Genomic DNA, 69949 nt, shown 5'->3' with positions numbered 1-69949 from the left:
GGATGGACAGGCCAGAGGTTGTGCCGGGTGCACGTGGGATGGAGTGTAGGGCGATGCTGTGCTGGGCTGTGTGTGTATGTCGGGGGCATTTGTCTTGGAGGGGCGTGCAGAAGGGATTCCAGTGGTTCACTGGGGGCTTCGCCCACCACTTTTTAATTTTTATTTTTATGTATTTTTTGATACTAAGTCTTGCTCTGTCTCCCAGTCTGGAGTGCAGTGGCGCGATATCGGCTCACTGCAACCTCCGCCTCTCAGGTTCAAGCAATTCTCTTGCCTAAGTCTCCCGAGTAGCTGGGATTACGGGTGCCCGCCACCACGCCTGGCTAACTTTTTGATTTTTAGTAGAGATGGGGTTTCGCCGTGTTGCCCAGGCTGGTCTCCAACTCCTGAGCTCAGGCAATCTGCTGGCCTCGGCCTCCCAAAGTGCTGGGATTACAGGAGTGAGCCACCACACCCGGCCACGCCCCCTGCTCTTAGTTCTCACTTCCAACTTTTTCACCCATCAAAGGTTACACTGGGACCCTGCGTCTGTGAGGTGGGGAGATATCTGAAGCTGGACTGGGAATCCCGTCCCAAACGGGATCCTGGGGACTGGCAGACAGCTCAGCTGCCCCCCACTCTCCATCATCCCCAGGGCTCCACCGCAGCCCTGCTCCTCTGTCCGTTGTCCAGCCAACCTCGAAGAGATGGGGGTGGAGTGCAAGGGGCTTCAGCGCAGGGAGGGGCTGCAGGAAGTGGGAGGCGAGGTGGGTTTGAGGCCAGAAGACGGAGGGAGATGGGGAAGAAAAGGGGGACCCAGAGCAGCGGACAGCAAACCTAGTGAGCAGTGACAATCAAAACAGGGGTGGTTCACTGAAACTTCTATGTGTCTGCTGGCTTCACACACTTTATCTGGCTTAATCTTCACTAGTATTATTCTTAAATTTTAGTTTTGTAAATGTTTGTATTTTATTTTGTTTATTAGCTGGCATTGCTAATGCATTTACACATTTGAATATTTAAGAGGTGTGTGCAATACTGAGTCTCCATCTCCCCCCGCCCATTCCCCAGGGACCAGGCTCCCTCCCTGGAGGCAGCCAGCTTCCTCAGCGACTTCCCTCCTCTTCCAGGCTGTCTGTGCAGACAAGCAAACATATGCATAGAAAAGCAAATATATACACATACATTTCCCACTTTTTAACCCATTAAAGGCTGGCATTCCATCACCCGAGTCTTCTGACTTCTTTTTCCACTTGCCTACTTACTAAGGCTCCGAGAGTTTAAGACAATCGTCTAGAGTCACACAGCGGGGGTGGAGAGATGGGCGGCGACCTTAGTCAACCGGTGGAGTGGGATGGAGGGGACAGGATCAGTTTCCGGTAAGAGAAGCGGGAGGAGGCGAGGAGAGCGCGGGGAGCGGGGAGGAGGACAGAGGCGCGGGGCGGGCCGTGGGGGATGGGTGGCCAGCCTGGCGCAGAGACAGGAGTCTGGCGGGAGAGGGGAGCCGACGAGGTGCGGAGGCGGGCAGGTTCCTGCTCCTGCTGCCCCCGCCCTGGCGGTTGCCGGTGGGACCTGCGACCACCGGAGCCCATGGCCCTTCTTTACGCCCCCTATCGTATACTACCCTATCCAAGGCTGGGGTGGGGGCTTCTTCCTGGATGCCCCGCTCCGCCCCCGCCCAAGTTCTCCGGCAGAGCCTACAGGTCCTCACTCCCTGCCCATCCTCGTTTCCAGCCTCTCAATCAGGCCTGCGAACGGGCGATGGCGATGCGGTTCTGGGCCTGCCCTAACCCTCTGAGCTAGGATCTGCCATCTGTGAAATGGGTGCATAGTGTGTGGGGGTGGGGCGGGGGTGACGGCCTTGGCAGTTCGAGGTTTGGGGATAGCTCGGTGACACCGGCCCCCTCCACCCCGATTTGATGCTCCCCCCAATACCCGGGTGCACTCGCCCCCCTTCCCCCCTACTCCTTGGCTTGGGGGAGGGGGTGGATGACAGTCCCTGAGCATAGGCGGTCCTACCGATCCCCGCCCGCGCCCCCTTTCCAGATGCTCCTGGGCCGACGCCGCAGGTCCGGGCCAGCCCGGAGCGCCCAGGCGGGGCCGCCGCGGGCAGCCTCCGCGTCGCTGAGCTTTAATGAAGGCCCCCGCGGCGCCCGGCTAATGAGCTCTGGGCCCGGGGTGCGCGCCGCTCCGCCGGGTCTTCCGTGCACCGCCGGGTCCTAAAACGCGGCCGCTACTGACTGACCGTGGGTTCGATTCCCAGCCGAGACGTTTCTGCTCCATTCCGGCGGGAGCTACCTCCCCGAGCCGCGCTTTGCTCACCTGTAGGAGAGGTAGAGGGAGATAAGACAGCCCTTCTTAGGATGGTGGAGTGGCTAGAAAGAAGCAATCCACGCCAAAGGCTTAGCTCAGTTCCTGGACTTAGTAAATGCTCAATAAATGTCTGCCATTGTTATTATTATTTATTATGCTTCCTGCTGGTCTGGGAGGAGGGTTCTGGAGCCAGAAGAGACCTTGGAGAGACCTCGGTTAAATCCCTAGCCCCATCTTTATTTTTGGGGATGGAGTAACTTGCTCAAGACCTACATCTAACATTGTGGAGGGGATGCGGTTTTTAAGTAGGAATTCTTGACTAGACCTCTCAGCAACCCTTCCTCTCCGTGACAGTGGGTGCTACACCCCTGTTCCCCTTCACTCTGTGTGTTTGTTCACCTGCTTTTCTGAAATGTCCAAACTGGAAGGGTTGTTAGCTATCTTCTGGCTAACATCTCTCACTTGCTGTGTGATTCTGGGCTAGAGGCTCAGCCTTTCTGGGCCCATATTCACACCTGTCAACAGCGAGGGCTGCACTAGCCTGGCAGTTCCCAAACCCCAGCTACATACTGGAATCATTTGGAGAGGCTTTTTATCATTTTAATTTTTATTTACTTATTTATTTTTATTTTTTAAGAGACAGAATCTCACTATGCTGCTTAGGCTGGTCTTCAACTCCTGGCCTCAAGGGATCGTCCGCCCTTAGCCTTCTGAGTAGCTGGGATTACAGGCATGAGCCACTATACCCAGCTTGGAAAGCCTTTCAAAAATGCCAGTTTGGCTAGGCGCAGCTCACGACTGCAATCCCAGCACTTTGGTAGGCCGAGGAGGGCAGATCGCTTGAGGTCAGGAGTTTGAGACCAGCCTGGCCAACATGGTGAAACCCTGTTTCTACTAAAAACACAAAAATTAGCGGGGCGTGGTGGCAGGTGCCTGTAATCCCAGCGACTCAGGAAGCTGAGGCAGGAGAATTGCTTGAACCTGGGAGGTGGAGGTTACAGTGAGCCAAGGTTGCGCCACTGCACTCCAGCCTGGACCACAGAGCAAGACTCCGTCTGAAAAAAAAAATAAATAAAATAAAAAATAAATAAATAAATAAAAAGTCATTTTCTGGCCCCTCCTCAGAACCCCCAGGAGAATCTGCAGCCAGCCGGGTCCTGGCCCTGGGCCTGTGCCTGGGAAGCACATACCTTCCAGCTACGACTGTGAGCCCCTTCCCATCCCCTTCCTGGGACAGACAGATGGGGACACTGAGAGCCAGAGAGAGGAGATGTGTAGCAGAGTTGGAACTAAGGGCCAGGTGTCCAGCCCGCCAGTCTCTGCTCCCACTGGGATTCCTGCCCAGCCTCTGTCCACTCCGAAGGCTGGGATGAGCGTCTAATGACCATGTACAGGGAGAGGGTCGGGGCAGGTGAGGAGCAGGCAGCCTGGACTCTGCCTCTAGTGGACAGTCCCTGTCCCCTTGTCTGACCCCAGGGTTGGGGGAGCCTGCCTCACTTTTCTGAGCTGACAATTGTAGGGTCTCTTGGATGCTCCCACACACTTCGAGTGCCCACAGCACCCCCCACGGGGTACCTGGGAAGGAGAGAAGCGGTGGTTGCGGGGGAGAGGGATGGCAGGAGTACAGGAGTGGGGCTTAGCTGTCTACAGCCTTGGGGGGCTTATGTTCTTGTCCTGGCTCCTGAGAAGGAATGGTTTGGGAGAGGAACTGATTGAAATGTACTTTGCGTTTCTGGAAATTAAAATACTCAATTTGAGAGCATAGCGGCAATTGGTGTTTAATCACGGGAGGATAGAGCATGGGTGGCTGTGCCTGAGCTGGGGAGGACAGGTGGGCTGATTACCCGTCCTGTTTCCTGCTGTGGGGGCTGAGTCCCATTCCTCCCCTTCCCTAGGACAGATTAAAGGTGTAATTTGATGAATCAATTTGTTTTCTGGAGGAGAGAAGGGGGAAGCAGAAATCTGATAATAGCTGGAAGCAAGTTGCTCCATCCTGTCCTACAGGAGTCATCATTGAGGAGCCAGGGGCGGTAGGGAGGCAGACCCAGTAGAGGAGGCCTCAGTGGTGTCTTCCTTTGAAGTCATGCCCACCTGAGCTCAAATCCTGGTTCTGCCATTTACCAGCTGCACGACCTTGAGAAATCCACTTAACCCTCCATTTCCTCATTTCTAAGAGGGACAGCCCAGCAGGGTAGCTGGGCTAATATTTAATATTAGTCAATGTGCCTTCTGCAGTGTCTGGCACTTAATGGGTGATCTATAAAGGAGAGAGGATATTGGGGGTAGGAAGGGGTGGGGCTGAGACAATTGACCCCTGCTGGGCTGTACTTGAGGTACACGGCCACATGGTTCCTTGTGTAGCGCCCCGTGGGTCCCAGCAGATACAGCACCATAATGGGAGACTTCTAGGCAGAGAGGGCAAAAGCTTCAAACAGCAGGCGGCAGCACCAGCTGTGTGGTGGCCGGGAGTTGGTCTAGCCTCCGCCTTCCTTCCAGAAGTCTCCCCAGCATCCTCAACCAGGTCAGATCCCCCAGCATGACTCAACATCCCTTCAACTTCCCTTCTGCAGCCCTGTGAGTGCTGGGGGTGCTGTATGTGATGGTGGGCACCTGGCATGCCAAGTTCATAACAGGTGCTCTGTCAGTGCAGAGCTGGGCACTAGTGGCCCAGGGTGATAGGCTTTGTCTGGCTGGAGCAGGGCTGGGTCAGGGTCAGGAGAGGCTGGGCTGCAGCAGAGACAGCTCAGGTCTGACTCAGACAGACCTGGGTTCAAATCCTACCCATCCCTCCCAGTGTTGGGGTAGGGGGGCAAGTTGCTGCCCTTCTCTAAATCTCATTTGTAATTTGCTTTCCTGGGCTGGTTACTAAGAATAGTAGCATTTGTCTTCTGCCTTCTCCTGGCAGGTGGATGCCTTAGCTCAACTCCAAGGGACAGTTTTGGGTGCTGAGAGGGAACAGGGACGGGGAAGGTGGCCTCCCTTTTACTGAGTCCATACCAGGCCCTGTGTTAAGCTCTCTATGCACTCTGACTCCTCATCACTCCTTTGTAAGGCAGGAGTAATTCTTTCCATTTTCCAAACAGAGAAACTGAGGCTCAGAGAGGTTTCCTGGCTTGCTCAGGCTCAGCAGTGAGGAGCCAATTGTTGAACGTGGGATTGTGTGACTCAGAGCCTGGGCTCTGTCCAATCCCAGCTGGCAGTGGGGGAAGGAGGGGCCTGGGTGGGAGGCTGCAGCTGGGCGTGGGTGGGCAGGTGGGTGCACAGGCCCATAGATGCTGGCTAATGGGCCCTGGTAGGCCCGGCGCTAATGGGCCCTGGAAGTGCCAGGCGTAGATTTAGTGGGAAGGCAGGTGCTGGCTGCAGTGGGCCAGGAACTCTTCTGTCCCTCCTTTCCCTGCCCCATTCCTCAGGCCAGGGAGGAGGCGGAAGGAGATGGAGGCTCAGGGAGGGGGCATGCGCCTAGTTTTGCCACTGACCCTACAGCTGGGTCTCAGCTTTCCCTTCTCCCCAATGGGTGAATCATTCCCTCCCCTCAGGTTTTGTTCTGAGTACCAAGGGCCATACTCTACAGGAATGAACCCTGTAAAAATCAAGGGGCCACTGGAGTACTGACCCCACCCCAAGAAAATGCTCTCTCTTTGGAGAATCTCAGGGCTTTAGGGATACAAGCAGGTGTGCCCCGATTATGCCAGTTTCCCTTTTCTCCTCCCTGCCCCCAACCCCTGTCAGTCCTAGGTGAGGGACCGCACAGCCAGGCCTGAGTGGGTGGGTAGGTGGCGCTGGCGCAGCCAAGAAGTGCCTGCTTCTGATTGGAAGGCTGGTTTCCATGGCGACCGATTGATTGCCCGAGCTGCAGACTCAAGGGGAATGAGCAATGGGGCCTTTCTCCCAAGCTTCGCTTCTCAGGCTTGGGCCTGGAGGCCAAGGCAGGGGTGACATCTGTGTGTCCTTTCAGGGACAAGGGGCCCACTAGGGAACAGAAGGGCACCTCACCCAGAAGCCACCGTTGGGCACCTGCTGTGTGCACATTCTGAGCTAGCAATGGAACAGTAGGAGGCGACCTAGCATTTATGAGGCAACTACTATGTGAAAACGAAGCTGCTGGGACTAGAACCTGGCCCAGTCGAGTCCCAAGCCTGTGAGCTTAACCACCAGGCTGTGATGCTCGTCCGTGCTGCTTGTGAGGACTAAGCACATTTATGGGACCCTGGCAAGCATCCTTGGACCACTAGACTGTAACCCCGCTCACACCAAGCTCTGAGGGTGAGGGTGAGACAGTCATTGCTGAGGGAGGTCAGGGCTGGGGTGAAGGCTGGAGGAATTAGAGAGGAAGATTAAATGTTTGGGGTGAGGGTAGGGAAATAAAGGCATCCCAGGCAGGGCACTGGCTTGGGCAAAGGCAATGAGGTGGGATGAGCTGGCCATGTGGCAACAGTCAGCCCCTCCACCTGTGATGTGGACTTGGAAAGGAGGGGCGGCCGTCTCTCTGATTGTTAGCTACGCAGGCCTGTGCCAGCCACACCCTACCTCCCCTCTTACCCCTTTCCCATGCGTGTCTTCCCACCTATTCCGTTCATTCTGCCTCCCCCTCACTGGGGCCTGGGTGAGTCCCTGGCCCTCTGGCCACAGGGGTCCCACCGGCCAAAGGAGAAGGCCGGCACCAGTGGGGCTGCCTCCAGGACTCCAGCAGGGGATGGTTTCTCCCCCTCCCCTCCACGGTCCCTTTGCAGATTCCTTCTTTCTTCTTTCTCTCCTTCTTCCTTCTTCCCTGCACGCACCACCACCCCCAACAATATTCTCACTGTCTCTTTTCCTGCCCCGGGGGTGATTTTGTCCAATTGATTGCCCAAGCAATCTGAATTGCTCTGAATCAGAAATCTGACTGGTCTCTGCCCCAGCCCCATCTCCATCGTGAACCCCATCCCCTGGTCCCACCCTGCCCCTGCCCCTGCCCTGCTCCCTGGCTCCTGCCCTGCCTGGCTCTGTCCCTCTTCATCCCAAACTCTCACTTGGCCCTTAGTACTCAGGACAAGACCTGAGAGGAGGGAATGATTCACCCATTGGGCAGAAGGGAAAGCTGAGACCCAGCTGTAGGGTCAGTGGCAGAGCACTGCCCTGCTCCTACCCCTGCTCTGTCCTGCCTGCCTGCCCCGCCCCTGTCCAGCCCCTCCCAAGCCCTGGCTGCATCTGAGCCTCTGCCACAGTCTTAGGTTCCCAGATGGGCTCACTTAGGTCCTGGCCTCATTGTCATTCTGTCCACGCCAGCATCAGTCGCTGGCTGCAGGCACTGTCGGGGGTGAGGGAGAGAGAGAGAGAGGGAGAGAGAGAGAAAGAGGGAGAGAGAGAGAGAGAGAGAGAAAGAGAGAGAGAAAGAGAGAGAGAGAGAGAAAGAGAGAGAGAGAGAGCTTGGGGCTGCAGGTTGCGGGGAGCTGTAGGTCTGCTCTCTGAGCCTCCTCTCAGAAGGGCAGAAGGGTTGTGTACAGGCTGGAAATAGCTGTCCATTATTGATTACCTACGGTGTGCTAGAGAGGTAGCAGTATCTCTAACCCCAAAGCAGCCCCGGGAGACAAGTAAAGTGGACTCTTCCTCTTTACTCCAAGAGCTGAAATGACATCTCCATAGTAAACATTGGCAGGATTCATTCGGGACCCAGGTCCTCCCGGTCAAAGCCCCTACTTACTGCCTTCTGCTGTGGGATTTGGGAAATGTGGGGGTAGCTGGTCCCTACTGCAGGTGCCCCTGGATCCCTGAAGCCCTGTAAGATCTCCAAGGATGGCCAGGGCCCCCATAGGCATAAATGTGGGTAGGCTAAGGAGGATAAACAGGGAGGGGGAACTGCATCAATGGAGGCTTGGAGGTCAGGACTGCTTCGGGAAGACTGTATGGGAGATGCAGCTTGAGACAAGGTTGGGAGGTGAACCAGAGCCACTTCATATAGGGCTTCAAGACTTGAAGACCAGGCTGGGCCTTGACAGAGAGAACCTGGGAAGCGTCTGAAAGTTGTTGAGCCAGGGAGGGAGACGATCCCAGCTATATTAATTCCTTCCTTCCTCCATTGACTCATTTATTAAAAATTTATTGTCTTCTCTGCGGGCATGCCTTTGCTGGGACTGGTGATTCAGAAATACTAGTCATAGGCCGGATGTGGTGGCTCACACCTGTAATCCTAGAACTTTGGGAGGACGAGGAGGGTGGATCACTTGAGGTGAGGAATTCAAGACCAGCCTGGCCAGTATGGTGAAACCCCATCTCTACTAAAAATACAAAAATTGGCCGGGTGTGGTGGCGGGCGCCTGTAATCCCAGCTACTTGGGAGGCTGAGGCAGAAGAATCGCTTGAGGTGGAGGTTGCAGTGAGCCATGATTGTGCCATTGCACTCCAGCATGGGCAACAGAGTGAGACTCTGTCTCAAAAAAAAAAAAAAAAAAAAAGAAAAAGAAAAAAAGAAAAAAGAAAAGAAATACTAGTCACAGTTCTGGCTCTAAGAGGCTCACAGGCTCGACAGGAGAAACTCATGCATATTCATAAAGGTACCAAAGTCCCACTGGTACCGAGATAGCTTTGTATACTGGGGCAGTGGGAGAAGGTGGAGAGACCTGGAATGGCTTCATAGACTTGGGTCCTGAACTGAGTCTTCGGGGTTAAGTAGAGGATGCAAAGCCCATTGGACTGGGAATAAAGAAGGTTCCAAGCAGAGGAAACTGAATGGGCAAACACCTGGAGGCTTCATACAACCTGCTGGGCTCAGGGAAGTGCTAGCAGTTTGGGTGTCTGGTGGAGGGTGGTGGCTCAGCACCTGTGCTGCACTGGGTAGCCAGGGAGGAGGCAGGTGACCCTGGCTACAGAGTTGGGGATGAAATGAAGAGGGGGAGCAGGGAGACCTGGAAGGAGATGATGGAGGCTAGAGTTGAAGGAATGGAGAAAGACTGCAAAGTATCCACCCATCCATCCATCCATCTAGAAAACGTTTGCTGAGGCCGGGTGCGGTGGCTCACACCTGTAATCCCAGCACTTTGGGAGGCCGAGGTGGGCAGATCACCTGAAGTCAGGAGTTCGAGACCAGCCTGACCAACACGGTGAAACCCTATCTTTACTAAAAATACAAAATTAGCCGGGCATGGTGGCACATGCCTGTAATCCCAGCTACTTGGGAGGCTGAGGTAGGAGAATTGCTTGAATCCAGGAGGCAGAGGTTGCAGTAAGCTGAGATTGCGCCATTGCACCCCAGCCTGGGCAACAAGAGTAAAACTCCGTCTCAAAAAAAGAGAAAGAAAATGTTTGCTAAGAACCAGTGTGGGGCAGGGATTGTGCTGGGTGCTGCAGGTGGAACCAGTCAGACTGGGTCACTGACTGGGGAGGGTGGCTGGAGGCCAGGGTGATAAGCTTGGAGTGACGACAAGCAGGATGAATGGGGGCAGGGGATGAATATCTTGAGTTCAAAGTGCATCCACCCAGGTAGCTGTGATTCGGAATGGGGAGGCAGCAAGCAGCAGGGGCTTGGCAAAAGTCAAAGGCATTTCTTTTTCTTTCTTTCTTTTTTTTTTTTTTTTGAGACGGAGTCTCACTCTGTCACCCAGGCTGGAGTGCAGTGGCACAATCTCAGCTCACTGCAACTTCCACCTCCTGGGTTCAAGTGATTCTCCTCCCTCAGCCTCCCGAGTAGCTGGGATTACAGGCATGCGCCACCACTCCTGGCTAATTTTGTATTTTTAGTAGAGATGGGGTTTCTCCATGTTGCTCAGGCTGGTCTTGGACTCCCGATCTCAGGGCATCTGTCTGCCTCAGCCTCCCAAAGTGCTGGGATTACAGGCGTGAGCCACTGCACCCGGCCGGTCAAAGGCATTTCTAAGATAGGTGCTGCCAACTGTGCTCAGGGCTTTCCCAGCCTTCACTTCATCCACACTTAATAGCATTCCCATCTGTCCAGGTGAGAAAACGGAGGCGTAGAGGCTTCATCGTTGCCCCATTATTGCAGGGATGGGCAAAGCTTTTCTGGAAAAGGCTACGTAGTAAATATTTTTGACTTTATGAGCCATGCTTCTTGGTCAAAACTATTCAATGGTGCCAGTGTAGAGGGAAAACAGCCATAGACAGTACCAGAAATAAGTGGGTATGGCTGTATTTTAATTAAAAAAGTGGATGAACATGGAAATTCAAATTTCATATAATTTTCACGTCAGGAAATTTTTTTTTTATATTCAGAAATAGAAAAAACCTAGCTGGGTGCAGTGGCTCATGTCTGTAATCCCAGCACTTTGGGAGGCCGAGGAGGGTGGATCACCTGAGGTCGGGAGTTTGAGACCAGCCTGGTCAATATGGTGAAACCCCATCTGTACTGAAAACACAAAAAAATTAGCCGGGTGTGGTGGCAGGTGCCTGTAGTCCCAGCTGCTTGGGAGGCTGAGGCAGGAGACTTGTTTGAACCCAGGAGGGAGGGGCTGCAGTGAGCCGAGATCGCACCACTGCACTCCAGCCTGGGCAACAAGAGTGAAAACTCCATCTCAAAAAAAAAAAAAAAAAAAAAAAAAAAGAAAGAAAGAAAGAAAGAAAAAGAAAAAGAGAAAAAAAAGAAAAAAAAAACATGCTTGGTTTCTGGTTGTACCAAAACAGTTTGACAGGATTTGGCCTAGGGGCTGTAGTTTGCCCACCCCTTGGGGGATGGTTGGGAGGTGGCAGAGCTGGGGTTCAAACTAGGTTCTGCGAGCCCACGGGCTTCTGGACCAGATCAGCTCCAAGTATGTGCCAAACCTCAGCCCTTTGGTCTTTCCCTTTCGGGTTGGTTCTCCGATCTTGGATGCACAGAGCATCCTGCTCCTACATTGCCCATTTTGGGCAGGAGGCAGTGTGCCGGGCAGGCCACGGGCTCTGAATCCCCCAACTCGGAAAAGGATCCCCGCCCAGCCACTTGCTAGCTTGGAAGACTGGAAACCTCTCCAGGCCTCAGTTTCCCCCCCTGTAAAGTGGGCCGTAGCAGATAACTCACCCGCAGGGTCGCTGTGAGGCTGCAGTGAGAATGTACCTTGAAACATCTCCCCACCCCGCGGCTGCCTCAGCTTCCCTCCTCCCCTTCTTGCCTCTGAGCCTGGTCTACACCTGCGCCGCGGCCTCTCCCACCTCCCCCCACCGCCGTCCCCCTCCTTAATGCGGAGAACGACATCCTGGGTGTCTCCCAGCTGCCTCCTGCGCACGGACGGTTTCTCGAAAGCTTTTAAAAACGAGGCTCCCTCCGGGCGGCGGCAGGGATGGTGGGAAGGCGGGGCGCCCACCCTCGGGAGCTTCCCTGGTGGGCGGTGGCGGCCGCTCCCAGCCTTTTCGGGAGATCTATGGCTGATTATTATGGAAATCAGGCCCCAGCAGCGCTCCCGGGTGGCGCGGGAGCGAGAGGCGCTTGGTGCGGCTGAGACGCTCTCAGGACCCGCTCTGCCAGCCAAAGGAGCGGTGCGGGGGAGGGGGCGTGGGAGCCTCCCGCGCTCCTGGGACACGCGTGGCCTGTTCTGGCCCGGGTGCCCGGGTGACACTGTTCCCGCGCAGGGCCGATGGGCTGAGCTGCAGCCGGAGGGGCTGGGGTCGCGCACGGAAACCTGGGCGCCCAAGTCTGGGAGTTCCTTTCCGCCGGGCCCTGGGCCCTTGATATCAGCGGTGCTGGATATTTTCAGTGCAATCAAAGGCAAAGGCAGTGGGGTTCACGCTACCACCCCAGGAACAGAATTGCGGCGTGCAATGAGCTCAAGCCCTGGGTACTGGGCGCGTGTACTTGGCGTCCAGCACCGACCACAGGGCCCTGATCTATTTAAATCCTTCAGTTGACTTGGGCATGGTCAGGTCCATTTTATGGATGAGACAACAGAGACCCAGAGAGGCAAAGCTCACAGGGCCAAAGCAGTCGAGGAGAGACCTGAGCTGGGAGTTGTCCAACTCCCCTGGCCAGTTCTCACACCTTCGGTCATCCTGTCTCCAACCTGAGGACGAAGGCTTTGACCTTCCAGTGGCGCATCCAGCTCTGGCCTGCCCCCGTGCCTCTCTGCGGGGGGACTCTGCAGGTGGGGAGAGAGACAGCGTGACTAACGCCGGGGAGAGCTGAGGGTGGTGGGTTGTCCTGGTGCTGAGGGGCCCTTGGTTTCGGACTATGCCTTCTATCACCACTACAGGGTTTGAGGTGAGCCAGGATCCCCCACCCCCACCACCCCTCAAGGTGCAGGAAATCTCATCATTCAAAATCCATTTCCTTTATATTGTCACATTCTGGAGAAGGGCTCCAATCTAAGCTTAAAAGTGATAGAGAAAATAAAAATGGGAAAGTCAGATGGATTCGGTCACTTTGTAAGCCAGAAAAATGGCCCCAGCAGACAGGTGAGCAACAGCTTTGGAAAAATCTCTAGCAATCAAGAATGGCCATGGGGGTTTATCTTTGCTCTGTAATGAGCCCAGGCAGATGGAGAGGAAAGGCAGAGAAACCCGCAGGTGAATGGGCGAAGGGCGGGAGCGATGATTCATACTAGAAAGGAAACACAAATGCTTAACCCTCAGAGGGAGAAAGTCCATTCCCACTCAGGTATGAAAGGAATACAAATGTTAATCAATGCAGTTCCATTCAAACTCACAAATATTTTAAAACATAAAGTTATTTAATCTATTGCTGAATAACTGTAACTATCTTTAACTGAACTCTTGGTTACCCTGGTAGTCCATCCTCCCAACCGCTCCAATTCACAGATAGGAACCTAGGCTAAGAGAGGCTAATTGCATAATTTGCTCCAGGTTAGACCTCTGGTGAGTAGCTGAGCAGGGTCACCTGTTCGGTGGCAAAGTGGTGGCATCTGGCCGGACGCGGTGGCTCATGCCTGTAATCCCAGCACTTTGGGAGGCTGAGGCAGGTGGATCACCTGAGGTCGGGAGTTCAAGACTAGCCTGACCTATATGGAGAAACCCGGTCTCTACTAAAAATACAAAATTAGCCAGGCGTGGTGGCACACGCCTGTAATCCCAGCTATTTGGGAGGCTGAGGCAGGAGAATCGCTTGAACCCGGGAGGTGGAGGTTGCAGTGAGCCAAGATCGAGCCATTGCACTCTAGCCTGGGTGACAAGAGCGAAACTCCATCACAAAAAGCAAAACAAAACAAAAAAACAAAGCCACGGCATCAGTAGTTCTCAAGTGTGATTTGGAATTCGGAAAACAGCCGCATCAGCATTGCCTGGGAACACACTCAAAACGCAAAGGTTGGCCAGGAGTGGTGGCTCACGCCTGTAATCCCAGCACTTTGGGAGACCAAGGCGGGCAAATCACGAGGTCAGGAGATCGAGACCATCCTGGCTAACACGGCGAAACCCCGTCTCTACTAAAAATACGAAAAATTAGCCAGGTGTGGTGGCTGGCGCCTGTAATCCCAGCTACTCAGGAGGCTGAGGCAGGAGAATGGCATGAACCCGGGAGGCGGAGCTTGCAGTGAGCAGAGATTGCACCACTGCACTCTAGCCTGGGCAAGAGAGCGAGACTCCATCAAAACAAACAAACGAACAACAAAAAAACCCACAAACAAACCACACACACACAAACGCAAAGGTTAGGCTTCACCCCAGCCCTGGTGGATCAGAAACTCTAGCGCTAGGGCCCAGCAATCTGTTTTAAGGAGCTCTCCAGGTGAGCTGGAGGCTACAATTAGAGAATGACTCCTCTGGGCTCCAGGAGAAGGTAAGGAAAGCAGGTACGTGCTTCTGCTGCAGAAGGCAAGTTGTATTGGTTCAACCTTTTTGAATTACCTATGGACAACAGGTATTGTGAGCCTGTAAACGGCCACCAATGGCACCTCTGAGAAGCCACGTAGACATGGTTTTATCCATGGAGGTATTTAAGACAATCTATTTATAAACATGGAATACTGGAAACAGTCTGAGTCCCAGCAATAGGGGACTGGGGAGAGAAACCTTGGTTCATCTACAAGATGGCTGCTGTGCAGTTTTGAAAAGTGAGTATGTAAAGACCACACAACGTGGGACAATAGGAGCAGACAAGTCCTCCTGGGTTGCCCAGGACTTTCCCAGTTTTAGCACAAGAAGGCCGGCATTTTGAAAAACTCCTTGGTCCTGAGAAAATGGGGACAATTGGTCACCCTAGCTATAATCGGCACTAGTGCCGCATACCAAGTATTACTGTCCTCCCATGTTGCAGGGCCGGTGGTAGGATGGTATTTTGTCTGGCCTTGCAGTGAGGTAGCTATATGACATGTTTTGGCCAATGCAATGTGAGCAGAAGTGGCATGTCACGTCCAGACAGTGCTCCTGGCAATTCATGCCAGGATGGCACCTCCTCAGCCTAGGTCCCTGAGTGACTATGATAAGCAGAGACTCCATGCCGACCCCTCCCCTGCAATCCCAGGGCATAGGGTGTGAGCAAGACATAACCTCTTTTGGTGTGTGAAGCCACTGAGATTTGGGGATATTTGTTGCCACGGTGTAACCTAACCTGTCCTGGCTGGTATACACGTGGACATCCGGATTTCATAGTCTTAAGGCTTAAGTGTTAGGCCAGGCATGGTGGCTCATGCCTGTAATCTCAGTACTTTGGGAAGGCCGAGGCGTGCAGATCACTTGAGGTCAGGAGTTCGAGACCAGCCTGGGCAACATGGTGAAACCCCCACCTCTACTAAAAATATGAAAATTAGCCAGGTGTGGTGGTGCATGCCTGTAATCCCAGATACTTGGGAGGCTGAGGCAGGAGAATTGCTTGAACCTGGGAGGAGGAGGTTGCAGTGAGCTGAGATCGTGCCACTGCACTCTAGCCTGGGAGACAGAAAAAAAAAAAAAGGCTTAAGTGTTAAGGTTACAAAACTGCATTTGCAGTATCATTGCAGAGACATAACCCATAAAGCATAGAGGTGTGCTGGAAATATTCTGAAATGTTTACAAAAATATCGGGTAGAGGAATTCTTGGTCTAGGTTTTTTTTTTTTAACTTTTAGGTTTGGGATACACGTGCAGGTTTGTTATATAGATAAACTGCCATGTGAATTTGGTATACAGATAATTTTGTCACCCAGGTAATAAGAATAATACCCACCAGGTATTTTTTTCTAATCCTCTCCCCCTCCCACTGTCCACCCTCCAGAAGGCCCCAGTGTCTGTTGTCCCTCTCCTAGTATTCGTGTATCCTCATTATTTAGCTTCCACTTATACGTGAGAACATGCGGTATTTGGTTTTCTGCTCCTGTCTATGTTTGTTTGCTTAGGATAGTGGCCTCCAGCTCTAGCTGTGTTGCAACAGAGGACATGATCTCATTTGTTTTTTGGTCTAAGTTTTTCTTCCTCTTCATTGTGCTTTCCAATTTTCTGCAATGAGCATGTTTTATTAATTTTTAAATGGGGGACATTTTCTTAAAAAATCATTTCTTTGGATCAAAGGTTGGCCCCCTCTGGGCTCTTATTTATGAACTGAAAATCCCCTGGGGGAGGGAGAAAGAGAAGAGTTAAGCTTTAGCCTCAAAAGATCAAAGGGACTGGAAAGGTCGCAGAATTAATCCTCCCCTTCCGCTGGAGCCTTCCGGCTGGTGGGTCCTCCTGGCCTTAACAATTGGATCAGATGCCTGTTCCTGGTTGTGTGACCCTGGGCAAGTCACAAGCTCTCTGAGCCTCCACGTCCTCATCTGTTAAATGCGAATAATCCTGTTTACCTTGTGGGCTCCTGGGAGGATCAGATGAGATGAAGTATGTTCTACAAATGCCAGTGCCTTCTGCCTCGGTCTTCTTCATGGAGCCTCCGTGCTGGGTGACTTAGGGCGTGTGCCTGAATGTCTGTGAACTTTGATTTCGTCATGGAAGAACAGGAAGGGTGCTTTTTTAGGCCAGGGCATTTCTGGATGGGGCTGGAGGGCCCTGTACAGAAGCCGAGAGGGATGGAAAAGGAGAGGGCTTGTAGGCCTTGGCGTTCAGCAGCCGAACAAAAACTTTGAGCCTGGCAACCGCGACCAGGAAGTCAGCCTACCAAAAGCCGAATGGTGAAACCTCTGGAGGCTTAAAGTAGCCCTGGGGACAGGGGTGGTCAGGGAGGGCTTCCTGCAGGAGGAGAGCTGGCAGGATGGCATGGACAGCCCCCATTACCTTCCATGGTTCTGTCCTGTTCAGAGTCCTCAAACTCGGCCCTCTCGAGGGAGACTCCATCAAGAATATAACAGTGACAGCTAATATCTGCTGAGCGCGTGCAGTAGACCAGGTTCACCCAATCCAGTGTCAGCCCACACGGTGCCACTTTGGGGTAGGACTTGGGGAGACTCACCGTGGAGAGAAGTTCGCTGGGTGAATTGGTGGCTGAGCACGATCTGCTCCGGAGGAAACAGCTGTCCTTTCCTTCTCCAGGATAAAGCAGCCATGGGGCACAGCTCTTCCAGTCCACAGGGCCACCCAGAGTGACCCCAGTTCCTTGCTGTGCCTTGTAGATATGTCTGACTGCTAGGGTGACCCTATGTCTTGGGGTGCCTGGAGCAGTCCTGGTTTCTGCCTGTTGTCCTGGCATCCCCTGGAATCCAGATTCCAGCACTCATAGGAAGGGCCTATTATGGATGATGAGTTTGTGGCCGCCCTGACACAGGTTTCAAATCAGATGGCACTGATTCCATGCCGGCTCAGGTCCTTCTTGGCTGGGCCAGAGTGAGCCTCAGGGCCCTTCTCTGTAAAATGGGGATAGTCACGCCTGCTTAGGGAGTGCTGGAAGGTTGGAAGACAGCATGTAGGGGCAGGTGCTGGCCTTAGCGAGTACTCTGTGGTTGGCGGCTTTGGCCATGACATATTGATGCTGGGCATGGTGGGGGTGGGCAACGGTGTCCAGGGTAAACCTGGGTCTTTGTGGGTTACTTTTGAGGGTCACATGCTGTTAAGAACCCCCACACTGGGATCGGAACCCAGGCCTACAGGTGGACCCCAGGACCCAGGTGCCTGCCAGTACACACCACTGAGCCAAGACTAAATGGCCAAGGAAGGGGAGGGGGTGGAATCGGGCACACAGGGGAGGGAGGGGCAAGTGTGAGAGGTGGGAGTGGGGAGAGGAGGAGGAGATAAGAGGGTGAGAGGGTGCGGAAGAGGAGGTGGGAAGGGCTTTCTGCTGAGCCCAGGACCCTTGTCTAACTCACAGCTGAAGGTGTCCACAGGGAGGTCCTGCTGCCCCTCTGACGCAGTGTGTCCTGTTCACCTCCCCTCTCCCCGACTCCTTCCCCCCACCTGCCCTTCGCTGGGCTGTTTCGGGGAATGCTGTCACCTCCCACAAGTCTTAGCCCCGGAGGCCCATCAAGCCTCTTTCCTCCTGTCCAGTGACCGCTCTGTTCCTCCCTCACCTCCTCCAGCCCCCTGTGGCCCACTTAGCCTCCTTAATCCATCCCTTGAGTGGTCGATCCTAGGAGCTATCCCCAGACGGCCTCCAGCAGAGTCTCTCTCCTGCTTTGAACCCTTTCCTGGCTCCCCATCACCATCCTGGTAAAGTCACCCACGCAGGCTGGCCAGTGTGGCTCCACTTCTGTTCCATTCCAAGTCCAGCTGTTCTAGGCAGGCCCCCTCCAGGCCCGCCAAAGAATTCACCGCTTCTCAAATGTGCCAAACTCCTGTGTGGGGGCTCCGTGCTCCGGTCTCCCCAGACCCCACAACCACCCTTCCCTCATCCTTACTGTCGCTCCCAATGCTGTCCCCACAGCGAGGTCATTTCTTCCTCTTCCGCCGGCCCTGCCTGCAGACCGGATTCGCCCACGTTTCTCCAGAGCCCAGCGCCTGGCCTGGAACCTCCACTGGAAGATGTTCTCCCCAACGAGGCCCTGTGGAGTCTGGCTTTTCTCCTGGAGGGTGGTTGGTGGATCTTGGGCAGAGGAGGCTGTGCTGTCAGGAAGAAGCCAAAAGGGATGGGACAACATTGCCAGACAGGGAGGGAGGTGGGGCTGGCTCACGGGAACGGTCCAGAGAGGGTCCCCACTGGGCCAGGATCACATGGCAGTTTGGGACAAGGCCAGGATTTTGACCCAGATGTGTGTCACTCTCCGGCTTCATTCTTCAGCCATTCTGGGTGCAGTCTGGAGAGTTGGGAAGCATGCAGGAGTGAGTGGCTGGGTCTCTGGTGCCCCTCAGAGGCCAGGCTCTCAGGACACTTGGGGTAGGAGGTGGTCCTCCCATTGAAGGGAAGGAGGGTCTGGAGCCTGCAGTGTCCTGGTGGGAGCAGGCCTGTCTTTGATGCTCACACTTGCAGACCCCTGGGGAAGGCCTGAGTCATCGCTGAGCCGGCAAACATATTTAGCTCCTTTTATGTCCCTAATAAATCAATTTCTCCAGGTCTTTCACACCTGCCACTCGACTTGGGCTGCCTACCCCCATCTCCTGTCCCCTGGCAGCTCTGTGTGCCAGGCTTCAAGATGGAGGGGCTTCTCCTCCCCAGGTACCTGGCAGGGGCCCAGTCTGCCTTCTCCAAGCCCCGTTGCCCTGGCCTATGCCAACCCAGAGCCTTCTGTGCCAAGCTAGTCCTCCCTCAGGCTGGGATGTCTCTGTTCAGCAGCCACATTACTGAATGTCCCCCTCAGAGCTTCATGCAGCCAGAGCTGCAGCCCCAGAGCTGCAAGGATCCTGCACTGTGCACGCAGCTCAGTCCCAGCCAGCACCCAGCCTTCCTCAAACTTGCATTCTTTTGGCCCACTGGGGCTTGTGTTTGGGGCCCAGGGGAGTTCCAGAAATACCTTGTCTTGACCTGCATCCTTGTCCTGTCTCCTACTGGCCCCACTGGCTGGAAGGCTCAGACCTCCACTTGGGTTATCTTTCCTGAGCACACCTCTTCCAAGAAGTCTTCCCAGATCTCCCCCACTGCCCCACTGCCCACAGGAATCTTTCCGCCTCCTATGGCCCCAATTCCAGGTTTTTGTAGCTCCATGAATGCATGCCCACAGTCTGCCTTGTGATCATAATAATAGTAGCACGTAACATCCCAGGAGCTGCCCAACGCTGTTGTTAGTGTATTACATATATTTAATTATTTCCATTTCATAGATGGGAAACCTGAGGCTCGGAGAGCTTGGGAAACCTGCTTAAGACACAGGGGAGAGGTGGGCCTTCACCATGGCCCTCTGGGTGGCTGTTACGGCTGTGCCGCCCTCCGCCCCGTGCCCTCTCACAGTAATGGCGTTCATGGCACCTGCTCATCTTCCTCCCCCGCCATCCCTTCCAGGACAGGAGCTGTGTTGCAGCGGTGCCTGTTGCATGTGGAAGTCCCCCTTCAAGGTTTGCATCATGGAACTCACCTGGCCCAACCTCTCAGGGAGGAAAATCCCAACCAGAGAGGGTAAGCAACTCGTCTGGGGCCCCACAGCCAGAAAGCAAGAGTGCACAAGTCTCCCAGCACCAGGCCCAATGCCAGCCCCAGCAGGGGTGACTGCCCAGCATGAGTGGCGGGGAGGCCCATGCTTGTTTGTGTCCATGGGTGTCTACTGGGCTGCTCGAGCCCTCGGGCCCTGGTAGACCAGATGCCTCCCCCTTTAGGATGTCCAGGCCAGGGCTCTACTCTGGACAGAGACCCCGTCCCTGCAAGGGACAGCCGGTCAGCCCTGTCCAGCCCTGTCCAGCCCTGTCCAGCCCTATCCAGCCCTATCCAGCCCTGTCCAGCCGGTCCGGCCATTCTGGCTGCAGCATCGAAACCTCTTATCCACGTGTGGTGGGAGCCCCCTGCTGACCAGAGTGAGGAGTGGCAGAATGGCAGGTAGGGGAGCAGAGACATGCGCTGGAGAGACTCAGGGGGCCAGTGAGTCAGAGCCCAGCTCTCCATGCTCCTGGCTTGTGGTGCGGCCTCTCCAGGTACCCCTGCATCTCCTGGAGGCACCAGCGTTCTCATAGCTCTCGAGGCCTCTGGACATTTGCACCTGCTGATGCTGAGACCCAGAGGGCCTTTTATCAGTTAACTTCAGGTGAACTAGCAGTTATTGTGCACCTGCTGTGTGCTGGGCACTGAGTAGGTGCACGGTCTGGCCCACAAGGAGCTCACAGTTCAGTGTGGGGCAGACATGAAGTGAGCTCACTGCATTATCAGGTGCGTGTCCTGTCCCCAGCCTGGCTGCCAATACTCGAGCACCCTCCTCAGAGAAGCCTCCCCGGATTGCCCTCTGCCCAGCCCAGCCCAGCCCTCCACTGCCTGCTCTGCCTCCTCTGGAACAGCATGTGTTCAGGACTGCAGGGATGTGAGCCCCGTGCAGGCAGGGATTCTGCCTTGTTGTAGCAGTGTCTGGGATAGTGCCTGGCACACCGTAGGTGCTCCATAAACATTTGTGGGATGTACAAATAAATGAAGGTTATTGAATTCAAGCTCCTCCATTACCCACCAAGTGATCCTTGGAGCAGCAGTGCTTGCACTCCTCCAGCAACGGGGAACGTACTACTCACCTCCCGTGGCAGCAGGCTCTTTCTCTCTCTCTCTCTTTCTTTCTTTTTTTCTGTCTGTCTGTCTGTCTCTCTCTCCCTCCCCCCCCTTCCTTTCTTTCTTTCTTTCTTTTTTTTTTTTTTTTTTTTGAGACAGAGTCTCACTCTATTTACCAGGCTAGATAGAGTGCAGTGGCATGATCTCGGCTCACTGCAACCTCTGCCTCCCAGATTCAAGCAATTTTCCTGCCTCAGTCTCCCAAGTAGCTGGGATTACAGGCATGCACCACGACGCCTGGCTAATTTTTTGTATTTTTAGACGGGGTCTCACCAGGTTGGCCAGCCTAGTCTTGAACTCCTGACTTCAGGTGATCCGCCCGCCTCAGCCTCCCAAAGTGCTGGGATTACAGGCGTGAGCCACCACGCCCGGCTCTTTTTTTCTTTTGAGTTGGAGTCTTGCTCTGTTACCCAGGCTGGAGTGCAGTGGCGCCATCTGGGCTCAATGACACCTCCGCCTCCCAGGTTCAAGCAATTCTCCTGCCTCAGCCTCCTGAGTAGCTGGGACTACAGACACCCACCACCACGCCCAGCTAATTTTTGTATTTTTAGTAGAGACGGGATTTCACCATGTTGGCCAGGCTGGTCTCGAACTCCTGACCTCAAGTGATTCTCCCACGTCGGCCTCCCAGAGTGTTGGGATTACAGGCGTGAGCCACCATGCCTGACCGGCAGCGGCTCTTTCTGTCTTTAGACAGCATTGCCTGCTGGAAAGTCTTTTGCCTTTCCCTGGGCTTGTCAGAACCAGCTTGCCTGCCCCTGCTCTGTGGAAGCCCCATTGGCTGTCCAGCCCCTGGGGATGGCTCCTGTGCCAATGTCCCGGGGATGGGGTCCTAGGGCCCTCTGAGTGACCAAATTCCCTGCCTGGCCCTCCTGCCCTCCACTGGGACAGGGACGGAGGTGGAGGGCCTGGTGGGGTCAAGGTGGCAGCTGCAGTCACAGAGAGGACAGAGCCCACTCACGAGTTGGATCAAGAGTTTTATTCTCTCTTTGGAGTGACTCCCAGAACAGCCATTTATGCCCAGAAAATCCATGATCCCATCCCCTCCATGATGGAGGAAGCTGAGGACCAGAGAGGGGAAGGGAGTAGACTAAGGGAGTAGCCAGTGTATCCCAGGAGCAGGACAGAATCTCTGACCCCTGACCCCTAGCCCAGTGCTCCTTCCACCACCCCTGGCTGCTCCTTCATGGACCAATGAGGTGACAGAGGCAGGGCTTAGTTCGTAGGCTGACAAGAATCTGTGGATGTCCTCAAATGTCCCACAAGGTCTCCTCCTGCAGACGCCCAACCCAGACCTTGTCTGGTGCAAATCACCTCCAGGTGCTTGCAGACCTCCAGAGACAGGAGTCTCATCACCTCACAAGGCAGCTACTCCATCCTGACCCTGTGGAAGGTGTGCAAATGTGGGGGTGGGTGGGGACAAGGAGAGGCGCCTTGCGAGCTGCGGTTCCTTCTGGGGAATCCACCTGCTTCCTTGCCCACTCAGGCTGGCAGTGGGGCAGAGGCGACCACATTTCCTGTTCCCCTGCCAAGGAATTTCCCTCCAGGGGCTCCCCTGGGCCTGTGTGAGGGGGTGAGAAGTGTTTCCTGTTAGTGGACCCCTCCTCCAGGCCAGGCCTCCCTGGAGACAGAGCTGGCTGCCTGGGTATTGGAAGTCAGCTCTACTCTGATGATACTGCTGCAGAGGGTCTCGAGATGCTGGGACCCGCCGGGCTGCCCTTTATCACCATGGGACTGCTCGTCAGTGGTCTCACAGGAAAGCCATGGCCAAGACTCTGCCTCTCCAAGCATGAGCTCTGTGTTACTTTCTGGCTCAGCCACTGCCTCCAGGCAGCCCTCCTGGTAACCACAGTGCACGAAACTCTTCTTGGCTTCTTGGATATAGCACCCATCCTGCTTGAGTCCCATCTGTCTGGGATGTTCTCCATCATTTTCTTGAGGGTCCCACCTGCTCCTCTCACCGAAATGGACATCCTGGAAGGTGGGGTCTATACTGCTCTTCTCTCCCCAGCAACGTTGAATCCGGAGTCTGTCTGGGCTCCATAAACAAGGGCTGCCATCTCCAGCTGGAAGCTGGAGCACAGGGCTAGCAGGGGCCAAGACAAGACGTTTCTAGTCCAAACCCTGCAGTTTTGCAAGAACTAGAGAATGGGCATGACTTGGCAGAGGGCACACAGCGAGTCAGAGGCGGAGCTGAGACTGACCTCGTGGGGTCCAGGCTCCTAGGGCAGTGCTCCCGGGGTTCTGTCCCGGGGTCCTGTCTGTGGGTCTGAGCTGTGTGTGTACTGAGCTCTGTCAGGCAGAGAGGGCCAAGCCCAACCTGAGGACAGGGGAGGGACTGGCAGAGATATCCCTGAAAAGGAACAGCCTTGCCAGGGAGAAGAAGCACTTAGGGACCCCAGGGCCCCTCCTACGTTGAGGGCTGACAGCATCTGAGTGCAGAGAGCACCTTCAGAGCCGAGGACACCGAAGTCCAGAGAGAAGAGAAGATGCGGCATTCTGGGGCTGGTTTTCCTCTGACTGCTCTCCTCACCCCTTCCTGTAGTGCACGTAGGGCGGGGGCCTGCAGCTGGGCGCCCAGGCCAGCGGGCCTCATTGCTGGACTCTGAGCCCACTGCAGCTCCCACCCACTCTCCTGAGCTCTGCCTTCCCCTCTAGAGTCAGCTCGAGGTAACAGGGAAGAGCAATGATGTCTGTGGCCCAAAAGAGTACACTAGGGTGGGAGGTGGGTCTCCAGGCACTGCAGGCGATGGGACTCTCAGGGTGACCAGCCCCCAGTGCCACCTCCAGTGCCACCTCCAGGAATCTCACTGCTTGCTGGCAATCTTCTTCTTCCGAGTAGAGACCAGGTCGTAGAAGGGGACACGGGTGATGCTGGCTCTAGAGAGAAATTTCAGGGCTGGACTGGCCATCAAGGGGGTCTGCTCTCCCAGGGCTTGTATCAGGGGCATGGGACTCCCAGGGAGGTGTCAGCCTGCTCTGCCGCGGGGGAAAGGCCAGATGGCCCCAACAAGGGCTGTGCCAGGCTAAGTCCAGACTTGCTAGCCAAGCCTAGTGTCCCATGGTCAGGCCCAGAGCGGGTGAGGCCTCAGATCAGGAGCTGAGAGCCTTGGGAATTCTACTCCCAAATGTCTCTGGGCCCCTTTCCAGGCTCCCACTGGCGACCTTTGGAAGGTGATGGGAAGAGCTTGGGGTGGAGCTGGCAGACCTGCCTGTTGGACCCTGCTCTGTCCCTGGTTCTGTGGCCTGGGCAGGTCCCTCCCATCTCTGGGCCTCAGTTTCCTCATCTGTAAGATGGAGGTGAGAATGGGTCTGCCTGGCAGCCTCACAGGATGCTCCGCTGCAAGGCCCAGGGGAAAAGACCCTGCAAGTCCCAGGACACGGCCCCTACCCAGCAACCATTTCTGCCTTCCTCTGGCCACCAGGCCTCACCCTCGCCAATGTCTTGGGCTGGCTCAGAGTCAAGCCTTGAGAAGATTTGCCATCTTCCCCTTTACCAGATGCGTCTTCCTCATGTCTCTCCTGTTGGTGGCACCACAGAACCAGTCCCTACACTTGGCTTTCCTCACCCAGCCACCCCTCCCTATTTATCAGTCTATGGCTCCCCAGTGCCCCAGGAGAAACCGAAGCTCTTCACCACAGTGGTTGTGGCTTTGCCATGCTCAGCAGTTTCAGCTCCCACACTGCTTAGCCTCATTTGGACTCCGGGATGCTGTGCAGGTAGGCCGCCTGCTGGTTGCCCACACGAGTCCGGGTCCTTTTGCCTGGAAGTTTATCTGGAAAGCCCTTCCCTCCACCTCCACCAGGTCCTTCCCAGGCCACTTTGGATAGTGATGCCAACAAGAGCACTCACCACGTGCCAGGCAAGGGCGGGGCAAGAGCTTTATGTGCAACTCTTTGCTCTATTTTCCCACCAACTCTATACAGGTGGTCTCTCCCTTCCCTGTGTCCTGGGGCCTGGCCTGGTGCCAGGCACACAGAAAGTACCCATGGAATACGGGTGGAAGGGGTTTGCCAGCCAGAAACAGGAGGGAGAGACTGGAGTTAGCTCCCTTTACAGATAAGGAAGCAAGACCCAAAAGAAGCAGGGCCTTCTGGAAGGTGACGGGAAGCCGTCCCCAGACCTGGGCACCCCTTACCGGATGGCCTTGATCCACTGGTCACGTTCCTCGGCACTGGTGGCTGAGATCCGGTACGACTCGTGCTTGCCCTCCACCACCCTGCCGTCGCCATCAGTCTTGCAGGCCTTGATTTTCTGGCCTCGGCAGCTAGGGTTGTAGAGCTCCAGGCAGAACTGTGGGGAGGTGGCCAGGCAAGGGTGGGAAGAGAGGGAGGCTGGGTGGGCCCTCCAGGAGGCTCAGAGAGGCCCAGATGCTAGTGTCCCTGATCAGTGTGACAGCCCTATGACAGGCGAAGGGGCAGGAGCTGCTGCTCCCACACTGAGCACTCTCTCTGTGCCAGGCTCCTGAATCCACCATCCTCCCTAAAGTCCCCACGTGACATGTGGGCTCACTGAGGTTCTGAACGGAGCGGAGCTTACTCAGGGCCATCCAGCCAGTCCGGCTGTGTGGGACAACAGGGGACAACCACGTCCTTGGTCCGCCATTGACCTTTTCCCACTGTCCATGGCCCCAGGAGGGAGAGAAGGCAGCCCTGAGCCACGGAGAAGGTTGAGGGGCACAGCCTGGCTTCCTGGAGAGCCCAGCCTCAGGCCCTCTCCCCACATTCTGTTTAGGAAATTTCCCAGTGGCTCCAGCCTCGGGGCCCCGCAACCTGAACACCTACTGGCTTCTTGGGGTCGTCCACCTTCTGCACCGAGAGGTTCTCAAGAGGTATGATTCCCCGTGGCTCCTTGTCCTACAGGGAGAGGAGAAGGAAGGTTGGGGTCAGGAAACGGAACCCTGAGGCCCAAGGCAGGGTGTGAACGTGTGGGGTTCCCCAAACTCAAAGAGGAGCGTGCTCATCTTCCGAGACTGTCCAGCCATAGGGGGACAGAAGTTAGAAGCAGCATGTGAAGAGCTCTGGCTGGAAGTTAGGAGGCCCAGCTTTAAGCCTGGGCTCTGCCTAGGACCTTGGCCCGGCCCTCGGCCCGGCCCTCCTCTGTGTGCCCGTTTTCCCCATCTGTAAAATGGGCATGGAGGGGAACTGAATGATCTCAAAGGATCCAAAGCTGTGTTAGTCGACTGCTCAGTGGGAGTTGGGAAGGGGGTTGTGCGGGGAGAGGTGGGGGCAGGGGAAGGCCCAGGGGACCCCTGCTCACAGTGGTGAACTCGAAGTAGTAGAGGCAGTTGTCAGTCAGGATGAACCAGCGCCGTTTCCACGTCTTCACGCGGCCCCCTGCGCAAGACCAATGTAGCAAGCTGGTCAGTCCTCCTCCTGGGCCACTGACACCTCCTCCAGGGAAGGGTAGGGCCTCAGATGCTTTCCCCTGGACCCCCAGCTGAGTGCCTTAACCCTCGTCCACCACACCTCCCCCCAACATCTATCCCTTTCTCAAACAAGAACCTTAGTGGCTCCTGTCATCCCCAGGCTTCCCTGGAGCTGCTTGAGCTGGCGCTTGGGTGGCCTCCATGATCAGGTCCTAGGAATGGTCCTAGGAATGGCCAGGTCCTAAGAACTGGCCATTCCCTGCTCTTCCTGTTTACCGTCATCCATTGCTTCATTTCTTAGCTTGGTCCCTGCCTGGCACTGTGCTAAGCATTTCATCCTTCATTTGCCAGGCACTGCTCTAGAGGTTTTAAAAAATATTACTTATTAATCCTCATAACCATGTATAAAGAGGAGACCATTGTTAACCCCATTTTACAGGTGAGGAAACAGTCATGGAGAGGTAAAATCACCTGCCCACGGTTCAGCAGCAGAGCTGGGATTCGAACCCCAATGTCCTAGTCCCAGAGCCCAACTCTTGGCCATTTTGCTGCACATTTAACCCTCCCAGAGATCATTCTCCCCATCTTACAGCTACAGAAACTGAAGCTGAAGAACCTGACCATCAGTTCTTGGGTGGAGGAGCTGGGGTTTGGGCCCAGGGCTGTGTGACTCTGAGGCCCCCTCTCCCATCTGAGTTGGGATTTATGACATAGAGCTTCTCGGGGGGCGGACGGCACATGGCTGGGGCAGGACAGGAGGCTGAGTGCTCTGGAGGAGGATGGACTGGGGTGTGGTGTGGAGAGTCAGAGGGCTCGGGGGCTCCTGGGGGTTCTGGGCAGGACTGGCACGGGGCTTGGTAGACAGGAGGTGCTGGAGGCTCAATGTTGCTGGAGGTGAGCCAGGTTGAGACCCCTGCTTCAACATGAGGCATCTGTCCTCACCTGCCCTGGAGGCGCTGTCCCCGGCTGGACTGTCCCTGCTGGAGAGGCTTCTGGAAGTGTGTGTGGGAGGCAGGGACAGATGGCCGGGCGCTGGGGTTGCCCTGCTGGACTCTACAGCCACTATTACTGCAGCTCCCACCCCAGCTGCTCTCTGCAGGGTGCAGGCCCTCCCTGCCCCCAGTCAGCTTGAAGGGAGCCTCCCCCTAAGCCACATCCTGTCATCCTTCCTCCCCTCCTTTAGGGACACCTAACCCTCTGCCCCCTCAAATCTGCCCCTGGCTGGCTGTGTGGCCTCAGGCAGATCCCTGACTTTACTGTTCTACTGTAGGGTGGACCAGCACCTTGCCTGAGCTCAGTAGGTTCTGAACAAATGGTACTTCCTGCTATGACTTCTCTCCCCATCCCTCTGGGGAGAGAGAAACAGAACCGCAGCTGAAGCGTTTGTCAGTGGGTCTGTCTGCCTCTCGCCCGGCTTACAGCTCAGCCCCCACCACTGGCTCCCTTCCTTCTCAGGACAGATGGATGGATGGGGCAGGCAGACGGCTGCACTGGGGGCCAGGAGACCTGGGGCTGTCCAACTCCATCCCCCAGGATGCATGTGAGCCTCGTGTCAGCTGTGTGCCTGTGCGTCCATGAGTGTGCGTGCAACGATGTGTGCCCGTGCATGCATGAGTGTGTGTGTGATGTGTGCCCGCGCGTGCATGAGTGTGTGTGTGATGATGTGTGCCCGCGTGTGCATGAGTGTGTGTGCGACGACGTGTGTCTGTCGGTCTCTCACCCAGCTTGAGCAGCCAGCCCTCCCGGTCTGGGTTGAAGAAGGTGTGAGTGAGGTCATTACCGTCGTCCTCAGGGATGGAGAACGGCTCACTCTTGATGCTGTCGAAGAGGTTCTGCCCCAAGACAAGGGAGAGAAAGACCTGGCTGTGAGTCCACCTGAGTCCAAGGCCTAGGCCTGGCCTAGCCTGTGTGGCCTTGAGCAGGTGGCTCACCTGCAGGCATACTCTTTCCTCACCTATTTATCGTAGTCCCTGGGCTTTTCTTGGTGAGCCCCTCCCTGGTTCCCTCCATTCAGCCTGGGCCTGGTCTTGCCACCCTGCCACCCTGCCACCCCAGTCATGCTTCCCTCTGTGCTACTGCAGGGCAGAGCGAGCAGGGTCAGCCCCTCAAACACACATATATACAAACATACATGCTTACACACACATACGTGCACACACACACATGCACATGTATGCACGTTCACACACATGCATGCACACATATAAATGCACGCTCACACATACATGCACACACACGCATGCTTACACACATGCACACTTATATGTGTGCACGCTCACACATACATGCACATGCATGCATGCAAACTCACACACACACGTGCACACTCACACATGCTCACACACATGCACACTTATATAAATGCACGCTCACACATACATGCACACACATGCATGCATACTCACACACATGTGCACACTCGCATGCATGCTCACGCATACATGCATACTTACACATGCAAGCACACTCACACATATATGCACACAGATACATGCATGCTCACACATATACATGCACACTCGCAGACACATACACGCTCACACATACATGTACACACATGCACACTTATATACATGCACGCTCACACACATGCACGCTTGCGTGCATATACATGCACTCTTACACATACATGCACGCACACTGACAATATACATGCACATACATACATGGATGCCCACACACACATATGCATGCTTACACACACAGACAACAGACACACACACACACGTATTCTCTTTCTGTCTGTCTCTGGGGCACAGCAACCTTGGCAAAAGCCACGGGAGGAGGGTCCTCTCCTGCTTAGGTGCGGCAGCAGAGAGGTCCCTGAGTTGAGGGGCCACCAGGGAGGACGATACACCACTTCCTGTTGAGAGGCCCAGCTGAGGGACAGCCCAGGGTGGGATGCTGGCTGTGACTCTCAAAAGCCCCTCTCCTAAGCAGACCTATGCTGGATGGGCCGCGGTGGGGTCTGGGGAGTTCCCAGAAAGCAGACTGCAGTTCTCCACGGAAGCCTTTCTGGCAGTAAGAGCTGGTGACGTGGGAGAGCAGCCTTGTAGGATCATGAGCTCTTTGTCACTGGAGGTAAGTAAGCCAGGTCTGCAAGTTCCCTGTGGGCAAGGTGTGGCCGCTGGTGCCAGATCACCCCTGTGTGCTTTGAATCTCCTGCCATGAGATATTGCGTTCTATGAGCAACGTGCCTAGACTGCCAAGTGTTTGGAGAACCATTCTAAACTGTCCATTTCTGCTTATTCAAAGCAAGCGCAGTGTTATCTCAGAGGATGAAATCATTTCCTTTCGCTGTGTTTGTGTATGCTGCTGCTCAGATGTTTCTGTTCAGATGCTTTCTTCGAGATTTTAAATGAAAATTCTCACAAGATCATTTGACTCTCTCAAAGTTTTAGAAATGGAGCTTGCTGGCTCTTTAAGGTCCTTTCTGACCTCAGAGCTCAGGGGTCCAGAGTCAGGGGTGGGCTGGGAGTGGCTTCGCTGGGCTCAATCTGGCTGTGGGGCTATGGGGATGGGGAAGAGCAGGCACTAGTTTCTCTCTGGGAAGCCCCTACATGCATCCCCGGGAATTCCCAGGTGGCACTGGCTGGTTGAACAAGGGCCTGAAACAGGAAGGCCCCATCAACAAAGCTGTCAGCACAGACAAATATTTGGAAGCCCAAAGAGCTGTGCAGGGGGGCAGACAGGGGGTCTTGACTGCCACAAAACCCACAGGGGGACCCAGCAGCTTCTGCGGTCACTGTATCAGCCTGTACATTCTGCCCCCGCAAAGAAAACGGCTGAGTTCACCCACATTTCCTGTCCCCTGTAAACACCAGCCTCTCCTGCAAGTAAACGCCCTGCACGCACTGCCGCCAAACCCCTGGGCCTAGCTGTCTTCTCCTGGCTGGGTGGATGTGCAGAAATGCAAGGGCCTCCTTCCGGTGGCCCTGCTGGCTCTGTGTCCCTCCACCCCCACCTCCTCAGTTTCCCTCTGGGGAGTCTCTGCTCCTCTGTGTTCTGCCCAGGTCACTTGGCAGGGTTGACACCCACAGGTCCCCAGTCCCAGGCTCCAGGAGGGGGTGAATGACTCACATCTGGCTGACTAGAGCATTACATCCTGCTAGCCGCAGTTCGGGGAGTTCAGTTCAGGCCCAAGCCAGCCAATAAGCATTAATCCTGGGACTTTAGCTGAAACCACTGAGGACGAGGACTGTGAGGGCACGGGAAGGCCGGGCCATCTCTGCCGCACCTGGGCAGAGCTGGTTTAAGAGAGAAATTAACACAGAGGAGGGGGTTGCTGAGAGATGGGGCAACTGGATCAGGCCCTGATGTCACTGGGCACCTGGATCTAGCTGAACCTGAAGCCAGCATCTCTGAAGGCAGATCGATCTGTGATCTTTTCAGTGACATGAATTGAGATTCCCCTAGCTAGGAAGTAACTGGTAGCTGGAAAGCACAGCCAAGTCCTCCATCCCCAAATCTTGGCTTCTGGCCTCTGCAGAGGGATAGGCTCTGAAGTCAGTCATGGGTTTGAATCAGGATTCCTCATAAACTATGAGACCTCTGGCCAGCTACCTCTCATGGAGCTCAGTGTCCTCTGCTGTAAACTGGGGATGGGATGACTTAATAAGAACGTAAAGTACTTAGCACTGTGTCCAATCCACAGTCCATTCTGACCGAGAGGCCTGGGCAAGGACCCAGGAGGTGCAGGGCTGCCTATGGCAGAAGATGCCTGGAACTGGGAGACTGTTACTCTGCCTGGGCCTCAGTTTCTCCAATTGTAACACCGGAGAGTGGAGTTCTTTGTCCTCTCATCCCTTGTGCCTCCTCCACCCTAGCTCCCCCTCCCACAGCCCTCAGGGTGGGTGGTTCCTTTCCTAGCTTTTCTCAGGGCCTACCAAGTGCCAGGCACGTAACAGCTTCTCAGAAAACAATATGAAGCCAGCATCATCAGCTCACTTTGCAGATGAGGAAGCTGAGGCTCATGTCCAAAGTCACACAGACATAAGGGCAGAGCTGGGATTTGACCTCCCATCCCTGTGATTCTGAACTCACTGTGCCTTCACCCTGAGCTTCTTGGGGACTCTGCCCCTGCACCATCTGGATGGCCAGAGCAAGGTTGGTTCAACCCTCCTGTCCCCTGAATACCACTGTGCACCTCTCCACAGCCTTTCCCAGCTGCGCATCCTCGTGGTCTGTGTACCCTTGAGGGTACCTCGTGGTCTGTGTACCCTTGAGGTGACCTCTCTTTGGGTCACATCTATGTAGACTTAATTTTGCAAACTGGGCCACTTAAAAGCATTACATGTCCTCCTCACTTAATGGGCCCAAATTGGAGAATCCTTCTGCAAAATGGTGACCTTCAACTATCTGAAGGTGCTTAAAGCTGAATGCTTGCTTTACATTTGGGGAAAATGAGGCCCAGACAGAAGGCAAGAGGATCCCCAAATCCACGCAGCTGCCTGTGTGTTTCTTTTTGACCTGGGAAGCTTCAGGATTGATTAGCCACTCCAACTACACCAGGCACTTGGCTGAATACCTTACACTTCTGCACTAATCCTATGAACTGAGGCTCAGAGAGGTCAAGTCACTTTCCTAAAGTCACACAACCAGAAAGTGGGGTAGCCAGGACTGGAGGCGGTTCTGAGTCCAGCGCTCTGTTCTTTCCTTTAGTCTGTGTCTGCCTCTCTGGGTTGCCAAAGAGGATAATAAGGGCTTCCTAGAACTCCCAGGCAGATTTTGAAGCTAAATTGAGATAATAGACCCCAAAGCCTGGTGAGAAGAAACTTACAAGTTCCATACAAATGCGGTGCATTGTTATTAACAAAAGGCTCGAATTGGGAAAAACAGCTAAGGGGGGAGATGCTGAAGAGGGCTCACTGGGAGCTGGAGGCAATAATGTGGCACCTGGGAGAGCGGCAGGACCAGTGCTGGGAGGTAATTAACTCATTCTCTGCCAGACACGATGTGCCCGCATAGCACCACGAGGACCCCAAATGAAATGAGTCACCAATGCTCAAATGCTGTTTAAAATGTTTCAGGCATTTTACTAAATGCTGGGGCTTTTTTCATTATTAATTAGTTTTAATAGTGACTTAAGCCACAGGCCCTACTTTAGCTGGGGAGCCATGCAGGAGGCAGGTATTATACACCTGGCACAGGCTCTGCCCGTGACATTTAAAACAGTTACTCCCTGTGGCAAGTATTATTATCTCCACTCTCCTGGCAGAGGGGATAGTGGCTTCAACTCCAGTGAGTCATTGCCTATGGTCACCTAGCAGGCAAACGGGGAAGACAGGAGTAGACCTGAGCTCCAACCACCTCTCAAGCTCTCATGCTACAGAGTGGCCCCTCTCTGATGTACTTTCTCCTCTTGGGACCCGGCAAGAGGTGGGTTAAGGGTGAGGCACTTCTCAAACACCGAGGGGCACCAGAATCATTCCAGATCCAGGCTCCACCCCAGCCTTGGAGGCAGGAGGTATACTCGGTCCTGAGCTGGGACGGTGGTGTTCGCACCCCCTCCACCCCTCCTGCTGGGCTCTGACCATGGAGGGGATTGAAGCTCTTGGGGCTCTGGGGCATCTCCAGTCCTTGAAGTGAACTTGTCCATTCATTTTTCCTAAGCCAGGCTCTGAATCTCTCCTTCCTGTTCTTATGAATTCCCCCTGGCTCCCTGTGGCCCATACGAAACAGGCAAACTCCTGAGGCTGTCATTGGAAGCCCTGGACCCTCTGGCCCCACCCTGTCACCCACTACTGTGCATATATACCACACCTCGGCCACACTGGACACCTCTCCTTTCCCAACCAGGACACGCCTCCGTTCTGGCCATTTCTTCTTTCGGAAATGTCCTTTCCCAGCTTCTCCTCTGGGAGCACTCCCATGTAACCTTCAAGGCCCAGTTCAGAAGTCACCTCCTCTGTGGAGACTTCCAGGATGGCACCCTTCCCTGCCCCCAGAGCAATGACAGCCGCAGTGACAGCAGATCTGCATCTCCAGAGCTCCATCCCCACAGCCAGCACGGCATGAATCATGCAGCCTTGTAATTCACGTGTGTACAGTCCTCCCACCAGACCCTGAACTTGGTCAGGGCAGCATATGTGGTTGATTCATCCCTGGGGCCCCCGTGCTGGGCGCAGAGCCTGGCATGGTGTGGCAGGGGTGCAGGCTATTTGAGGAAGCGACCGGAGGTTGGCAGGGCCCAGCTCAAGTAGGGCCTTGTGGAAGACCTCAGTTTCCTCCTCTCTAAAGGACAGAGGGCTTAGAGCAGAGTCTGAGGGTTTTCAGGCCTGACATGCTGAGCATCTAAAAATCTCTATTCTAAGAAATAGACCTGGGCTGTGTGAGGTACCCTTTTGGGAAGATGTGAAAGATGGCTGCCCAGAGTCCCCCAAAGGCTTAAATCTGGGTGGACCTCCTGGGTGGTCTATCTCAGACACCCTTCTCAAGATGGGGGCCTCTTTTGGGCAGGCGGGTTTGAGGATCAATGCGCTTTGTGACAGTGCCTCTCCAGACAGTCACAGCCTGGGTGGGCCATATCAGCAGAGTCCCCACTGGGGGCTGTCTATCTCAGAGGAGCCCTTCCCTGGCCATTCATCTAAGGACAGGTCCCTCCTGGATTCCCCGGGGCCGGGCTGGGTGGGCTGTGCCTCTCTCACCCGCAGCTGGTCCTCGGGCAGGTCGCTACCGTTGTTGATGCCGCGGTTCATGGACACAAAGCGCTCGAAAGGCGGCCTGTCCCGGACGTTGGGATTGTGGAGGCTGGTGTTGAGCATGATGATGGAGAAGGACAGCACGTAGCAGGTGTCTGCGGAGGGGACAGCGGTCACAGTTCTGGCCCTGGCCACTCTCCCTGCCTCTGTCCCGGCCCCTTGTAGGGCCCAGAATCTGCCGTTGCAAGGCCCCAAAGGTCCACCTTGTCCTCCTCCCACTCTTGCTGGTCCCCACCCCCTCTTAAACTAACATCAGCCTCTCTTTCTGAGCCCCTTCCTACCTTCGCGCTTCGGCTCCTGCTGGACCCCCTGCCAGACCTGCCCCTCCTTCCCTCCTCTCCGCTTCAATCCTCCTTCTTGCTCAGCCACGGCTTGGGACCTCTTCCCCGCAGAGCCCTTCCAGCCCCCTGCCCACTCTGTTCTCTGCCTCTGGGAACTCGGAGAACACTCATTGTTAGCAGCACTGTTCAGGGCTGAGCCACTGCTGCTCTGTAATCTTGCTGGCGTTCCTCCTGAGCCCCAGCGCCTCTCCCATTATTCAGACTTTCAAGCGCTCAGGAGGGAGGGCTGGGCTGATGGCTGGGAAGGGAGGTAATTGCTACTCTGGCGAGGTCTTTTGTTGAGTATTTGGGCCCTGGATCCAGAGCCAGGGAAGTTCAGCTGAGTCTCCAACTCTCTGGTTGACCTTGGGAAGTACTTGACCTCTCTGACCTTCAGCTTCCCCATCCTTGACGTTCAGAGGTTAATCTTTGAAGTAACTGCCTGTTCTGGAACATCAATGATTCTATCTCTGATAGCAGTGGCGCCGAGCGTTGTTGGTGCTTGCCCTGTGCTAAGCTCTCACATCCCCATGCCTATCCTATGAGGCAGGTCCTGTTATCACTCCCATTTTTCAGATGAGGAAACCGAGGCACAGGAAGTTAAGCTATATGCCCAACATTACAAAATTAAGAAGTAATTGGACCGTGATTCAAATCTGGTGCTTTAAGATGCCTTCTTTCCTACCTACAACTATTTATTGAGTACATACTCTGTGCTGTGGGCCTGGGAGACATTGATGACGGGTCTGACAGGGTCCCTGCCCTTGTAGGACGTTTAGACTTGTGACAGATAATAAACAAACAAACAAACACTAAATTAAGATCTGACCACAAAGTAGGGCAAATGTTCTGGAAGGTTTGTTCGTGGACACAGCCAGGAGGCGGCATGCTCGCGGACAAGTCATTTCATCTCTGTGAAGCTATATTCCATGCGTCAGGGAGGGATGAGAAGACTACTGACTTCAAACGGTTGATGTATGGATTGAGTAACTTTGGCTTGGCATGGTGGCTCATGCCTGTAATCTCAGCACTGTGGGAGGCCAAGGCGGGCGCATCACCTGAGGTCAGGAGTTCTAGCCTGTCCAACATGGTGAAACCCCGTCTCTACTAAAAATACAAAAAATTAGCCAGGCATGGTGGTGGGCGCCTGTAATCCCAGCTACTTGGGAGGCTGAGGCAGGAGAATTGCATGAACCCGGGAGGCGGAGGTTACAGTGAGCTGAGATCACGCCATTGCACTCCAGCCTGGGTGAAAGAGAGAGACTCTCTCTCTCAAAAAAAAAAAAAAAAAAAAAAAAGGATTGAGTGACTTTGCCTGTTTAAAGCACTCAGCGCATAGGGATTACAGGGTTGGTTATTGTTGTTATGACAACTAGATCCAGAGAAGAGGCCAGGACAAGTTGGCCATGATGGTCCCTCGCCCACCCTGTCCTCTGGATGTTTTCACATGGGCATTGGGTTAGCCTTGGGAGAGAGTGCTATGGAGGACTGACCTTTGTGGATCTCCTATGCCCCTTTTGCCCCCTACACCCTGCCCAGGCCGTTTCATGCTTCTGGGCCTTTGTTCCAACTGAAACTCCTGCCAAAAAGGCCCTTTCTCCCCTTAACCTCCTGGAAAACTCCTATTCATCCTTCAAAACCCCATTCAGACCTCACCGCCTCTGAGAAGCCATCTTGGACATGCTGATTCCCTTACTCCTGCCCTCAGACAGAGGTGCTGCTGCTTTAGCCATAGCATCCCGTGCCATCATCTCCTGCCTCCTCTCCTAAGAACTGTGTCTCCAGGTAGCTCTGTCAGACAAGCACCCAGCAGCAATGAAGTCAGTGCTCAGTGAGGGCTCGTGAAGGGGTCTGGGCTGCCAGGGTCTGGGTACCTGGGGGAAGCCTGAGGGGTTCTGTGAAATCTATGCCTGGCAATGCTGAAGGGGTCTCGGAGCCCTGGGTCCCACACCCCGCCTGGCACCTGTGGACTGGAAGACGCCCGGGTTGCAGAGGCAGTATCGGGTGGCAAAGGCCTCCATCATCCGGTCTATCTTCTGGGCCTCGCCGGGCAGCCGGAAGCTCCACAGGAACTGCCTGGGGGAGAAACGGGGCCACGGGCAGTGGAGTGAGTGGGCTCTCGCGGGCCCCAGACAAGCTGCCCTGCCTCTCCCAGGTTCAGTCTCTGTATCTTGTAAATGGGGGAATCTGCAAATGTCATCTGGGCTCATGGGGAAGTGGGATGGGCACCAGGGAGCCCCAAGCATGCAGGAGGTAGCCAAGAAATGCCTTTTCTTGCAGAATACGGAAGTAAGCACACGCCCCGCTCTGCACGTCTGAATCCCAGCACTGACTGCAGCCCAGTCTGCCTCAGCTGGAAAGGGGGTCTCTGCCTGCCCCGGGGTCTGTGGCTTCCTGCACCTGGCCTTTGGGCCCTGAGATCTGGCTGTGGGACCTAGTTGGGGAAGGGGTGGGGCAGGGGTTTTGCCTTGCTAGGGCTCCCTTTCTTGGAACCTTGACTTCCCTCTAGCTTTGGAAGTTGGTGGTTTCGACAGCTTCAAGCTAAGTTCTCTGAGAGTGAGAACTGGGCCTGTATCTCTCACTTCTCCTCCTGGGCTTCACACAGTCCTGGGCACCTAGCAACGGCTCAGTAAATAAGTGAATGAATGAATGAATATGTGAATGAATGAATGAATATGTGAATGAATGAATGAAAGAATGAATATGGGAGACTCCCAAGTCACCTACCCCTCTCCCTTAAAGAGCTAGGAGTTAGAGAACACTGGATGGTGGTGGCTTCTTCCTTCTCTGTATTGTGAACTCCTACTCACCCTCCAAAGCCCAGATCAGATGCTCCTTCTCGGAATCTGAGTTTGTGAGCAGCATCAAGACTTACTGAGCACTCACTGTGGACCAGTTCTAAACACTTTCCCATTTAGTCTTCACAACCCTGTGAAGTTGGTACTATTATTATCCCCATTCTACGGCTGAGGAAACTGAGGCACAGCAAGGTTTATTTATTTTTTTGTGAGACAGAGCCTCACTCGGTTGCCCAGGCTGGAGTGCAGTGGTGTGATCTCGTCTCACTACAACCTCCACCTCCCAGGTTCAGGTGATTCTCCTGCCTCAGCCTCCCGAGTAGCTGGGATTACAGGTGCCCGCCACCACGCCCGGCTAATTTTTGTATTTTGTGCATGTGTATGGCTTGCTTAAGGTCACTTGGGGGAGAGCAGCAGAGCTGGGATTTGAACTGTATAGTCTGGCTCCAGAGTTTGTGCTTCAAACTGATAATTGTATTGCCTCTGTAGCTGTAAAAATGAGTACCAACAACAGTACCCTAATTAGAAGCTAATAAGTAATAATAACTGGAATACATACTAAACAGTCTTATAAAATAAATAAAACATGCACTAATCCAAAAAGTAGAAGAATGACCGTAATAAAGTAATAATGATTAGACTGATTAAATATGGGCATGATAGAATTCTAACGTAGTAAGAAGGCAGTATTTGCAAGGAACTAGGCCCTTTCCCAGGTGGTCCAGCTCAGCTCTGTGAGGCAGTACTATCATGAAGTCATTCTTGTTCCTTGCCTCCTCTTCTTTGCTCCCAACCTTTTGTTTGTGCTGTTAGCTGTGTGGATCACGACACCCCCAGCCACTGGGGCTGTGCAACCCTTGAGGGCCGGGACCCTGCCCCGGGACTACCCACCTGAGGGCCTGGACGAGGTTGAGGTTGGCGAACTCGTGGCAGTCCACGAAGGCCTGGAGGACCTGCAGGTTGACGGGGTCCCTGGGGAGGGGGTGGAAGGGAGGGTGGGACACACTTGGATACTTGCTGGCACCCACCTCCTGGAGGGGGTTGAGGTGGGGGAGGGAGAGGACAGACACATCTGTCCTTCCGGGGTCCAGCTGCCATCTGGTGTGTTCACATCTGTCCCACCCATATCACACCCGGAGGGCACACCCTTGTCCTCCCATGCAGGAACACACACCTTCACGGCTCACCAGCGCTGGTCTGGCCTGGGAGGGGAGCCCTGGCTTTGGAGCGGCCTGCCCTCAGTCCAGGCCTTCCTCATTTCCTGTAACTTCCCACCTGGTAACCTCGCGGAAGCCACTTGACCTTCCCAGCCCCAGCTTCCTCATCTGTACAAGGGAGAGAAGCTGACCTCCCCCATCTCCTCCCTCTCCCCAGCTCCTGAAGCAGGAAGGTGCCCTTCTCACCATCTGCATCCCCTGCTCAACCCGGGAGGGAGGGGTGTCCTTGGGAGCTGGGGAGAGGGCTGTTGACTCTCTGGTCCAGTTTCACCCCATCCCCTCGCCCACCCGTCAGACCAGTCCTTTGCCCAGAGCCCTCCCACAGATCCCCACCTCCTCGCCCACTACATCCTCCCTCTCTCCTCCCGTCCAGTCTAGATTCTTGAGCCTGTTTCTGACCCCAGGGCCTTTGCACTTGCTGCTCCTGGACTGCTCCTCATGCCCTCACCTCTTTTACGTTTTGGTCAAATGTCACCTTCTCCATGAGACCCTTCCTGTCCACACTATTCTAAATCACAGCGTCCAACCTGTGGTCCCCAGCATATCTTTCTTTCTTTTCTCTCTCTTTTTTTTTTTTTTTTTTTGAGACGGAGTCTCGGTCTCGATCTGTTTCCCAGACTGGAGTGCAATGGTGTGATCTTAGCTCACTGCAACCTCCAACTCCCGGGCTCAAGCGATTCCCTTGCTTCAGCCTCCTGAGTAACTGGGACTACAGGCACCTGCCACCACATCTGGCTAATTTTTGTATTTTTAGTAGAGACGGGGTTTCACCATATTGGCCAGGCTGGTCTCAAACTGCTGACCTCGTGATCCGCCCGCCTCGGCCTCCCAAAGTGCTGGGATTACAGGCGTGAGCCCCGAGCCTGGCCGGTCCCCGGCATTTCTGACTTCCCTTCCCTGCTTGATTTGTATTCCACAGAGCTTATCATTCTCTAACATATTTTACATCTATTGAGACCTGTCTCTCCCACTAGTGTGGACCTCCTGAGGACAAGAGTTTTGTCTGTCTTATTCACTGGTGTACACCTATGGCTTAGGATGGTGCCTGGAACACAGTAGACCCTAAGCAACATTTATTTGTTGACTAAATGACTAAATGAATGATGGCAGTCAGGCTTTGACTCAGAATCTGGAGGGGATGATCCGTGAGCCCCTCAAGCCCTAGGAGTGATGACTTTCCTAACATAATTCATCCTCTCACCTGCACATCCACACACCTGTACACACCTGTACACACCTGCACACCTTCATTTCCTGCCTTGCTAAGGCTCCACTCGTTCTTACCTCTCCCCCAGGTAGGTACCAATGGCTGTCTTGTTGAGGCCCTCGCCTTTATACAGGAACCGTGCAATGTCCTGGATGTCAGGGGTCAGCAGCTTGTGCTCAATGAAATACTGGATACCCTGGAGGGGGTACACAGAAGCCATGAGCAGCTGCTGCATGGAAGCAGGCCTGGGAGGGGGAAGGGAGGAAGGAGCTTCCATGGCCAGAATCCTGGAGCCTGGCATTCTGGTGTTGGCACAGTCTGTTCTGGGAAGTTTTGACCCCTCCTTCACAGGAGCTGCCTTTGGGAGGTGGTGAGTTCCCCATCACTGGAGGCATGCAAAGAAAGTCAGCTTTCCTGCCATGAACCAGGTTCATGCCAGGTACTCCCCAGGGTCCCCTTCAGTCTGACATTCTTTGATTATATGCTTCAGTGATTCTAGGGATTTGTAATTCTGAGATTCAATGATTCAGCCATTTCTTTTGTTCCCCCAAAACTCATATTATTTAAAAATAGCGTTTCATTCTTTCACACAAGTAATCTATGTCTATTGTATTAAAGTTAGAAAAAACCAGCTCAATCCAAAGGGGAGGAAATTGCCCGGGCCCTACTGCTCAGAGGCAGACAGCTTCCATCGTGGTGACCTTCCTTCCCTTGCTATGTGAAAATGGGCTCAGACCATGCCTGTCACATTTACATCTGCTTTTCGGATTTGACAATATCACAAGCATCTCTCCTCACTACCGAGGCACTCAGGGTTTGTCATCCTAGTTTTAGGAGTTGGAGGGGTTGGTCTCTGGCTCTCCACGAAGATTCCTCTGTGTTCTACTGCTGGAAGGTGGGCGCAGGCCACGAGGGCTCAGTGACAGGCAGAGGATGCAGAGGACACCCCTGGGTGCTGGGTGGGGCAAGAGTGTGAGCCTGCGGGGGTCTCTGTGGGTGGGAGCAGGAGTCCAAGGGTCTGTGGCCATGAGAGGTGAGTGGTTATAACACTTTGGGCCTGTGATGGGGACAGGGAGCCTTCTAAGCCAGAGCGGTAAATTTCCAGGGACCCCAGCTTGGTGCTCTCTGCTGGCCACCCTGACCCCACCTTGGTGTGTCTGCCTGCGGTTTCCTTCTGTCTGCGTCCTTTCAGGAAAGGACGCCCAGCTGCCACCTGGTGGGGTGAGGCGAGGGGGCTTGGGAGTGGCATGGGGGAGTGAGATAACCCAGCCCTGAGCTGCTGCTCCTGCTAGCAGAGGGGTGGGTGGTGGGACCGCAGGACTGGCCCTCCCTGAGCCCAGGGCTGGAAGATGCTTCTGGAGCCTGAGCCCCAGATCCAAGAGCTCCACTGTCCCAAGCCACATTCATGGAGAAGGAAATGGAGGCCCAGAGTGGGGAAGGGACTAGGCCAAGTGCATGGACACCGTGGCCTCCTCCATGCTCCTGGCTTCTCCTGCCCCAGGGCGCGTATGCCTGGGAGTAGACAGGGTGCCCAGCCACAGCTGGCCATGCGGCACTGGACAAGATGCCCAGCTCTGCTGGGCCCAGCTTCCTCCTCTGGAAAGGGGTCGTGTCAGCTGAGGGGAGCGAGAGGACACCGGGCAGGTGCTCCCATGCAGCCCCCACACCCTTGGCCCGGGCCCTCCACAGCTGCCTACCTTGGCGGGGTCCATGTTGAACTTCTTGCGCCCAATACACAGCTCCTTCTCCTTCTGGGCCATCCGGCTGTGGACGTGAGGACATCAGCTTAGGCTGCCCCAGGAACCTGAATTACCCTCTCCACTCCCCAAGGACCCTTGCCTCAGCAGGAGCCCATACCCCTCTAGGGACCTCCAAGTGTGGCCTCTGGGTCCTGCATGGGAACCACCTGGGCAGGAGAGAGAAGTGCAAGGCCTGGCTCCTCCCAGAGCTCTGCAACTGACTCCTCTGATGGGCCCAGCATGGGCATTTAGCAGCTCTCAGGACCCCGGAGCTGCTGTGTGGGAGCAGGTGGAGGGGCCCTGTGCAAGAAACCGGGGGAGGGGGCGAGGGCTGAGCGCACAGGTGCTGGAGCCAGGCTCCTGGCTGCGAATCTGAGCCGGGCTGCTTTGGGCGAGTCACTTCCTCTCTCTGGGCCTCAGGTTCCTCATCTATAAAACAGAGGTGACACCACCACCTGCCTCCCAGCATTGTTGAGGGGTTAAAGCACCTAAAACAGTGAGGTGTAGGTGTGTTATGTTGTTATTGTTGTGGCTGGAACAGGGGAGCTGGAGAAACGGCCACTCGTGTATGTGTGCATGCTTGTGTGTGTGTGTGTGCATGCTTGTGTGTGTGTGTGTGCATGCTTGTGTGTGTGTGTGTGCATGTGTGTGGTGGGGGAGGGGAGGAGGCTGGACAGGTGGAGACCTAAGGAGTTGCGGGCACAGGATGGGAAATTCCCAGGACATCATGTGTCAGAGTCAGTGCCCTGGGACCCTAGGAGACTGTGTAGCAACCAACCCTTTTGTTGCACCAATGGGGAAACTGAGACCCAGAGAGGAACAGGATCTGTCCCAGATCACAAAACAGTGGGAGCTTTCCATAGAGGTGGTGGGCATGGCTGGCCCCGGGTTAGTGGTGGGTGGGGTGGGGTGGGGTAGGGCCAGGCTCCTGTCCTCCTGGGGCCCTGGGCTTCCTTGTCCTTGCCCTTGGGGCTGAGCTTCCCTTCTCCCCGCCCATCCCAGGATGGATGTGGCCAGTGATCGGTCAGGGCTGGACCACAGTGGGTCAGGAGAGACTTTGGGTTGGGGGAGGGGAGGACGCAGTGTCTCTCAAGAGAGGGTCAGCCTGGAAGCAGGGACCAGACCTGGGATGGGGCCGGGGCCACCCTGTTCCAGTCTCGTTGCTGCCTCCTTCTCCCTAGCCAATCCCTGATTTCACCAGGCCCAGGGGGCTGGGAGTGGCCCCTGCTCATTCAAGGCGTATGGCATCTTTGGAAAGCAACCATGGCAGCTTCTGGGGGTCCCAACCCAAGCCCCTCACCTCTCCTCTGCACTCTCGAAGCAGTCGATTTGGGCAAACACATCTGCGATCTCATCCTTCAGCTTCTGTGGGGTGGCAGGGGCAGGACAGGGAGTCAGGGGTGGAAGCCAGAACCTCGGGGATTTAAGACCACAATGACCACTCCTGCCCCTGGGCGTGACTCTCAAACCTGGCCCCTCTCCCTTCCTCTGTCCTGAGTCCCCAGTCTGAGGGACCCTCCATGGACAGCTCCCCTCCCTGGATGTCTCATAATTTCTAAGTCCCATGCTAAACTATCACCTCTGTCTGCACCCATGCCTCCACTTGTCTTGGGGAGTGGGATTCCCCAAGCCCCCACCCCTCGCCCATCCTATTTCCAACCTTCCCATCTCTCCCCTCTGCAGCCATGAAGTCTCCTGCACTCTAGCCGAGCCTACCCGACAAGCCGGCCTTCCCACTGTCCACCTCCCCCAGCCCACCTACCCCTGCCCACCTCCACCCTGTCTGCCTCCACCCTGCCCGCCTCCACCCTGCCCGCCTCCCCCTGCCCGCCTCCCCCTCCCCGCCTCCACCGTGCCCGCCTCCCCCTCCCCACCTCCCCCTGCCCACCTCCACCCTGCCCGCCTCCACCCTGCCCCCTCCCCCTGCCCGCCTCCCCCTGCCCGCCTCCACCCTGCCCGCCTCCCCCTCCCCAGCTCCACCCTGCCCGCCTCCCGCTCCCCACCTCCCCGTGCCCGCCTCCCCCTCCCCACCTCCCCCTCCCCGCCTCCACCCTGTCCACCTCCCCCTGCCCATCTCCCCCTCCCCACCTCCCCCTCCCCACCTCGCCCTGCCCGCCTCCCCCTCCCCACTTCCCCCTGCCCGCCTCCCCCTGCCCACCTCCACCCTGCCCACCTCCACCCTGCCCGCCTCCCCCTGCCCGCCTCCACCCTGCCCGCCTCCACCCTGCCTGCCTCTCCTGGCTGGTGTCTTTCTGGAGCACTGCATGGAGCCTGCCCTTCCCCTGCTCAAACCCCTCCCATGGCTCCCTACTGCTTCCTCAGCTTCTGCCCCAGCTTCTCTCTGGCTTTCTTCCATTTACTCTGTTGCTCATCTTTGACGAAGTGACCGCTATGTGCCTGCCAGGTACTACGGGGACACCATGCACAGGCAGCATAGGCCCTCTTTCCAGGGGCTCTGCAATTTCCCTGGACTTTACAGAAGAGGACACTGAGGCGTAGAGAGATGACACGACACGCCCACAGTCTGACTCCAAACCTGTGCTTCCCTCAACCTGACCCCAAGCCCATTTCACCTTGACCCTGCAGGATGCACCCAGTGGCAGAGGGGACCCCCAACACCTCCCCCTGCCAACCACCAGCACCCCCTGCAGGACAGCAGCATGAGCCTCTGGCCGGCACCCCCAAAAGGCACCCAGCCCCTTTCTCCCCGGGATCTGCAGGGTGCTGGTGAGGGGCTGGTTCCAGGGGCTTGTCCTGACACTCAGGGCCAGCATGGGACTTGGGAGCCTGTGTCTGAGCCCTGTCAGCTCCTGTTCATGCCATCTTGGCAGAGCCACTGAGTGGTTGCCCCACAAATACAATGGGGATTCATTCTCAAGTATTAACTGAGCACCTATTAATGCTGCACCCAGGGGGCTGGGGATGCGGTGGTGGGCAAGACAGACCTCGGCTCTGTGTTCATGGAGGGCACAGTCTGGTGGGGTTGGGATCATGGGTGGTCATAGGTCAATTGGAATGACTATGCAGAACACCATCAGAGCAAGGTAGAGAAAGCCTGGCATATAGTAGGTGCTGAATAAAACACCAGCTGAATGAATAATTTTGTGCCTTCACTCCTCACTGAAATCCTAAGTTTATGTGCATGGGAGTGGGGGTGGGCACAGCCACTGCAGCCCAGGCAGAGGGGACTGCGAGTGCAAAGGCCCAGGGGCAGGGCTGAGCAAGGCACGTTCCAGGAACAGAACCCAGCCTGTCTCGGAAGCTGCCGACCCAGATGAGCTGACCTCTGAGTTTGATTGGTGAGGTGGTAAGTGCAGGGCACATACTGGGAGTTATCTTGACCAGTTGGTCTACACTCTGCAGGGGTGAGACCTGGCTGAAGCTTCACCACAGGGGTCAGAGCCTGCCCTGTCACAAAGCGAGTAAAGGCCAGGATGGGGCTCGGCACACGGTGGGTGCCTAATTGGATCACTGTCTCCCTCCCCGGCTCTCCCAGTTCTCCCTGGGTCTCGGAGTGTCTGCAGTCTTGTTGTTCTCCCTGCTCCTGGGGCTGGGGCCAAGGCTGCTATGGGCCAGAGTTGGCCACACTGTCTGTTGACCAGGCTGGGTCAGGAGCTGGTGGGGTGCGTACAAGCGTGCAGGAGTGTCTGCTTATGGGTGCCTGCAGTGTGGTGTGTGTGGGCATGGACACGTGTGTGAGCGTGTGTGGACACGAGTGTGCACTCACCTGGATGTCCTCCAGGAGCTGCTTCCGGTGCCACTTGATCCTCTGTAACTCTTCCGTCTCCCCGCTGCTCAGCTCCGCGGGCTCTACAGAGAGACAACCGGCCTTCCCCAACACTTGGCTTCAGCCACATCCACTTGCCCTTGCTTCTGCAGGGCCCCCTTCCCTCCAGAAACCCAGGACTTGCCCTCTTCACAGAGGCCCACCTCCTCCAGGAAGCCTCCCCTGACTGCCCTGTCTAAAGCAGCCCCTGCTCCCTCCCCTGCTGCCCTGCTTCCTGTTTCTCCCACCCCCTGGATAGGCACCCCTGAAAGGATCTTGTTTCCTTGAATCTTTTCTGTCCCACCCGTTAGACTCTTGGCTCTGTGAGAGTTCAGTTGTTCTATTCTTTTGCTCACTACCGTGTCCCCAGCACCTAGAAAGAGTCTGACATGTCATAAGCACTCAGTTAAACACTCGCTGAAGGCATGCATTCCTTCCCCGGAACTTGAATCTCCTCCTCCACTGGCTCATGGGCTCATTATTTATTTACTTATTTATTTGAACAACCAGGAAGTGGAATACCATTTTCCTCACATCCCATTGGCCAGAATGTAGTCACGTGGCCACACCTAGCTGCAAGGGAGGCTGGGAAATGAGCCTGTAGCAGGGTGGTCCTGATGTCCTTACTATGTAAAATGGGGATGCTGGATTTGGGAGATATTTTATAGTCCCTGCCCCCAGATACTGGGGCTCAGAGAGGTGAGGTGACTCAACCAAGGTCCCACAGGGAAAAGGTCACTGAGCCAGGATGGGTCCTTGAATTGGGCTGACTCCAAAGCCTGTGCTCTTTCATCTCCACTTGGAAATGAATTAAATTAATAAGATTTGTGTGTGCTGGCGTTCTATGCAAGGTGCTATAATGATGCCCACAACTAGGTCAGCTGTCCTGTCTTCATGCTTCATAGTGGCTTCTGTTTCATCCACAACACTCTCTTTCTCTGAGTAATATGGCCTCCCTATTACTCAGAGAGAGAGTCCTCATCCTGGGCCTGGGGCCTCCACAACCTCTCCAGCCTTGGCAGCGAGACTTATTCCCTGCCATTCCCAACAAGAGCCTGCCAGTCCAGCTTGCCAGCTCCTCTCTGCTCCAGAGCCATCGAGGACTCGGTCCCACTTCCCCATATTTGCCCAGGCAGCTCCTGTACTCTTGGATGCCTTCTCCTGTCTGCCTGCCCAAATCCTTGTTGACCTTCAAGTTCCAGCGTCGGGAAGTGCCTGGCCGAATTTCTTAAAGGTTTTACAAGGATAGACATCATTTCCCCCAAAAGAGCACAGAGGGAATGTTGAGTGCTCCCTTTCCCTACTTCTCCTTCTCATGACTAAGCAGGCATTGTGGATGTTGAGATTAAAGCCCCATGTGGAGATGGCAGGGCACCAGGCTAGATGGAGCCCAGGTCCCCAGGCAGTGGTGTGAAGAAGACTCATCACATTCACCTGGACTAAGCAGGCATCGTGGATGTTGAGATTAAAGCCCCATGCAGAGATGGCAGGGCACCAGGCTAGATGGAGCCCAGGTCCCCAGGCAGCGGTGTGGAGAAGACTCATCACATTCACCTGGGCCACCTATCCATTTGGACTTTTCAATGAGAAAGAAATCAGTTTTGAGAATGTTTTGGTTGCTGTTATTCTGAGTCTCTTTAAGCAGCTAAATCTGAGATATACCTAATACAGCATCCTCATCCATGAAATGTGAACCATAACCCTTGCCTTACAGGGTAGCTGTCAGGAAGGAAAGAGCTAAACTTTGTCAAACACCCAGCAAGAATCCAACATATGCTGAGTCCAACATGTGTACAGCGGGTGCTGTGTGCATCTGGCTCTTCTCTTCAGGACCAAGGCACCATCCCCCCAGCTGCTGGGAGGAAAGCCTGCTGATGGCTCACAGCTGAATCCCTCCCCAGACACTAGCCTCAGCCAAAGGGAGGTGCCACACCCAGGAGTTCCCCTGACCAGGGGCAGCCACTGTAATAAAAAGCCAAGACCCAACCAGGTGCGGTGGCTCATGCCTGTAACCCCAGCACTCTGGGAGGCTGAGGCGGGTGGATCACGAGGTCAGGAAATCAAGACCATCCTGGCTAACATGGTAAAACCCCGTCTCTACTAAAAATACAAAAAATTAGCCGGGTATGGTGGCGGGCACCTGTAGTCCCAGGTACACTGGAGGCTGAGGCAGGAGAATGGCGTGAACCCGGGAGGCGGAGCTTGCAGTGAGCCGAGATTGCACCACTGCACTCCAGCCTGGGCGACAGAATGAGACTCTGTCTCAAAAACAAAACAAACAAAACAAACAAACAAACAAAAAACCCAAGACCCCTTGCCTTGTTTCAGGACCTGCCCCAGTTTTCAGATCCAGAACCTCGAGACTGAAGGAGAGGCTGGGTTCCGAGGGAAGAGTCCTGCAACACTGTGGGATGTATATATGGCAATGACTCCCTGGTTCCACATTAAAACACCTGTGGCCATTCACTCCAGCAACTGTACACTGGGGAAAGAGGAATATCCAAACATTCTGAGGATTGTTGGACACAGGATCCAAGTTGACATCAGCGCTCGAGACTGAAGTGTCTTCAAGGCCGCATTTGAGTGGGGGTACATAGAGACCAGGTGATAAATGAAGTCCTAGCCAAGTCCAGCTCACTAGGGTTCTGCTTGATTCATGACCACTTTCCTGGTCTACAGATGTAGAATTGGAATGGGCATCCTTGGTACTTGAGCCCATATTTGTACCTTGGCCCACGGGGTCAGTATCATTGTAGTGGGAATAGCTATTGGGAAATTTATGAAGCTGACCCATCATCCCTACAGTGAAGAGAGTAAATAAAAAACTATATCCTGAGGGGAATGGCAGGTGTGGGTGCCACGCTTGAGACCTAACGGATGCAGGAGCAATGGCCCTCGTCACATCCCCAAGCACTTCCCCAGTCGGGAGGATGGCCTGCTTCTTCCAGCTGCTTCCTTCTAGCAGAGAATTATATACCATGCAGAAAACAGTTCCTGGAATGGCACCAGGTCCTGGTAGAGATAGAGTGCCAGCCCGCGGAACATCACGTATCTAAGTAGCCCAGATGGCTCCATCTGACCCACAAAGTCAGAAGGTCAAGCGAGCCCAATAGTAACCCTTTGTGAGTGGTATGTCCAGGAGCAGGTGTGAGCAGAGCCAGAGGGCTCCAGTAGGCTCCAGGGATAGGTGGCCCAGACCCTCATGTCACCTGCTGCTGGTGGACCAGGGCCTATCCCTCTGCGTACACCATGACCCCATGGGTGGGTCCCTTATGACTTTCTGACAACAGAGGAAAATGCCCAAGGTTGGTTGCAGAATGAGTTGGCTCAGAGTTTGGGCACAAGTGAAAACCAGGTAGCTACTGAACTACAGCCCTGCTCAAAGGTGTCTTGGAAAGACAGTGGTGAGGGCAAGTCCTCCCAGGGGGCAGGGCTTCGGGCAGGGCACCTGGCCATCCTCTTCCTGTGGAAAGAGAAGTGGCTTCTTGCAGTCAGAACATCCATGTGTCATGGGCAGTGGTGAACGGCTTGACTTCTTGGTCAGAGGCCAGAAAGAAGGAAGATGGGAAGATCAGAAACACAGAAGTCAGGAGAAGAGGAAGGTGGATGACCCCGTGGGAGCAGAATGTCCACTCTGCCAGCAACAGGGACGCATGCTGAGCCCATCGTTTCTCCAGAAGACCAGGGGGCAAACTGATTCCATGAAACCCCTTCTATTCTGCAAGAGTCAACAATCCATCTTGTCTGGAGTCAACACGTGTTGGAAATGTGTTTGCCTTTTCTGCCCACAGAGCCTCAGCCAGCACAATTATCCAGAGGCTTAGGGTGTTTAACCCACCAACACAGCACACCGTGTAACATCACAGAACACCAAGGGATGCTCCCTACAGCAAAGGTGGTCTGAAGTGAGCACGTGGCCATAAGATCCACCGGTCCTCTCTAGCATTTCATCAGATGGTGCTGGCCGGATGGAGTGGAGCCATGGGGCAGCCTTGAGAAGGTACAGCTGAGGTGTCAGCCTGGAGGTGATATCCGCTTGGATGGGGCGCCATCCTCCAGGGGGCACCATATGCCCTAAATCTACCACCACTGTGTGGTGCTCTGTCTCCAGCAGGTGGACCACAAGGGTCTAGGAACTGAGGGATAGGAATGGGAGTGGCCCCACCTGCCATTCTCCTAGAGACCCACTCTGGAGTTTCCTTTTTTTTTTTTGAGACAGTCTTGCTCTGTCACCCAGGCTGGAGTGCAGTGACATGATCTTGGCTCACTGCAACCTCTGCCTCCCAGGTTCAAGCGATTCTCCTGCCTCAGCCTCCCCAGTAGCTGGGATCACAGGCATGCACCACCACGCCCGGCTGATTTTTGTATTTATGTATTTATTTTTTTGAGACGGAGTCTCACTCTGTCACCAGGCTTGAGTGCAGTGGCACGGCCTTGGCTCACTGCAACCTCTGCCTCCTGGGCTCAAGGGACTCTCCTGTCTCAGCCTCCTGAGCAGCTGGGACCACAGACACGAGCCACCACGCCCAGCCAATCTCTGTATATTTAGTAGAGATGGGTTTCACCATGTTGGCCAGGATGGTCTTGATCTCTTGACGTCACAATCTGCCCACCTTGTCCTCCCAAAGTGCTGAGATTACAGACGTGAGCCACCATGCCAGGCCAATTTTTGTATTTTTAATAGAGATGGGGGTTTCACTATGTTGGCCAGGCTGGTCTCGAACTCCTGACCTCAGGTGATGCACCTGCCTTGGCCTCCCAAAGTGCTGGGATTACAGGTGTGAGCCACTGTGACTGGCCCACTCTGGAGTTTCTTTCTGTCTCTGCAGGTCTAGAGGTCCTGTTTCCAGGAGGGAGTTGGCGGGGACACTTATACCAGAGGACAAAGCAAGCTCACAATCACCTACTCCATGCCAGTCTCTGTATAAGTGCTGTCATTTAATCCTCTTTGAAGTAGGTATTTTCCAGTTTGAGACACTGAGGCTTAGGAAGGCGAAGTGACTCACCCCAGGTCTCACGCACAGGAAGTGGCAGTGCTGGGAGCCGCACCCTTGTTTGCTGACCCCCATGCCTCTGCCCCGGGAGAGGTGGATTCTCAAACTGCTTGGGACATACAGGGATGGAAGGTGTAAGGGGCCACCTGTGTGGAGACGCAGAGCAGGGACAGCCGGGGAGGCAGTGCTGGAAGCTGGCTCTGGAACTCTTCCAGCAGTAGCTGGCGGGGAGGCTGTCGGTCTCATCCACGGAAAAAATCCAGTCACCTCGGGTTGCCTTGGAGGTGAACAATCCGATTCTGTTTTCTTTTGTTTGTTGGCTTCATACAGTTTTCCTGTTGTCCTGGGGTTGTGTTTCTTCCCAGGGCGCACCTGCTGGAGGAGGCTGAGGGGATTCCAGACTGGCTGCTTGTCTGAGAGAAGCCAGGGCGGGCTCCAGCATTCGTACAGATGCTCCAAGGTGTGGATGGCCAGAAGTGAGTGACGGGGCTCCTGAAGCTCTTCCTAGGCCGACCTTCCTGCTCCCTACGGGGCTTCATTAGCTCCTGGCTCCCACCTGCCTTCAGGGTCCAGGGAATCATTCACACATCCTCTGTTCCAGCCCCTCCTCCGAGCTTCAGATCCGACCATCCCCCTATGTATTGGTCACCACCGCTCTTGTCATTGTGCCCAAAATTGAACTTCTAGAATGCCCCCTCCTCCCCGTCCTCTTCCTGAATTCCTGAGCTCTGGAAATGGTCCACATTTCCCCAGGAGGCACCCTGACTCCCACTGGCTCTCACCCCTTGGGTCTCCTCCATCACCAAGTCCTGTCTATTTCTTTCCCCTTCCATGGGTCCACTGCTGTACCAGCCACTATCACTTTGCTCGGGGAGACTTCAGGGCTTTCGGATGCCTCCCTGCCTCTTCTACCCATTCTGGTCCAGTTTCCCACGGCATCCCACTGTCCTGGGGACAAAGACCCCAAATCTCACCAGTCCTGCTGGCGTGTCCCCTCCACGCTCCTCTCACACTGTGACCCTCCCCTGTCCCAGCTCCGTGCTCCGCCTCCCTGGCTGCCCTTCTTTCACTCCCCTGAGCTCTAGCCTTCCGAAAACCTTTGCGCCGCCATTGCTTGCACCCAGAACGCCCTTCCTTCTCCTCTCTGCCAGCAGCCCCTCCTTATCTCCTACTTCAGATCCCCTTTCAGGGGTCCTCCTGGGTTCCATCTAGGAGCCATCCCTGCCCCCACCCCTTCCAATTCCCCACAGCGTTTCTGGGATCTGCATGGCTCAATTACCAAGCCACGCCCTTGGTTAAGGAAGGCATGGTGGCTGAGCACCTATGGTGTGCCAGGCCCTGTGTGATCCAGGCTCTTCCCATCCACTCTCTCATTGAATCCCACAGCCACTCCGAAAGGAAAGGTACTTCTAAGCTCATCCTACAGGCGAGGCCCCTGAGACTCAGAGACGTGAAGTGTCCTGCCAAAGGTGACACAGCTGGAGGGTGGCAGAGCTGGGATTCACTTCTGGGTCCATCTGGGGCTCGGAGGCTTACAGCCCTGATGTTGATCTTCCAAAGGCTGATCTCTCCATATGAATCATCAAACACCTGTCGGACGCTAAATCTGGGTTTCTGACAGGGTTACAAGTTTGAGAATAAAGGCAAGATGCAGAATGATGCCTGCAGTTGCCCCCACCCAACCCCTGCAAAGCCAACATTGTAGAGCTGGGGAAACCGAGGCACGGTTTCCAGGGGAGTGGGATCGCATGGGAATAGTGAGCAGGTTGCTTGTATTTTTACCGCATACAGCTCCTTTCATACTCCCTTGTGGTTGACAAGTGTGTTCGTGAATCCTCAGTCCCCTGTCCCCTTCTGATGGGGGTCCTGTCCCCAATAGGTGGCAACTGGTCAAAGCATCTGAATCCACATGAGGGTGATGATGGCCCCAGGCTTGCTGTATCTTACATGGTGCACACGGAGCCTACTGACCCTTCCTCTATTTGTTAAAAACAGGAGATCCCTCCCCATTTCAGAGTTTCAGGCACGGGTGTAGGCTCATGGGATATGCTTTTTTGTTTTTTTTGTTTGTTTGTTTGTTTGAGACGGTGTCTCTCTCTGTTACCCAGGCTGGAGTGCAGTGGCATGATCTCGGCTCACTGCAACCTCCACCTCCCAGGTTCAAGTGATTCTCCTGCCTCAGCCTCCCAAGTAGCTGGGATTACAGGCCCCCGCCACCATGCCCGGCTAATTTTTTTTTGTATTTTTAGTAGAGACGGGGGTTTCACCATGTTGGCCAGGTTGTCTCGAACTCCTGACCTCTGGTGATCCACCCGCCTTGGCCTCCCAAAGTGCTGGGATTATAGGTGTGAGCCACCATGCCTAGCCGGGAGATGTATTTTTAATACTAATAATAATACACACAAATAATAAAATTACCACCACCACCACCACCACACACCCCATTTCCTTCTCACTTATCTCTGTGCTTCTCACAGCCTCACAAGGTGTGACATGAACCCCCACCCCAAGCCCACAGGCTGGTGCTGCCCTTGCGCCCAGGCTGGTGAATGTGCCCGTCTCCCCAGCTCCTCCCCACTTCCTCTTTGTCCTTCCTCTTTCCCATCGTATTTTTAGAAATCTTTGAGCTTGCAGCCTTGCTTCCAGGACAGCTGGCCTCACTTCCCCTTTCCAGGGCAGGAGGAGGATGCCATCTCAGGGCCCTAAATAAAGAAGCCCCTCAAAGTCTCAGTAGGAGGGACCCTGGGGCAGAGGGGGTGTGGGTGGAGCTGCTCCCCGCCCCAGCCCCACAAACCCCACAGGCTCTGCGGAGTGCGGCTTCCTCTCCCCCAGCAGAGCTGGCTCTATTTTTAACTGCACCTGCCTGTCTTCTCTGCACCAGCACAGTGCTTGTCTTTGGCCACACTGCGGCTTTGCTGTCTGGCCCTCTCACCTTCCCGACAGGCCCTGGGGTAGGGCGCCTTACCTGCTTCCCGACACAGGCCCACCTCAGGAGAGGAGGGGAGGCAGCCCTGGGGGTCCCTGAGTCACCAGCCTGTCCATAATAAAGGTGAGAAAACTGAGGCCTATAGAAGGAAGAGACCATGGCCACTGGCAGGGTGGTGCAGAGGTGGAACCTGAGCGAGGTCCAGCTAACTCCCAATCCCCGCTTCCCCAGGCCAAGCCAGGATGATGGCACCCACGTAGAGATGACAAATCGGAACTCAGAGAGGGGAAGTCACCGGGCCATGGAGAAGCCCCAGTTAAGACCCAGTCTGGGCAACAGGGAAATGACCTTTCCTCCCTCCCTCTGGCCTCCTCCTTCATGATGTCTTCCCAGATCTCCTCTGCCCCAGGGGGAAAAGTTGCTCCCTCCCATCTGTAGGTCTGTGTCCATTTGCACAGCTGGGTCAGGGTCCTGCAGGATCTGGCTCCTGCCTCTCCACCCCACCCCCAACATTCCAGACCAACACCTGTCCCCCAGGGTTAGGCCCATGGCTGGGTCACTGCTGTCCCTAGCACTGCATAGCACACTGGAAGGTCGTTTGTGGAGTGAATGAATGAAAAGACCAACTACTCGATGGAGAACCCATTGACCCCATTTAATCCATTTCCTCCCTTGTACCGGCTGAAGCAAAGCAGAGACTCCCCTGCCCTGCCGTCTCCACAGACCCGGCCAACCTGGGGCTCTCTCCCCCAGGTTCTCGTCCCTGCTCTGCTGCTGACTGGCCGTGTGACCTCAAGCAAGTCAGTCCTCGCCTCTAGTTCACCGCTGGGAGCCTCAGTTTCCTTATCTGCAACATGGAGACAGCCATCCCTGTAACCTCAGTATGTGAGGACCCGAAAGGACAAAGCCTGCTGGACACACAGGCGGGGGGGTTGCATCTCAGTGGGTGCCCTCCCCGCCTCATCCCAGCCTCACGTCTGCTGAGAGGTCTGAGTCAGGTGCTGCCCCCTTGCTGGGTCTCCCTGTGCCGGCCAGGTGCCCCCCAGCTGTGTTCACTGAGCTGTGATTTTGGGAGCCCCCAAAGCCCACGGGAGAGGCAGGGGTCAGAGAGTGAGCCCTGGACAGGGATTCAGGGGACAGGATTTGGTCCTGCTCCTGCCTTAGAGAGGCTGTTTTCCTCCCTCGGCTTCTTTTCTCCCTTCTGCCACTGGGGGGCTGTTGAAATAGATCAGTGGTTCTCTGTGTTCCCTGGAGCCCGAGGCTTCCATCTGGGGGTGGGGAGGAAGGGGGATGCCCAGTGGGTGGGGCCAGGCTGCTCCACATTAGGTGCGTTTGAAGCAAGGGTGCTCCTGGACAAGGCTGAGGTCATCTGGACCTGGGGAGCAGACAGCTCCCACCAGCCCTTAGGTTCTGGAATTCCAGCAGCCGTGTTCACCAGAACTGTTGCAGCTCTGGAGCACACTGAAATCCAGGGTGCAGAAACTTGGCCCCTCTTCCGGGCCTTCAATTTGCCTCCCAAAACACGACCCTGATGTTCTTTTCCTCACCATCTTTGCAGCCTCCTTTCTCCTCTTTCTCCCCAGACACATTGTCCTAGTAGTTGGGGAGGGTTTCAACCAGAGCCTCTGTTGCTCACTCCTGGCCCTCCCCTGGCTCTAGGCAGCGTCCTCAGCCTCCCCAAAGACCACCCCAACCCCGTGGGGCCAAAAAGGGACCTCAAGGCCCTTGTATCACCCAGACAAGTATCACCATCACCAACACCCCATTATCATCTTAATCACAAGTCACTTTTCTGAGTCCGCCACTGAGCCTTCGGACTGGCTGTTCCTTCTGGCTGGAATGTTTATTCCTTAGAAAGCCCCTTAGCTGACACCTTCCTCAGGTCCCTCATTAGACAGCATCTCTTCTTGGGGCCTTTTCCACCATGCATTCCTGTCTTCCTTTCCCTGCTTTACTGTTCTTCATCCTACCTACCATCAACTGACATATGGCATCACATCAGAGTCCCTGCCGGTCTCCCCATCTGGAGCACAAGCCCATGAAGGGGGCAACAGCATCTGCTTTGCTTCTGCTGTGTGCCCAGCCCCCAGAACACAACTGGACACCCAGGCTGAGCCCACAAATGTTTGCTTCTTGCAGCTACATTTCCCACCTTTGCTGTATTCCTTTATCTAGGACCCTGTGAGGCAGGGGCTGCTGTCCTATTCTAAAAGAGAGCACCCTGTGGCCCAGAGAGGTTGGCCGCAGTTGCTTACCTGGGTGGCACAGGTCCATTCCGACGCCCCCGGGGAAAAGATGACCCGTGCTCCTGTTGCTTGCCGACCCAGCTGCTGCTCGGGGTGGCCCGGCAAGGATGCGTCACCTTGACTGTAACAGGCCCCTTCCTGCTTGCCCCGCCCAGCCCTGTGTGGGGAGGAAGTCAGTCCTGGCTCACTGGGGTATTGTGTGCAGGCTTTTGACACAACAGCACTTCCTAAAAACTGGCAGAGTTTTGAGCAGCAGGGATCTTTGCCAGGGAGGGACAGAGGTGGAAACAAACAAACAAACAAACGGATGAAGTGAGGGGAGGGCCAGATAAAAAAGAGAAAGAGAGTGAGACAGAAAGAAACACACAGACACATATGCACACACACACGTACACACGCACAGACGCCGAGGGCGATGTTCACTGAGGACGAACATTTTCCAGGGGACCATGGGCATTCACCTGGCAGCCTCCTCACATATATGCCATAGGAGCACCCAACTTGGACAGTCCTAGCAGGGCCCCCTATGTTCCACCCCACAAGCTCTCTTCCAACTCCCACTTGAGAAAAGACAAATGAATTCAGTGCTAGGAAGGGCTTTGCTTCCCTTCAAAGAAATATCTGGCTTTTTCTTGTCTAGTGAACAATCGGGTAATATGTTCCATTTTCCTTCTCCCCCAGGCTGCTGGGAAACTCATCGTCAAATCCAAAGCTCATCGACAGCTATTCTATGATGTTGTGTGAACTTTGGGGCCTGACTCAGCTGTTTGACTCTCAGCTAGGGCTAGTCAGCCTCGCTTTGCTTATCTCTGAAAGGGGAATAACACTAACTCGGGGATATGGAAACCATGGAGTGAGAGGATGTGTCGGAGATGCTTGGGACATAGTAGGTGCTCAATAAACACTTTCTCCTTTGATTTTAATTTTCTTCTTCGGTTAAAATGTATCATGTTATTCCTTGTGCCTTTTCTGGCAGGTTGGTTCAAATGATTTCTAGGAAAATGCTGTGCTGTAAAGAAACAGGTATAAATTAACTGTGAATTCCCTGTATCTTTGGGACACATGCAGATTTATTCATCTGTTTCCCCATTACTCTCCAGGCCCCATGAGGGCAAGGTTACCTTTTGTGTTCTGGTGTGTGGTAAAATGCTGGGGACATAGAGGGTGTGCAAGTGTGGAATGAATGCACAAATGAATGAATGAATGAATGAATGAAGGGAGGATGGTGGAGGTCACGGCGGATGTGAAAACTAGCTACAAGTTCACTTCCTTTTCACTATGCCGCCACTTCTGCTGTCAAGGGGCGAAGTCCATTTCTCCTTCCTTGGAAGTTGAGCTGGCCTTGGGCGTCTCTTTAACCAATAGTACGTGGCAGAAATGATGTTCCATGACGTTCGAGGCTGAGCTTTAAAAGGCCTTGCAGCTCCTGCTCTTGCTCTCAGCCCCCTGCCCGGCTACCATGAGAACAAGCCTGGGCTAGCCTGTTGGAAGACGGAGGACCACAAGGAGATAGGCTGGGCTGTCCTGGCTGTCCCCTGGTTGCTGCCTCATCAGTGAGGCCAGGGGACACCAGAAGAAGAACCATCAAGCAGAGTCCAACCCAAACTGCTGACCCATAGCACTGTGGGAAATAATACATTTTTGTGGTTTAAGCCACCAACTTTTGGGACGCTTTGTTATGCAGCCAAAGCTTGCTGATACAGAAGAAATCCAATGCTGTCATTTCCTCGGAGAGAAAACTGAGGCTTATTTCTGGGAAACACTTGACCAAGTTGGAACTTGAGTGAGTGCCAATTCAGGCCCAGAAGCCAGGCCTACTAAGTCCCCGTCTAGTGTGCTCAGGATTTTTGAAACCCAATGCTTCTCCCCTGCCCTGCCTCCATCTGAGTTCTTGTATAACTCATGGCTATTTTCTGGAAAACTTGTTACAATTATTTCCATGGTAAACTAGATTTTTCTCAACTGCTTTGGGCCTGAGGCACCACAAACCATGCCCTTGGCCATTTTAAAACTAGAAATGTGGGCTGGGCATGGTGGCTCACGCCTGTAATCCCAGCACTTTGGGAGGCTGAGGCGGGTGGATTACGAGGTCAGGAGATCAAGACCATCCTAGCCAACATGGTGAAACCCCGTCTCTACTAAAAATACAAAGATTAGCTGGGCATGGTGGCGGGTGCCTGTAATCCCAGCTACTTGGGAGGCTGAAGCGGGAGAATCGCTTGAACCAGGGAGTCAGAGGTTGCAGTGAGCCGAGATCACGCCACTGCACTCCAGCCTGGCAACAGACTGAGACTCCGTCTCAAAAAACAAAACAAAGGAAAAACGAAACAAACAAACAAAAAAAACCCTAGAAATGTGGAGAGAGGTATAATTCCCTGTGCAGAAAGACTTCACACTGCAGGCCGGAGACTGCTATCTTTAGAAAGTCGTGCTTGCAAAGTTGACCCTTGGCTGGCATCTGGGAGCTTGGATTTGGGGAGGGCTCTCACCATCCTAACTGATGAGAGTAGCCTACCGGGCCTAACCTATTTGCCTAGCGTCCCTGGTAGCATCCCACCTCACAGGTGCTTTCACGACTTGTTGCTGGAGGAATTGAGCGTGTCCCGTGTAACTCTGTTGGGAGCAGACTCTTGGAAGCTGCACCTGGTTTCCTCTGGACTTTGACACGGCGCCTTTGCTGATTCTGCTTTGAGTCCTTGCGCTGCCATAGATCATAGCCGTAAGTATGACCATGCGCTGAGTCCTGGGAGTCCACCTAGTAAACCACTGAACCTGGGATGGCCTTGGGGAAGGCTGCCTGATCTTGTGGCTGATCCAGTAAATGTGTCTTGACCAGGCCACGGTTTGGCATCTGGCGCTTCCCTTTTGTCTGGTGGATGGTCACGGTCGTGTGGTTCAGCTATTGTTACTGTCTTATTCTCTAAGATATACCTCAAATACCACCTCCTCTGTGAGGTCTGTTGTGATGACACCTCCCCTCCCTCTTTCCCACAACGCTGGTCATGTTTAATGGCTTATATTCAGACAGCCTGGGAGGGAGGGACTCTTTCACTATGAGCAGCAAAGAGTTTGGCAGAACTGACTTCATCATTTTCTCCGTCACTCCTTGTCTAGGTTTGGCTGCAAGATTTGCTGGGAACCAATAGCGCAGGCAATGGGGAGAGAAGGAAGCTGGACCCAGGGGAGCCACGGAGAACTGGATTCGAATCCTGACTCAGCTCTTGTGAGCTGTGTGATCTTCTTCCTTCCCCTCTGAGCCTCATTTTTAATCATTTTAAATCATCTACAAAATGGAGACAGTTCAGGTTAGGTTTGCCTACATGAGACAGAAAACCCAAATAATAATAATGGTTTAAACAAACTAGAGGTTTATTGATCTCTTACAAGAAAGAAGCCTGAAGTGGGCAACACAGGGCTGCCCTATAGCAGCCTGGGCATGGATCCAGGATCCTTCTAACTTTCGGCTGCTGTCCTCAAGTTCTCTTCATGGTCCAAAGTGGCTGCTTGATCTCTAGCTATCATGTCTAAATTCCAGGTAGGAGGAAGGATGAAAACGGGAAAGAATCCCCTTAAAACTCTTTCTGGCCTGAGATCAGTCCTTCTGCACTACATCGGGCTCTGGTTCCCACCTGTGTACCAGGTAGGGGATCTGCAATTGGTTCTGGGACAACAAATGAGAGTCTCCAAACACTGGATCTGGGAGGTCCTAAAAAAACCACCACTGCCATTTCTGGAGTGCCTGCTATGGAGTGCCAGACACTGTGCTAAGTGCTTGTCATCTCATTTAACCCTTTCCACCATTCAACAAATTACATTATTACAATCCCTCTTTCATAGATGAGGGAACTGAGTTCAGAGAGGTTAAGTCACTTGCCCAAGGTCACACAGCCAGGAGGAAGCAGAGTTCAGATTCAAGCCCTGAACTGTCTGACTTCAGATCCCCACACTCAGCTTGTACAAGCGTCACTTTAAACATTTCAGAAGTTCACCGACCTGCCCTCCCCCCTCCCTGCACTTCCTTTGAGGGAGAGATAGGAAGGGTCTAGCACCTGAATCGAATCATAGCAAAACCATCTGGGTAACATTTTCTGTTTGTCCAAAAGCTCAGAATTCCTCACGTGATGCCAATGGCCCAAGGGCGAGAGAGACAGAAAAAGCTTAGAGGAGGTCTAATTCTATGGCCTCATCTTACAGATGGGAAACTGAGGCTGGGAGAGGGAAGGGACTTAACAGAGTGAGTTAGAAGAAGAATCTGCCCTTGAGCCCATTTTGGCTGCACAGTCAGAGTTCCCATCCATCCATCCATCCATCCATCCATCCACCCATCCACCCACCCACCCACCCACCCATCCACCCATCCACCCATCCACCCATCCATCCATCCATCCATCCATCCATCCATCCATCCATCCATATCCATCCATCCATCCATCCATATCCATCCATCCATCCATCCATATCCATCCATCCATCCATCCATCCATCCATCCATCCATCCATCCATATCCATCCATCCATCCATCCATCCATCCATCCATCCATCCATCCATCCATTTATTTATTCCTTTGATGTTTACTGAAGGCCTGCTATGAGCCGTGCACTGTTCCTGGCATTGGCACAGACAAACGTCCTGCCCTCATGGGGCACATGGTTGAGTCACTAGGCCAGATGGGAGGTGGCAGGTGGCGGGCAAGGTGTGTGTTGGGGGAATGAATCCTCTCTGCAGTCTTTCTCCTTTCTCATTTTCTCTGATTTCTGATTTTTCCCTCAAGGACTCAGAGCTGGAGACAGCATCCTGGAGGCTCTCATAGTGGAGCATCCTGAGACTGCTGAAGGTCTGCCTGTGAACCTGAGCTGTGAGTAGGGTTTCCAGAGCACAGATCTCTCTAGATGTGCCTGATTTCCCCCAGACCTGTCACTCCTTGTCCAGTGACCAAGAGCACGGGCAATGGGAGAGAAGGAAGCTGGATCCAGGAAGGAGGGCCTGCGACTCAGTGAGCCATAGGCAGGGATGGGGGTCAAGGGCAGTGGGGCACAGGCTGATGTTCAAGTTCTAGGACTTGCCCCTAACACAGAGGCTCCTCCTAGCACCACTGATAACCAGAGAATTCATGGAAGAGCTCAAATGCTCATCGGAGAGTGAATGGTTAAAAAAATTGTACCGTGTCTGGATGATGGGTCAATGCGAGTCACAAAAGATAAGGATTACGATGTAGGATTCAAGCATCTACTTCCAGTTGTATGTAACGGTAACTCAGACCAGCTTAAATGGGAATTTAGCGGCTCAGTCTCTCAACAGTCTGGAACGGGGTTGGCCTTGGGGATAGAGATAGCAGAGACTCTTTTTTATTTTTATTTTTTAAGATGGAGTCTCACTCTGTTGCCCAGGCTGGAGTGCAGTGGTGTGGTCTTGGCTTACTGCAATCTCTGCCTCCCGGGTTCAAGTCATTCTCCTGCCTCAGCCTCCCAAGTAGCTGGGATTACAAGCACCTGCAACCATGCCTGGCTAATTTTTTTTTCTTCGTATTTTTAGTAGAGATGGGCTTTCACCATGTTGGCCAGGCTGATCTTGAACTCCTGACCTCGTGATCTGCCCTCCTTGGCCTCCCAAAGTGCTGGGATTACAGGCGTGAGTCACCGTGCCCGGCCTACCCGAGGCTCTTAAGTGTCCTTGTTCATTCTGTCCCTCCCTCTCTTTCTCTCAGTTCCAGGCTCACATCAAATCATCTTTGATTTCAGAGAGAGGGCTTACCAAAAAGAAATTTCCCAGGAAAAGACTGTGATTGGCTAGGCCTGGGTCATGTGCTCCACCCCGGAACAATCATTGCAACAGCGTGGGAGAAACACCATGATGGGTCGGGCCTGGGTTATGTGCCCAGCCGTGTGGCCAGAAGGGAGGTGAGAGGGGATGGAGAGGCCCACCAGAGCCGCAAGGTGGGGGGCATTTCTCTAAAAGGTGAGGGGCATTTCTCTAAAAAAAGGAAAGCTAGGCAGATAAAAACAACAGATATTCACTCTTGCTACGTATTTATTTATTGAGACAGAGTCCCTCTCTGTCTCCCAGGCCGGAGTGCAGTGGCAGCTCACTGCAACTTCTGATTCCCAGGCTCAAATGATTCTCATGCCTCAGCCTCCCGAGTAGCTGAGACTACAGGCACGCACCACCACGCTCAGATAATTTTTTGTATTTTTTTTGGTAGAGACAGGGTTTCACCATGTTGGCCAGGCTGGTCTCGAACTCCTGGCCTCAAGTAATCACCCCACTTCAGCCTCCCAACATGCTAGAATTACAAGCATGAGCCATTGCACCTGGCCCCCTCTTGTTATTTTTGATCCTAGATTATATTGATAAACATGGAAAGTTATTCTCAACATAGAACTGCGAATTTGTGTGTTTCCACGTAGCCTGGGGATCAGGAGCCCAGACTCGGGAGCCAGATGGTCTGGGCTCCAATTCCAGCCTTGCCACTTTCTTACCATGGTCTTAGGTGATTGATTTCACCTCCCTGAGCCTCAGTTTCTTCATCTGTAAAATAGGCATAATAAGGGTGCTTGCCTCATATCATTGGTGATGGGATCTCTGAGTCAAGCCGTGTCAAGCGTGTTGGAGTGGTGCTTGGTCTGTAGTCCGTTTCTGATCGACGTTAGCGGTTGGAGAGGCCTAGAGCAGGGGTTGCCAGCTTGAATGCCCTGAAGGGTGAGACAATAAGCAAATGAGGGGAGTGGGCCCACTTGGGGATACAGCGGGGAACGGTGGGGACTGTAGCAAAATGGAGTGGCTTGTCCCATCTGAAGTGGGCAGCTGGTCCCGGCCCTAGGTGACTGCCACTATGGAGAGACAAGAGTACAGGATGGCTGGTTTCTCTGTTTTCCAAGCATGGCTGCATTCATCTGCTTTTGTGTGAGATTAAACATCAAGTAGTTTGACAAAAGGGCAAAATGCTGAGCTGGAGAACATGGTGGAGGCCAGCGCCATGGGCTGGAGGTGGTTCGTGGCTCACCCACTCACTGCCTCCCAGGTAAGCAGATGATGAAACATCTTATCTGGAAAGGACAGTCACCAATGTGGTGACAGTCACTGTCCCTGTGTTGTAGGATTTACGGTGATTTGAATCTTCTTGGTATTTAGACATTTTATTCATCACCACCGACAACAAAAGAGAGGGTAGGAGCTGTGGGAAAAGGGGTTGGGAGGAGCATGGGGCGAGAAGGTGGACAGGGTGGTGGCCATATTCAGGGTGCTTGCGGGAACCCAGAATGTCTCAGGGTGCTTGCGGGAACCCAGAATGTCAGTCTCCGCATGTTAATGCGCACCAGCCTTGACGCCTAGCAGAGGCTGAGCAGGGTGGGGGCCAAAGCTGCCTTCTCTGTTTCTCCGTAATGGTGTGCCACGTAGGTGACCTCTCTCTTGCCTGAGAACCCCTGGACTTGGGTTCAAATCCCAACATTACCAGTGTGGGATTTGCGACTTTACCTCTGCGTCTGTGTCCCTGTCTGCAAAGCAAATGTAGTCGTGTCTCCTTTCCTGTGCAGACGAAGGGATTGCAAAAGCAAGCCAGGAAGGACATAGCCCAGCTTCGAGTGACAGGTGTGCCACACACGCGGATGTCTGAGCACCTGGTCCTGCCGTCTGGAGATGGTGTGCATCCTGGATCTCTGGGCACTTCAACCCAAGCGTGGGACTCAAGTGCTGGGATTTCAAATGGAGGGACAATTTTAGGTGAGAGCCATTATCTCATACCTCGTAGATGGTTATGAGTTCTGAGCACAGACTCTGAGCCAGGCTGACAGCTGGGTGCTGGGGACAGAAAATTAAACAGCCAGCACCTATGCTCTGCGATAAGCCCAGGGCACAGAGGGGCTCTTAACCCATTCAGTGAGCATGAATGCCCATCTGGAGTCTTGACTGTTTGGTCTGAGGTTTGAAATCAGTAGCTTGACACTATCGAAGGTCAAACAGGACTTTTTGAGGGAGAAGGTGAGGAGAGGGTGTCTCTGGCCATAGGAACAGCCAAGTGCAAGGGCTGGGTGGCTTGAGAGGGAATGCAGAGGCACTTGGCGCGAGTCTGGTCTAGTTCTGCTTTGGGTCTCTCCCTCTCCCCCACGCCCCTGGGCCTCTACCCTCGACTCAGCTGCTCCCTGACTCCCACTTCGCCTTTCCAACCAGGCAGCTGTAGTTTTGGGACTGGGCCCTTTTCTGCTAGGGACAGGAGAACACACTTGCAGGTCCAGTGCATGCGTGCGTATCACTTGCACGAAGAGGGGCCCTGGGTTCTGCCCCGCGCCAAAGTCACTGCAGTAGGGGCCGGGAGGAAGCCCAAGGTCTCCTGCGGGCCCAGGAGGTGTGTCATGGGGTGGGATGGATGGAGGTTCCAGACAAACCAGGGGCAGCCTCTCCCTGTGTCACTCCTCCCTGAGGTCGCAGATGGCTGCCGCAGTCTCAGGTGTCACATCCTGACTTGACCGTGCCCACCGTGGCTGCGCTCAGCCCCTGTGGCCAGGGTGGGTCCATGCTCACATCTGGATGCAAGGGATCCTGGGAGCATAGCCCCTGGCGTTGGCAGCATTGAGGTGGGAGGTCGGGAGGAGGGGGCTGCTGGTGGGAATGAAGGGACCAGCCTGTGAGATCCTGGAGGGGCCATCATGGGAATAAGGGGGAGCAGCAGAGGGATGGGAAGGAACCCTGGTGTGGCCAGAGGCTCCTGGATGAGGGCCTTCCACGAAGTGCTGGCCATATCCCTGGCTGCTGGGAGGTCGAGGTCTCCAATGTCCATGGGGTCAGCAGCAAGGGGCTGGGGGTGAGCGGTGGGGAGGAAAGGAGGGGAGGAAGTGGAGGGTGTGAGGTGGGGCAGGGACGAGGGCTGGGAGAGGTGGAGGTGGGATCCGCTGCAGCCCGAGGGGATGGGTTGAAGAGGATGTTTTCAGGAAAGAAGCAACTTGAGTCAAGCTGCAAGAGGCCCAAGGTGTTTCTGAGTAGAGAGGAGGAGGAGGAGAGCAGGGCAGGGGAGGGGACGGCAGGCTAAGAGGAAAGTCCGGAGGACCCTCTCCCCACGGGGAGGGTAAGGCTGGAACCTGCAATCCTGTCATCTGAAGGTGACTGTTTCCCATTTGACAGACCAGGAAACTGAGGTTCAGGGAGTCCTCACTGACAGGCCAGGGCTCCAGCCCAGAGTTTGGTTGTGACTTCTGAGTGGTCATGGTTAAGGCTGACTCATCTTTCTGGGACGTGAGTTCTAGCTCTTTCGGAGCCCACTCCTTCAGTGTTTGTGGGAGTCCTTTAAAAGATTGAAATCAGTAGTTAAACCCGTGTCCGCTCCAGCCTACCATGGAGTCTCATTTTTTGTCCGAAAGTATAATTGTAGAGCTCCAACCAAATGGATTCACACATGATCTCCAGTTACACATGATAGCTGGGTCCCTCTGTCCCCATTTCTGCCATTGTGTTCTCATATCTTTGGCTTCTATGTCCACATTTATGGGCCCTGGGGTGTGGGGGAGGCCAGGGCTACTTGCTGGACACCCTCCAGAACCAACCCCACCCCAGGGCAGCGCTGGGGCTCCCCAGGCCCTCCTGCTTTGGAAACTGAGTGGCCAAAACACTTCTGTGGGCTCTAAGGGCAGGGCTGGGTGATTTTGTGTTTTGTGTTTCTTTGAGACAAGGTCTAGCTCTGTTGCCCAGGCTGGAGTGCAGTGGAGCAAACACAGCTCACTGCAGCCTTGACCTCCCAGGCTCAAGCGATCCTCCCACCTCCGCCTCCTAAGTAGTGGGACTACAGTCGCATGCCACCATGCCCGACTAATTTTTTTTTTTTTTTGTAGAGACAGGGGTCTTGCCATGTTGTCCAGGCTGGTCTCTAAACCCTGGGCTCAAGGGATCCTCCTGCTTTGGTCTCCGAAAGTGCTGGGATTACAGGTGTGAGCCACTGCGCCGGGGCCAGGGCTGGGTGTTTTAAAAGATACTCAGGGTCGGGTGTGGTGGCTGACGCCTGTAATCCCAGCATTTTGGGAGACCGAGGTGGGCAGATTGCCTGTGGTCAGGAGTTCGAGACCAACCTGGCCAACATGGTGAAACCCATCTCTACTGAAAATACAAAAAAATTAGCTGTGCGTGGTGATGCGTGCCTGTAATCCCAGCTACTCGGGAGGCGAGACAGGGGAATCACTTGAACCTGGGAGGCAGAGGTCGCAGTGAGCTGAGATTTCGCCACTGTACTCCAGGCTCGGCAACAGAATGGAAAAAGAAAAAAAAAATGATGCTCAGGATTTTGCCTTCTGGAGTGTAAAGCCAGACAGGGGCACCTCAGAATCAGTTGCTTTGCGTGTGAAAGTCATTTGCTCTCTCTAGGAATTAGCTAACCCCGGGAGAGGTGCTAACTCTTAGTCACGAGGTCCCAGATGCTGGAGCATCGAGAATATAGAAAGTAAGAAAATACAGTTAATATATTACATCTAGTTAGTACACTGGGCCGGTTTGGCTTCCTAATGCATCTCCAGCACTTAGAACAACCTGGCACACAATAGGTGGTCAAAACATGCTTCTTGAAGGAATGAGGCTGGGGTAGTGTTTGTGAAGGGCTGATGTGTGTCACATGAGATGCCCCTGTCTGACTTTACACTCCAAAAGGCAAAATCCTGAGTATGGCGAAATCTTGGTTCACTGCAACCTCCACCTCCCGGGTTCAAGCGATTCCCCTGCCTTGGCCTCCGGGTAGCTGGGATTACAGGCATGTGCCACCATGCACAGCTAATTTTTTTATATGTTTAGTAGAGGTGGGGTTTCACCATGTTGGCCAGGCTGGTCTCGAGCTCCTGACCTCAGGCAATCTGTCTGCCTCAGCCTCCCAAAGTGTTGGGAGGACTAGCTTCTTTCTGGTGTCAGCCAGCAGCTCCTTGGATTCCGATGAGTCACCCTGGCTTTGAACCTCAGTGCCTCCACCTATGAGCTGCAGCAGCATCAGTCAGGCTCAGCATTCCCATCTGTAAAATGCGGATACCGTGGAATGTCTCAGCAGCTTGGGAAGAGCAGAGGGAGCAAGGGCAGAAGACAGGGGCTTGCTGTGTTTTCTTGAGATTTAGAAAAGATGATCTTAGGGAGGGAAACTCAAACCTGGATACACACCAGCCTCACCTGGGGTACCTGTTAAGTTACAGACTCCCAAGTTCTGAGTCTGTCTCTCTGATGGAGGGACCTGGAATCATTATTTCAAACATGCTCTCAGATGCCTGTAACCCCAGTAAGGGCCGTGCTGTCCTCCAGGTTCTGTAAAGATGTCAGGACATGCTCTGGGCTTCGGCCTTCAGCGAAGAAGTTCTTTTAAGTAACAAGGAAACCACTTCTTTGCTTGCTGTTGAGGGCATGATGTCACCCAGTGCCTCTTACACCAGAGCACGTAAGAGCTTTCGCCTGGCATGGTGTTAAGAAAACCCATCTCGCTAAGAAACTGACATGCTTCTCCTTTTCCAGTAAGGAGAACTGAGTAATGTATCCTGTTTCCCTTTTTGCCCCAGCTGCCAGGAAGCTCAGGCCAATCCGAATCTCATCAGCAACAACTCATCATTTGGCATATTTCCCTCTGCTTTTCTCCTTGGTCTTGATCTTCTACTTTTGTATTCCTAGCTTTTTGTGTATGTGGGAGATGGAGATTCTCAATATAAAAGGAAAGGAGGAGGGAAGGAAGAAAGGCAGAATAAAGATCTCCGTCACGGGAGACCACACTTAAAATTTTGGCCGCCAGCCCGCTGCGTGCCCTCAGGTCACTCACTCTCACTCTCTGATTCCCTCTACCCTCCTCACCCCCATCAGTCTCCCCTGCAGCCTCTCCTTCCTCTGTCTTCCCTGAAATGTTTATTCCCTTATTCATTCAACACATATTTATGGAATACCTATCTGTTCTGCTCCATAACAAATGACTTTGAAACGTCTTAGTGGATTTAAACAGCATTGATTTTGCTCATGAATCTGCAGTCTAGGCAGGGTCCCCCTGGGAGAGCCGGTCTCTGCTCTTCTTGAGGTTGGCTGGGGTGTTAATATCTGAAGGCTCAAGCATGTGTCATTTCTTGGTGTTGGGGGAACACTAGCTATTTTCAAAATCTTCCCATCTAACTATTTTGAAATATACAAAAATCGTCCGCTGTAGACTTCCTGCTGTGTTATAGAACGATAGAGATGATTCCTCCTATCCGGCTGTCATTTTGTACTTGTTAACCAATCTCTTCCTCCCCTCTGCTCCCCGATCCCCTTTCTATCCTCTGGTGACCTCCATTCTACTCTCTGCCTCTGTGAGATCGACTTTTTGGCTCCTACATATGAGAGACAATTTGTCTTCCTGCGCCTGACTTAATTCACTAACATAATGTCCTCTAGGCTCATCCGTGTTGTTGCAAATGACACTATTTCATTATTTTTTATGGCTGAATAATATTCCACTGTGTGTATGTACCGCATTTTCTTTATCTATTCATCCACTGATAGACACTTAGGTTGCTCCCATATCTTGGCTATTGTGAATAATGACACAATAAACATGGGAGTACAGACATCTCTTCAACATGCTGATTTTCTTTCCTTTGGACATATACCCAGGAGTGGGATTGCAGGATCATATGGTAGCGCTAGTTGTAGTTTTTTGAGGAACCTCCGGGCTGTTTTCCATAACAGCTGTACTGATTTACATCCCCACCAACAGTGGCTGAGTTCCCCTTTCTCTGCATTCTTGCCAGTATTCGCCATATTCTGTCTTTTTGATTATAGCAATTTTAACTGGGATGAGATAATATCTTATTGTGGTTTTATTGCATTTCCCTGATGACTGGCAATGTTGAACATTTTTTTTTCATGTATCTGTTGGCTATCTGTATGTCTTCTTTTGAGAAATGTCTATTCAAGTCTTTTGCCCATTTAAAAATTGTATTTTTTTTCTTCCTGTTGAGTTATTTGAGCTCTTTCTGTGTTCTGGATATTAATCCTTTGTTGGGTGGATAGTTTGCAAATATTCCCTCCCATTCTGTAGGTTGCCTCTTCTCTCTGTTGATTGTTTCCTTTGCTATGCAGATGTTTTTGGCTTGTTGCATTCCTCATTTGTCTATTTTTGCTTCTGTGGCCTGTGCTTTCGAGGCCTTATCAAAAAAACACACTTTGTCCAGACCAATGTCCTAAGACATTTTCTCTATGCTTTCTCCTAGTAGTTTCATAGTTTCGAGTCTTACATTTATGTCTTTAATCCATTTTGAGCTGATTTTCATGTGTGATGGGAGATAGGGGTCTAGGTTCATTCTTCTGCATGCTGATACCCAATTTTCCTGGTACCACTTACTGAAGAGACTATCCTTTCCCCAATGTATATTCTTGGTGCCTTTGTAAAAAACCATTTGGCTGTAAATATGTGGATTTATATCTGGGTTTTCTAATCTGTTCCATTGGTCTATGTGTCCATTTTTGTTTTTGTTTTCTGAGACAGAGTCTTACTTCTTGCCCAGGCTAGAGTGCAGCAGCACCATCTCGGCTCACTGCAACCTCCACCTCCCAGGTTCAAGCGATCCTCCCACCTCAGCCTCCCAAGTAGCTGGGAATACAGGCAAAAGCCACCATGCTTGGCTAATTTTTGTATTTTTAGTAGAGATGGGGTTTCACCTTGTTGGCCAGGCTGGTCTTGAACTCTGACCTCAGGTGAACTCCTGCCTCAGCCTCCCAAAGGGCTGGGAATACAGGTGTGAGCCACTGCACCTGGCCTATGTGTCTGTTTTTATGCCAGTATCATGCTGTTTTGGTTACTATAACCTGGTGGTATGTTTTGAAGTCAGGTAGTGTGATGCCTCCAGCTTTCTTCCTTTTACTCAAAGGCCCTGAATGCTTTGTCCGTACAGATTGCATACAGATTTTAGGATTTTTTTTTCTATTTCTGTGACGAATGTTATTGGTATTTTGGTAGAGATTATATTGAATCTGTAGATCCCTTTGTGTGGTATGGACATTTTAACAATATTAATTCTTCCAATCCATGAACATGGGTTGTTTTTCCATGTTTTTGTGTCCTCTTCAGTTTCTCTCATCAGTGTTTTATAATTTTCATCATAGAGATCTTTTACCTCTTAGGTTAAATTTATTCATGGCCAGGTGTGGTGGCTCATGCCTGTAATCTCAGCACTTTGGAAAGCCGAGGCGGGTGGATCATGAGGTCAGGAGATCGAGACCATCCTGGCTAACATGGTGAAACCCTGTCTCTACTAAAAATACAAAAAAAAAAAAAAAAAAAAAAAATTAGCCAGGTGTCTGTGGTCCCAGCTACTCAGGAGGCTGAGGCAAGAGAATGGCGTGAACTCAGGAGGTGAAGCTTGCAGTGAGCCAAGATCGCACCACTGCACTCCAGCCTGGGCAACAGAGCAAGACTCCATCTCAAAAAAAAAATTATTCATAAGTGTTTTATTATTTTTTTTTGCAGCTATTATAAATGGGATTGCTTCTTTTTCAAATTGCTTCGTATGAGTGTAAAGAAACACTTCTGATTTTTGTATGTTGATTTTGTATCTTGCAACTTCACTGAATTTATTAGTTCTCACCATTTTTGAACGGAGTGTTTGGGTTTTTATAAATATAAGATCATGTCATCTGCAAAAAGGGACAATTTTACATCCTCCTTTCCAGTTTGGATGCCATTTTTTTCTTTCTGTTGCCCAATTGCTCTGGGTAGGACTAGAGTTTCAATTTTGCAACCTTAAAAAAGTTGCACATTGTGAATGTACTTAATGTCACTGAACTTTACACTTCAGATGGTAAAAATGGTGCATTTTCTGTTATGTATATTTCACTACAATTAAAACAACACAAACGAAGCCCTATAGAAAAGCTTTTTAAAAGGCCACCAAAAACCCTAGAAAGCTCTGGGAGGCACCCAGTGCGAGACCCGCACAGAGAGGCTCAGGCCTGAGATCAGGCCACCAAGCTGGGCAGACACGGCCAG

General features: G+C 53.8%; 1 protein-coding gene across 3 annotated transcripts; it reads right to left on the bottom strand.

The window, feature by feature from the left end:
- Positions 1–21673: 21673 nt before the first annotated feature.
- Positions 21674–55088, bottom strand: CYTH4 (cytohesin 4). Of its 3 annotated transcripts, XR_008496642.2 has the most exons (14): positions 55001–55088; positions 44787–44869; positions 42360–42424; positions 41018–41084; positions 39398–39516; positions 37788–37868; positions 36062–36174; positions 33725–33873; positions 27799–27910; positions 25970–26046; positions 25495–25566; positions 24849–25003; positions 22914–23589; positions 21679–22795 (listed from the first exon to the last, which is right to left on the bottom strand). XR_008496642.2 is itself a non-coding variant. In XM_054469436.2 (13 exons), the coding sequence occupies exons 1-13, from the start codon at positions 55017–55019 to the stop codon at positions 23517–23519; spliced, it is 1185 nt and encodes a 394-aa protein (XP_054325411.1). In that variant the 5' UTR covers positions 55020–55088; the 3' UTR covers positions 21674–23516. The 3 variants fall into 3 exon arrangements, 2 of the variants coding, with proteins under 2 accessions (XP_054325411.1, XP_054325412.1); XM_054469436.2 differs by having other exon boundaries at positions 21674–23589; XM_054469437.2 differs by having other exon boundaries at positions 21679–23608.
- Positions 55089–69949: the final 14861 nt, after the last annotated feature.

Source organism: Pongo pygmaeus, chromosome 23 (genome assembly GCF_028885625.2).
Source record: "Pongo pygmaeus isolate AG05252 chromosome 23, NHGRI_mPonPyg2-v2.0_pri, whole genome shotgun sequence".
NCBI lineage: Eukaryota > Metazoa > Chordata > Mammalia > Primates > Hominidae > Pongo > Pongo pygmaeus.
This window is presented reverse-complemented; position numbering and strand designations above follow the sequence as displayed.

Bases quoted from the DNA above. Each gene is read 5' to 3' on its own strand.
- CYTH4 (XM_054469436.2), bottom strand. The intron at 37,869-39,397 runs GTAAGAACGAGT...CCCCCTCCCCAG, and splicing joins GGTACCTACCTGGGGGAGAG to GGACCCCGTCAACCTGCAGG. The intron at 26,047-27,798 runs GTGAGAGACCGA...GGTCTTGCGCAG, and splicing joins GGGCTGGCTGCTCAAGCTGG to GGGGCCGCGTGAAGACGTGG.